This window comes from Daphnia carinata, chromosome 4, assembly GCF_022539665.2.
Source record: "Daphnia carinata strain CSIRO-1 chromosome 4, CSIRO_AGI_Dcar_HiC_V3, whole genome shotgun sequence".
NCBI lineage: Eukaryota > Metazoa > Arthropoda > Branchiopoda > Diplostraca > Daphniidae > Daphnia > Daphnia carinata.
The window spans coordinates 8,736,304-8,808,392 of NC_081334.1; the positions used below are offsets into that span (position 1 = coordinate 8,736,304).

At 39.3% G+C, this 72,089-nt stretch overlaps 1 long non-coding RNA gene and 1 pseudogene across 2 annotated transcripts; both read left to right on the forward strand.

Annotated features, from left to right (window-relative positions):
• Positions 1–29,606: 29,606 nt before the first annotated feature.
• Positions 29,607–34,010, forward strand: LOC130687587 (DNA-directed RNA polymerase III subunit RPC2-like; annotated as a pseudogene).
• A 13,500-nt stretch (positions 34,011–47,510) lies between these two features.
• On the forward strand, positions 47,511–49,741 carry LOC130687606 (uncharacterized). Of its 2 annotated transcripts, none has more exons than XR_009000186.1 (9): positions 47,511–47,699; positions 47,778–47,875; positions 47,940–48,098; positions 48,250–48,465; positions 48,532–48,658; positions 48,724–48,805; positions 48,898–49,196; positions 49,272–49,436; positions 49,510–49,741. It is a non-coding gene; the product is annotated as an uncharacterized LOC130687606 (long non-coding RNA). The 2 variants fall into 2 exon arrangements; XR_009420811.1 differs by having other exon boundaries at positions 48,254–48,465.
• The last annotated feature ends 22,348 nt before the right edge of the window (positions 49,742–72,089 follow it).

Sequence of the window (72,089 nt, forward strand, 5' to 3'; positions counted from 1 at the left end):
CCCAGCTGAAACGGTGTGGGAAAGACTTGCGATGGATATTGTGGGTCCAGTTCCAATAAGCGAAAAGGGACATAGGTACATTTTAGTCCTATTAGATTACGCCAGTCGTTGCGTTTTTTCAGTACCGATGAAAGATCATACTGCCCAAACAATTACTACAATCTTGGTTTATGATATTTACACAAAATATGGATCCTCCGAAGTAGTCCTAACAGATCAAGGGACTAACTTCCTGTCGTACTTAATCCAAGAAATTTGCAAAATGTTCAAGATCAAACAAATAAGAACAACGGCATATCACCCCTAAACGGACGGATTAGTAGAACGATTTAACAGAACCCTGTGTGACATGTTAGCTTGCTACGTGGGAAGTGAACCTGGAAATTGGGACAAATATCTCCCGTTCGTCACATTTGCTTACAACACAGCAAAGCAATCAACACTACAACAAACCCCCTTCGCCTTCTTCCTATTTTTTGGACACCCCGTGATCCCAAACGACATCAAAATAGACAGACGATACGAGACATACGAAGACACCAGTATAATGTACTCACATCAATGGAAGAAGGCTCAGCAACTAGCGAAGGAACACCTATTTCGGGCGCAGACAAGACAAAAAAGATATTACGACGAAGCAATTAAATACAACATTGGTGACTTTGTGTTACTAAAAGCCCCACCCACTGCCGGAAAACAGGTGGAATGGACCATTCAAATTACCAAAAATTATTCATCTCTCACTTACGAAATTCAAAACGCCGACAATGAAAAACTAAAATCAATAGTACAAGTCAACCGCCTAGAATTGCACGTCCCAGGAAATCAAGGAACAGACGGAACATCATGTGAGTTCAACAAACCGAGTAATGAGGCAGTACGAAGAGGTGCAGGAAGGCCAAGAAAACACATTAGTAACAACGAAAGAAAGCCTCCTCCTTAAATGCGTATATATCGAGCGACAGAAGAAGCGAAGAAACGGAGTTTCACAACATCACCACACCAAATATTTCCGGTCCTATACCAAATCATCCTGCGCCTACTAGAATGACGAATCCACGATAAAACTTACGGCAACGTAATGAAGTATCAAGATTCTAAAAAACCTTCAAATTTTGATTTCACAGATGGAACTGATAATAATATTCATCCACTTACTAACCATTATTCCATCAACGTATCTCATCTATTCAACCGTATGCGACTGTAACAATGTAAAGACCAGAGGAATTTTCGATATAGAAGCACCATATTACTGCAACAACAAGGAAACAGATACAGCACACTTACCCAGAATACCCACGCTGTACACGTTAAAAACAACGCAGAAACCAGCAGCTTCTTGGAAAGGCTGGACATGCAAACAATGGATAAAACGAAGAAAATAACAGTATGGTCGATTCAACAAGAAGTTATGTTCTTATTAAACACACCTCTCGAAGATTCAGATATTGGTAAACGTCTATACAGCATCTCGTACGCCTGGGGACCAATAAAAATGAGATTTCCACAACCAATCAAAAAAGACGAAAAAGGACAGTACATAATTTATAACGCCACGATACATATAATCTACAAACCCGGATAGAGCAACCCGATGAAAGCTCACTTTCGTTTTGAAAACGATGACCCACTTCCATTGGGGTCAGAATTTGAATACATGGTTGACCAAGCAATACGAATGCAAAACAGCGATATTTGTATCACCGAAGGAGAAACAAATCGACTGGTTGCAGCCACTTGTTCTGAATAGTCTACACGGTGGATATTAGACCAGCAAAATTACCGATTAATCGCACAGGAATCACATCTTTGCATAACGCTTGGATCATCCCAAAACATCATTCTAACAGAATGTAGGGATGATGAAAATGGTGCAACACAACAATGGATTTTTGAAACTGTGAATACTAATCCTAAAATCCAAGAAAACTTCCCGGATACAACGTTAGCGGAAATGCAGGAGATACAACAAGAACAGCGAAGAGCGATCACAACAACGATTAATTCGCCGATATTCGGAGGAATTTTAAAAACTAATCACGGCAGCGGAAATATAATCTGGGACATGATTGCCTGGGGATTGTTGAAAAATGGGAAAGCACCGAGTGAAAAGTGTCTGACTCATCACGGAATAAACAAACAGATAACACTAGAAGATTGCGACGCAGATTGGACCAAATGTCAAGAAGAACTAAGAACAGTGGTAACCAGTAATGACCCATTGGTGCGATCACAAACTACAGTTGCTAACTGCAGCAGAACAACAGAACGAGGACAAGCTTTCGAATATACCTCTGATTTCACCATCAGACCGTTCAACACGAACAACAGTGTTAAAGCCCACACAACAATGCTCGTCCTCCAGGAATGCGCCAACACAAGCTCAATCTGGGGCACATACGAACACACAGGACAACTCATGGCAACAGATAGAACTGGATTATACTCACCTTCATCAGATAGGAAGTGCTTAACACAAAGAGTAGGATGTGTGAGCCTGGGGCATTGTCACAGCTCCAGTAAAAAACCACACTTTAGCTTTGAATATCGCAACCCACATCAAATAAGGACACTTTCAGCGGCAGCCCTTATAGCGCTACATACTCAACGGCGTATAGTGGAATGGAACCCGATATGGAAAGTGACTACAGTGTTGACTTTACAATAGGATATGACAGTGACGAATAACTATCTTCAATATGAACCTCCACAAAAACGCAACAAGCCGGACGACCAACAAAAGGAAACGGAAGCATGCAAAAACTGTCGGATGAAAACGATAGCATCCATATCGGCATCCCGAGCAGAAAAAATCCAGCTGCGAAGGCAAGCTATGATAGACCTGGAAGATGGAAAACTTTCATTATCGATGATGGGAGCTCCTTTATGGATGATAAGAAAGTGCATCCAAAATAAAATGCAATCACAACAAGGTTGGCCAAGACAGAAGATGGCTACATTCCTTAACGAGAGATATGAAAAAGAACAAACGCTACTCCATACAAGCGTAAGAAGAAGTAGGTATGATATTACAGACCTTTTACTTTCCTTCGGAGCAAACCCGGAAATCCTTTACCATGGAAAAACAATCGGTCATACCGCAATAACCCTAAATGATCTACTCTTACTACGGATCCTGAAACATAACAATTGCGAATTTACAGCTCGCGATTACAACGGAGAAACCCCCTTAATGCTGGCAATTTCATACGAAAACCTAGAGTGTGCGAAGTTAATATGGTCACCAACTAATATTAACATTGATACACATCAGGGCAAAACCGTTTTGCATTACCTAGCCATGTATGGTTTAGAAGACCTTGAAACCATAATTTGCGCCAAAAGAATTATCTACATAAACCAACAAGACACCTCAGGTGAAACCGCTCTACACGTAGCAGTCGGATTCAATCGAATCGACATGATTGAAATATTACTGCTACACGGAACAGACGCATGGATAAAAGACTCCCATGGGCGCACGGCGAGATCAAAACCATGCAGTAAAAGAGCGCAAGCCATCCTCGAAAAATGGGAACAGAACGGTAACCCCTTGACTAAAACTAGAAGAAAAGAAAACCACCAATACAGCCGCAAGGGGAAGGAACAAATCAACATAGCCGAAATACCGGGCAGAAAGAAAAGCAAGAATCCATGAAGAAAAGAAAGGAGAAACTACGCCAGCAATCTTTTTAAAAAACACATATAACTCTTTTTCATAAATTTTTGTTGAAGGAATAAGTTTTATTATTCAACCATAGCAACAACTGTAGCCGGTGACGGAAAATGCAAATTGGAGGACTAATTCTTATTATCAAAGAAGGGAAGGAATGTAACAAGCCCAAAGGCTAACCAAAAAGAGCCACACCTATTACATCACTCAAGCGTTTCACAAGTGAAAGTGAACGTATCTCCTCTCTCTTCACCTTCAATATTTGTGTTCTGTAGTAGTAAAAATACTGCATATTTTGTAGCTTGTATTTTGGAGTTGTTTCGGCAACTCACTGCAAATACACGGGATTTGGAAACTTTACACTATAACACTAGATTCATATCGAATACACGTATATTTCATACCGTTTGAATGTAGATCATGAAACTGATTCTATAACACTATATTCACATTGAATACACGTATATTTGATGCTCTTTGAATGTAGATATTGAAACTCACTGTATCACACTATATTCACATTGAATACAGGTATATTTGATGCTGTTTCAATGTAGATATTGAAACTCACTGTATCACACTATATTCACATTGAATACACGTATAATTGATACTGTTTGAATGTAGATAATGAAACTGATTCTATAACACTATATTCACATTGAATACACGTATATTTGATGCTGTTTGAATGTAGATAATGAAACTCACTGTATCACACTATATTCACATTGAATAGACGTATATTTGATGCTGTTTGAATGTAGATATCGAAACTAAATGAATCATACTATATTCACATTGAATACACGTATATTGGATACTGTTTGAATATAGATCATGAAACTTATTCTATAACACTATATTCACATTGAATACACGTATATTTGATGCTGTTTGAATGTAGATATTGAAACTCACTGTATCACACTATATTCATATTGAATACACGTATATTTGATACTGTTTGGATGTAGATCATGAAACTGATTCTATAACACTATATTCACATTGAATGCATGTATATTTGATACTGTTTGAATGTAGATCATTTAACTGATTCTATAACACTATATTCACATTGAATAGACGTATATTTGATGCTGTTTGAATGTAGATATTGAAACTAAATGAATCACACTATATTCACATTGAATACACGTATATTTGATACTGTATGAATGTAGATCATGAAACTGATTCTATTACACTATATTCACATTGAATACACGTATATTTGATGCTGTTTAAATGCAGATATTGAAACTCACTGTATCACACTATCATTACATTTAATACACGTATATTTAATACTGTTTGAATGTAGATTATGAAACTGATTCTATAACACTATATTCACATTGAATAGACGTATATTTGATGCTGTTTGAATGTAGATATTGAAACTAAATGTATCACACAATATTGACATTGAATACACGTATAGTTGATGCTGTTTGAATGTAGATCATGAAACTGATTCTATAACACTATATTCACATTGAATAGACGTATATTTGATGCTGTTTAAATGTAGATATTGAAACTCACTGTATCACACTATATTCACATTGAATACACGTATATTTTATACTGTTTGAATGTAGATCATGAAACTGATTCTGTAACACTATATTCATATTGAATACACGTATATTTGGTACTGTTTGAATTTAGATCATGAAACTGATTCGATAACACTATATTCACATTGAATACACGTATATTTGATGCTGTTTGAATGTAGATATTGAAACTCACTGTATCACACTATATTCACATTGAATACATGTAGATTTTGTAAAGTTTCCAATACCTCGTGTATTTTCAGTGTGTTGCCGAAACAACTCCGAATTAGATGTTACAATCATGCTGTATTTATACTACTAAAGGATACAAATTATGTAGGTAAAGTGGGAGGAGATACGTTCACTTTCACTTGTGAATCGCTTGAGGAATGTATGAGGTGTGGCTTCCTTTGGATACCCTTTGGGCTCGTTACATTCCTTCCCCTCTTCAGTAAGAAGAATTGGTCCTCCAATTTGCATTTTCCGTCACCGACTACAATTGTTGCTATGGTTGAAAAATAAAACTTGTTCCTTCACCCAAAATTTAGAAAAAAGGGTTGTATGTGATTTTAATAAGGTTGTTGGTGTATTGTCTTCTTTCTATTCTTCTTTTATTCTTGCTTTTCTTTCTGCCTGGTATTTCGGCTATGTTGATTACGGCTTGATCATTTTCCTCGCGGCTGTATTGTTGGTTTTCTTTTCTTGTAGTTTTAGCCAGGGAATTACTGTTATGTTTTAGTTTCCATTTTTGGAATATGGTTTGCGCTCTTGTGCTGCATGTTTCTGATCCAGCCACGCGTCCATGGGAGTCTTTTATTCTTGCGTCTGCTCCGTGTAGCAGTAAAAGCTCGATCATGTCGATTTGGTTGAATCCGGCTGCTACGTGTAAGGCGGTTTTGGCTGAGTCGTCTTGTTGGTTGATATTGATGATTCTCTTTGCGCAAATTTGGGTGGCCAGGTCCTCTAGGCCATACATGGCTAAATAATGCAGAACGGTTCTGCTGCTTGGTGTTGTAATGTTAATGTTAGTTGGTGTCCATATTAACTTCGCTTGTTCTTGATTTTCGTGTGAGATTGCCAACATAAATGGAGTTTCTCCTTTGTAAATGCGAGTTGTAATTTTCGGCTGCTGCGATATGGCCAATTGTTTTTCCGTGTTAGAGTATCTCTGGATCCGCTCCGAAGGATAGTAAAAGGTCGGTAATGTCGTACCTTCATCTTCGTACGCTGGTCTGTTCCTCTTCGAATCTTTCAATGAGGAATGTGGCCATCTTCTGTCTCGGCCAACCTTGTTGCATTTTGAATTTATTTTGGATGCACCTTCTTATTACCTGCATTGGAGCTCCCATCATCGTTAATGAAAGTTTTCCGTTTTCTAAGTCTATCATGGCTTGTCTTCGTAGTTGGATTTTTTCTGCTCGGGCTGCTTATAGTGATGCTTTCGTTTTCATCCGACAATTTTTGCATGCCTCTGTTTCCCTTTGTTGGTCGTCCGGCTTATTCCGTTTTTGGGAAGGTTCACACTGAAGATAAGTGTCACTGTCATTTCCTAATATAAGATCAATACTGTAGACACTTTCGCAATCGGGTGCTATTCCACTATACGCCGTTAATCCCTCGTTATCACCTTCACTGGATTCACTGCTGTCATTCAGTTTTTCTTCATTTCTGAAAAAGTTGATCTTCTTTGTTTCTACCTCTCCGCTCCATCCTATGTATCGCACTATTTTCTTGTTCTTATCCGCATTTTTCGCACTTTCTTTTGCTCTGTAGTCCTGTTGCTCATCCTCACCTTCGGTATCGATAATAGTAATTAGCTCGTATATCCTCTTCGTCTCCTGATGGATGATGGTTACTTCCATTGTGTTATCCTGAGTGGTATTCTTATAGGCCAATTTGCGATGAATTGTTGGTTTTTAGTGCACACTTGGCTTTGCAAAACTTTGTTGGAGTTATGCCGTTGAGACACTGGGAAGAGTTTAGTTTATGCATTTTGCAAAATCTTGCTTATTCATAGATGTTCATGTTGTTTTTCATAAGTTCTTGTTTCTCTGTTTCTAATTCGATAACAGGTTTGTCTTTGCATTTAATGTTCCATTTTCTGTTTCATACCCTTTTTGGGTGAAATTGTTTCTACGCCTTGTGTTGCGCTGACATTTGGATTTATCGCAGGGCGAATCGACGAATATCCTGTTTGTTTTGAACTTTCTTTATTCCTTTTTATTGTCATTTTCTTATAGGGGCTCTTGCGTTTTTATTTTTCTTTGTGACTTAGTTTCGGTCGTTCTCTGGTACGTAACACTGTTTGATTTGTTGTTCTGCTCGTGGTTTGTGATGCCAAATTTCGATTTTAACTACTGTTGGCGGTATCGGCGACAAGTTGAAACCGCGTTGTCTAGCATTGATAAGGCGCTATATCCCACTCCTGAGAGTCATTTCCAGCGGTTTCATCCCAAGGATCAGCAAATGTTTTTTTGACTCATTTCAATTTTACTTTTCTGTTGCGAATTTTATACATTTTAAAAACGAACGCCCATGGATCAATGACTACTATTAATTGTATGTTTTTTTTAAGATAATAATAATAATCCGATTTCTTATTCAGGAACCATCCTGGGTATGCGCGATATCGCGTCTGTTACCCATTGAGATTCGCTCGCTTTCTCTGGTGGTTGGAATAGGGGATTGATATTTTCCATCCTACTCCGTTTTTCTCCTGGTTGGTGAAGGAGTTTCTCCAGCGCGAGCACGATGAAGAGATGTTGCCGCTCACAAGAATTTTTGAAAAACATTTTGATTTTGAGCATAATTATATGGATACTGATGCTCCTGATGATTTTGTTATTGATTTTTGATTTTGTTAGTTTTTTAGTTGTGTTAGTCGGGAATAAAAATGTTATGCTGATGTATGCAGGTGAGTATTCTGCATGCATGTATTTATAGTTGTTTTTAACATCTCGTATAGTTTCCTTGTCGTTTCCGTCGGGAAAATTAGGTATGTTAGCGGTATACCGACAACTTTGTAGCCTTGTGGTGTGATGTCCCGATCTGGTTTGTTGAGGAATGATATCTCGATTTGTCGATTCGTGTCATAGGGACGGCTGGTGTTTTCGTGTTCCGGCATTCTTGGGAGTTCCAGATATCCGCTTCCTTTAATCAATGCTTGTGAGTATGAGCTATATGTTGTCCTATCTCCCCACACTATTGTGTTTTGATTTTGAATGAAGTGTCCTTCCTGCTGGGTGGTGTTTAATGGTCCAAAAGGGCTTTCAATGGGATCATCTGGCTTTTCTTGTCGTAGCGTGATTTGTTCTGCTACACAGTTGAGGGTGTGGTATTGTTTTATGGCATACCATTGCCCTTCGCGTGTTGGAGTGGCTATAAAACTCAGTCCTGCTGGTCCGGTCTGCATGTTGTTATCGCCACACATCTTGTCGTTCACCATTTTCCAGCATTCCAGTGGGGTTATTAGTTTAGTTTCTTATGAATATATTGTGTAAAAAGATCCAATCCAAAATGATCCTGTTATTTTCTTCGTTTTTATCCATTGTTTGCATGTCCAGCCTTTCCAAGAAGCTGCTGGCTTCTGTGTTGTTTTAAAGTGTACAGCGTGGGTATTCTGGGTAAGTGTGCTGTATCTGTTTCCTTGTTGCTGCAGTAATATACACGTGTTCCTTCGCTAGTTGCTGACCTTTCTTCCATTGATGTGAGTACATTACACTGGTGTCCTCGTATGTCTCGTAACGTCTGTCTATTTCGATGTCGTTTGGGATCACGGGGTGTCTTCCAAAGAATAGAAAGAATGTGCTTTGTTGTAGTGTTGATTGCTTCGCTATGTTGTAAGCAAATGGGACGAACGGAAGATATTTGTCCCAGTTTCCAGGTTCATCCCCCTCGTAGCAAGCTAACATGTCACATAGGATTCTGTTAAATCGTTCTACTAATCCGTCCGTTTGGGGGTGGTATGCTGTTGTTCTTATTTGTTTGATCTTGAACATTTTGCAAATTTCTTGGATTAAGTACGACAGGAAGTTAGTCCCTTGATCTGTTAAGAGTACTTCGGGGGATCCATATTTGGTAAAAATATCATTAACCAAGATTGTAGCAATTGTTTGGGCAGTCTGATCTTTCATCGGCAATGAAAAAACGAAACGACTGACGTAATCTTATAGGACTAAGATGTACCTATGTCCCTTTGCGCTTATGGGAACTGGACTCACAATATCCATCACAAGTCTTTCCCACACCCTTTCGGCTGGGGGCATAGGTTGCAATGGTGCTTTACTTCCTCTCACAGCCTTGGGTTTTGCGCATTTTAGGCAATTTTTGATGTATTCTGTTACGTTTTGTCGCATATGTGGGAACAAGTATTGCTCTTGAAGTCTGGCTATTGTTTTTTCTATTCCTAAATGTCCGGCTAACATGTGATCATGGTTTGCTCGTAAAATCTCAGTGACTAACGTCATAGGGACTACTAGCTTTCCTTGCCTATCTGTTAATAAACCTTTTTCGTTGATGATAAAGTTGCTTCTAAATCTGTTACTTTTCTGGCTATCTTCTTGTATTTTTATCATTAATTTTTGGCAATATTTATCTTCTTGCTGTTGTTCTAGCCATCTGTCTTCTCTCCAAGACCTTTTACTTTCACTTCCAATTTCTCTTTCAAAACTTTTGCTTTCCTCTTTATGATTTTTCCTTTCGAAACTTTCGCTTCCTGTCTGACGACTTTCATTTTCTCTCTCAAGTTGGTCTTATATCCTTAATCTTTCAATTTGTAGTTTGTTTCTTAATCTTTCACTTTCTTTTCGATTTCTTTCAAGCTCTTTTATGACAATTTCTTTTTCCGTTGCCCTTGTTTATACTCTTGCTAGTGGCACTATGGGAATGCGACTTAGGGTATCAGCATTTCGGTGTGACTTCCCTGATCGGTACCCAATGGCGATGTCAAATTCTTGGAGTTTTAATGCCCATCTAGCTAATCTTCCTGCGGGTTCTGTCTAGTTCATTTGCCATTCCAAAGGTCCATGGTCTGTAAATACGATAAATCTGCGTCCGTATAAATATGTTCTAAATACTTCCTTCACATGGATGATTGCGTAAGCCTCTTCCTCTGTGGTTGACCACTTGGCCTCGCGGTCGTTCAGATGTTTAGAGCTATACGCTATGAGGACTTCCGCGCCGTCTAATTCACATGGGGTTCCTGTACGTCGGACTCCGCTGAATCCGCTGATTGAGGTAGAGTCTGTATCTGAGCCAAGACTGCTCCTATTCCGTATCCTGAAGCATCCGTGTAGATGATAAATTCGCTCGTGAAATCTGGATACCCTAGGATAGGTCTAGTTATGAGACAGTTCTTGATACAGTCAAAAGCGTTCTTTTGTTCCTCTCCCCATTTCTACTCGGCTGATTTTCTCGTTACCGCTGTCAGTGGGTGGGCTTTATCAGCAAAAGCCCGGATGAATTTTCTATAATAGCTAGCCAGACCTAAAAATGAGCTCAATTCCTTCACGTTTTTGGGAGCTGGGTATTTAATGATTGCTTCTAGCTTTTTAGTACTCGGTGTTATTCCTTTTTTCGAAACAGACAGCTCGCTCTCTCTCTCTTGCCATCGAGTTTATTCGAGACTGATGAATGATGAGTGATGAACGGTGAGAGTATATACAGAATATGACGATGTACATGAGACGCGTGTGGTACCTGAGAAGGATCAGCATGGTTAGGAACGATAGGGGAAAAGACAGTAAAGTATAAGTCTACCTGAGAAACCAGAAAGCTTATCGGGTAATTTGTTTAACACACACACACACATGCACAGAGCATACAATACAGATAGCTGAGACCTGCTAGGCTTCGAGAAAGATGGGAAAGAGTAAAGGGAGTCGCACTCACGACAGTGAAATTCTCCAGAAAGAGCAGAGTTACCTAAATGGCATCAAAGAACTAACGCAACATGGTCGAATAACAGACGACATTTATAAAGATGAAAGGAGGGGAATAACGACAGGAGGGGTAGGCGTAGGTGCCAGATTAAATTATTGCGATTTCGTGGAAACAAGTATGGATAACTTTTTTCTTTGTGCTGCTAAGTCGTATGCATTCTGGAACCTTTCAATGATGGTCACCTTGCTCTTCAACGCAGTTTCCATGCCATTCTAGGGCATCACCATTTAATCTGTTGGAGAAGAATCGTATTTTTTGGTCGTCGTCCCCGTTGTTGTTACGTGCTACATGTTCTGCGTCCTTCAGCCATCCTGTTATAAGCTTATCAGTACTTTTTCCTAAAAAACGGAATTGACTTTTTGTCTTCTCTCGAAAATAATTCTCCTAGCGCTTTTACAATGGGTTGAGTTGTGGATTCGTCAGCATCTGTTGTGTCTCGATCAATTCTCGAAGTTTCTTTGTGTGAAGGTCCCATTTCGATTTTTTGTTTGGTATTTTGTTCTAGTCGAAGGAGGTTATCGTTTTGGATCTCGATTTGGTTGTTTAGGTCGTTGTTGAGTTGCTGCAGCTCTGTTATTTGTTCTGATTCTAATTCGTAGTGAAGGGATTTGTCTCCTTCTGTTAATTAGGTTAGGTCGTGTATTTCGCTCACTAGTTTTGTTATCGCTCCTGGTTCGTTGGTGATGTCTAAGTCTTCGGTTTCGGCGAATGTTACCCGTTGCTTTCTATATTCTTTTATCCTGTTCTCCAGATACTCGATTTTTTCGTCTCGGTCCCCTGTCTGTACGTTGGTCGTTTGTAATTCTTTTTCAAGATTTTTGTTCTTTGTAGTAATATCTATCAGGCTTCTTTGTAAACCGGCTTTTTCGGTTAAGGTTTTCTCAAGGATTTCTTTCGTTTCTTTTGCTTCTGTCTGAAGTTGTTTGTTTGTTTCTAAGGCTGCTTTTATCTGTTGTTCGACGTCTTCTAACCTCGTAACCAGTTGTTTTCTTTCACTTTCAAGTTTGCTAATTATTTCTTGTCCTTCTTTTTCAACAGCTATGTTGTTTTCTTCTTTTTTTCGTAAAAGGTTTTGCAATTGGTTCTCTGTTGCTGTGGCGGTTTCAAGGCTAGTTTCTAATTCGCTGATTCGATTGGCAGATTTTTCAAGGGAGTTTTTGAGTGCTTCGTTACTTTCTTGGAGTTGCTCAAGAGAACTACTTAGGGTGTATTTGGAACTTTTTGCCTTTTTCTTGTTGCTATCTAGCTGTTTTCGCAAGCTTTGTAATTCGTAGTTTAGGTCAAACGAATATTTCTTCTCTGCAATCTGCGCAAGTACTAATTCTTTTTGCAAGACATTGATTGTACCAAACAGGAATTTTTTTTCTTTACCATGCACAATGCTAATCTGTTGTAATAAACTGTCAAGGTTTTTAGTATTCCCACCGAAGGACTCTACGTGATTTTTAAATGTCTTTGTGGTGTTTGTAATACTTTCTGCTGTTATACTACTTGTGAATATAGTATTATAGAATCTTGTGAATATAGTGTTATAGAATCAGTTTCACGATCTACATTCAAACAGCATCAAATATACGTGTATTCAATGTGCATATAGTGTGACACAGTGAGTTTCAATATCTACATTCAAACAGCATCAAATATACGTCTATTCAATGTGAATATAGTGTGATACAGTGAATTTCAATATCTACATTCAAACAGCATCAAATATACCTGTATTCAATGTGAATATAGTGTGATACACTGAGTTTCAATATCTACATTCAAACAGCATCAAATATACGTCTATTCAATGTGAATATAGTGTGATATAGTGAGTTTAAATAACTACATTCAAACAGCAACAAATATACGTGTATTCGATGTGAATATAGTGTTATAGAGTGAGTTTCAATATCTAAATTGAAACAGCATCAAATATACGTGTATTGAATATGAATATAATGTGATTCAGTGAGTTTCAATATCTATATTCAAACAGCATCAAATATACGTGTATTCAATGTGAATATAGTATGATACAGTGAGTTTCAATATCTAAATTGAAACATCATCAAATATACGTGTATTCAATGTGAATATAGTGTTATAGAATCAGTTTCATGATCTACATTCAAACAGCATCAAATATACGTGTTCAATGTGAATATAGAGTGATACAACGAGTTGAAATATATACATTGAAAGACTATCAAATATACGTGTATTCAATGTGAATATAGTGTGATACAGTGAGTTTCAATATCTACATTCAAACTGCCTCAAATATACCTGTATTCAATGTGAATATAGTGTTATAGAATCAGTTTCATGATCTAAATTGAAACAGCATAAAATATACGTGTATTCTATGGAATATATTGTGATACAGTGAGTTTAAATAACTACATTCAAACAGCATCAAATATACGTGTATTCAATATGAATATAGTGTGATACAGTGAGTTTCAATATATACATTAATACAGCATCAAATATCCGTGTATTCAATGTGAGTAGTTTTATAGAATCAGTTTCATGATCTACATTCAAACAGTATTAAATATACATGTATTCAATGTGAATATATTATGATACAGTGAGTTTCAATATCTACATTCAAACAGCATCAAATATACGTGTATTCAATGTGAATATAAACTTCAACCCATTACCCTTTCGAAAGAGATCTACCCGTTCTACACGCAACTACGTACCCCTGAGTCAAGTAGATAACCCCGAAACTATTATACGATCCAAGCGGATACGTGTCCAAGAAACCGACAGAACAAACCTATCCTTTGTAGATAAAATTGCTAATTTTTTTTCACCAAAGAAATCGACAAACCAGTCTAATTTAACAATAAACTGCGAAGCTCCAAACGGAGAGTATACTAAGATAGAGCCCATAACTACCGAACTAAGCCCTATTGTTCCGGCAACACAGACCGCCCTTATTCTTGAATCACTTAGCATAAGCGAACCCCCCAAAATCCGTCTAGGAATTGGCGAGGAAGACCAAACACAACTCAACACCCCGACAGATAATTCGGTTCTGGAAGAAACCAAACCGGTCAATAAGATCAGCATAGAACATAACGAAACCATCATACCCCACCACGATTTAGTCGACAATCACACCACACAAGAAACGGACGGAACTATCAGTGAAAACCTAACAAAAAACAAAATACCTGTCACTCCACACTCTTCCCCTACCACCCCCGACTCATTCTTCGAGTTGGTCGATCGCCTCTCAGGTCACCTCCACATTGCACCACCAAATACCAAGACACCACCGGCAAATATGCCATCACACACGCTCAACTCCACGTTAGAAGTCATTAACAATCCTATACCTTTTGTACCTTACGTCGTCACCATCAAATACTTACCGTAAAATCGAACGACGAAAAGGCAGGGAAGCTATCACCATGCTGAACCAACAACAAAATTTTTCGGCAAGCCCCGCCGTTCGCTTCGATCGTTGGATTAAACTCTTCGACAACGTCGTGGATATGTCCAAGTGGGACAATTCCGAAATTATCAACATGCTGTCAACTAAAATGTCGGGCGAAGCTTACGACTTATTGCAGAATATCTATGAATCCAGCGATACTTACGAGTACGAAGACATAAAAAAACTCTTCCAAGAAAATTACCACGGTTCCGAAGACATCGACTTTTATCAAAGCCAGTTTGACGAAATTCAACGGAAACCAAAAGAAAACATTTTAAATTACGCCTATAGATTAAAAACTCTCTATAAACGAGCTTATCCCTCTAACTATCAAGAAACGCCAGAAGAACAAACAACTCAATTAAGACTACTTCGGCAAAAATTTCTGCAAGGGCTCGAACCTGAACTACAAAACATTGTAAGGCACAAAATGGTGTCTAGCTTCGAAGAATTGGTGTCTATCACACAGAAATACGCCAAGCGCGTCCACTCGGAAACGATAGAAAAAGACAAACGAATATTTGTCAATGCAGTGACTAATACACAAAACGATACAGCGATATTACAAGCAATCGAAAAGGAAAGTGACCACATTAACTCAATCGCCTCCACCCTGAAGATAGCCACCACGAAGCCCACTCGACAAGAAACAAACACATCTCCTGATTTAAACAACAAAATCGACCGCCTAACGGATGTCATTACAAATCTCGGCAACCTCATGAGAACAAACTTCCGCCAAGAGAATGGAATCCGCCAACCAATAAGAAGCAACTCCAATTATTCCCCAAACCAATCAAAACAAGTCAGTTTCTCAAACCCCGCCCCACGCAACACTTTCACTCGCCAAGGCCAAACAGGCGGATTCTGCCAGCCATTCACAAACGCCTTCGGCCAAGGCGACGAAAATATCTCAGGTCAGCAACGTCCCCAACAAAACAGGTCAATGCAAAACGCCGTAGGGTGCTCCAACTGCGGTCTCACTAACCATAGCACCGATCTTGCTTTCGATATTTAAAACGGCAGACAACACCAGGTACGCCATCTACCTGTTACGTTTGCCAACAGCTGGGCCATATAGCAAAGTTCTTGTCCCAATAAAAGAAACTTAATAAGGCCCAACGAAACTAACGACTCTATGAATCAGGGAAACGAATAAGGGCCGGCCATAGAGAGGGGTCGTCGGAGAATAGGTCAGTAAGCTCTGAACTGTTACCATCAGTTGCAAAAATTACAGCATTCAGTAAATCAGCAGCCCCACGACTTTCGGTAGAAATTCACGATATTCCATTCAAAGCATTGTTCGATACTGGCGCGACCAGAAGCCTATTACATATAGATATTTTTAATCAAATAGCGTCGGAACATCAACTAAGTTGCTCGGAGTCCGACGTAGAATTATACGATGTGCACAATAGGAAATGGACACCAACTCTCTCTTTTTGTTTTCCCAGAGTATGGATTTACCTGAGGGAATATTTATAGGCAATTTTATGGATGCTAGAAAAGATAGCGGGAAATATCAGATCGTCGTGGAAAATAAATCTAATAGGGCACATACTCTGCCGAGAGATAGTTCCATAGGAGAGGTAGAATTCTCTTGTCAACTGATAAGCAAAGTTTCATCAGGTCAAGAGTCTGCTTCCTAGGCGAATCCTCCGGACAAGGAGTGCGTGCCAGAACCAGATGTAGATCCCAAATATAAAAAAACCTTTGGCGGCACTTCTCAACGAATTTACCGACTTATTCGCGACAAAAGACTCTGGGCTAGGAAGTACAGGTCTAATAACACATGTAATCGACACAGAGGGAAAAGGACCTATTCGACTTCGACCTTACCGTGCAGGCCAAGGCTAAAAAGAGGAATTAGAGAAACAGATAAAAGAAATGTTGCAAGCAAACGTAATACGGCATTCCACGTCCCCATGGGCAGAACCAGTAATTTTGGTAGTTAAGAAAACAGGAGAAATTCGTTTTTGCATCGACTATAGGAAACTAAATAATTTAACAAAAAAAGACTCTTATCCACTTCCGAGAATTGATAGCACTCTAGACCGACTATACGGAAAGAAATTCTTTACAACTTTAGATTTGGCTTCAGGATATTGGCAGATCGAGCTAGAAGAATCATCTAAAGAAAAAACTGCCTTTATCGTAGAAAATAATCTTTATGAATTCATTAGAAAGCCTTTTGGATTGTGTAATGCGCCGGCTACCTTCCAACGATTAATGAACCATATACTTAGAGATGTAGCAGGACAAAAAGCTCTAGTATATTTGGATGACGTAATTATTTTTTCCGACTCCTTCGAAAGTCATCTAAGCGACATTCGCGAAGTCTTTTCTTTAATTAAAAACGCGGGACTAAAATTAAAACTCAAGAAATGTCAATTTATGAAGAAATCAGTAAATTAGCTTGGGCATGCTATTTCTACCGACGGCATCGGTCCCGACCCAGATAAAATAGACAAAATCGCCAACTATAAAATTCCAACCTCAGCGGAAGAAGTGCGATCGTTTCTAGGCCTAGCAGGATATTACCGGCGTTTCATCGAAAATTTCGGGGCAATTGCCCAACCATTGACCGCAAAAACCCATAAAAATGCATTAAACAAGCCCTTCGTTTGGACTGATGACGACCAAACAGCTTTCGAAAAACTCCGCACATGTTTAATCACTCCCCCGCTATTAGCCTACCCTAACATTGATCTCGTATTTTTATTATTCACCGATGCCTGCGATTATGGCATTGGCTCGGTCCTTTCACAGATACAGAACGGTGTAGAGAAACCCATAGCATACGCAAGTCGGCAACTAAAACCGGCTGAACAAAAATACGCCACAGTAGAAAAAGATGCATTAGCCGTTGTATTCTCTATTAAACATTTCCGACACTATTTACTAGATAAACCATTTACGGTGATTAGCGATCACCGCCCCCTTCAGTGGTTAGAAGAACAGAAAGACAACAACGGCAGATTAGGTCGTTGGCCTATCTTATTAGCCGGTACCAATTACAAAATTAAGTACCGGCCAGGCCGTGTGCACCAAAACGCCGATTGTTTGTCACGCCTTCGCGTCGCCAATATTCGTGAGGATAACGTAGAAATAGATATCATAGCTGGCCAAACAGCAGACCCGTTATGCCAAGCAATAAGGAAATATCTGGACGACGGAGTTCTTTCAGAAGAGAACGAAAAAAATATGCCAATTTGGGCAAAAGAAATTAATTTTTATCAAGTTACAAGCGGTGTGCTTTATAGAATAGAAACACCGACGGCAAAAAGCAAGAGAAATATTTTAAATCCCCAAGTTATTCTGCCCCTTACCTTACGTCGAGTAGTACTAAAACAAATGCATGACGAACCTATGTCAGGTCACCTTGCCTTCTTTAGAACCTATCTAAACGTTAAAAATAATTACTATTGGCCCACGATGAGAAAAGATATAAAAGAATACTGCTCTGCTTGTGAAACTTGCATCGCAAATACTAACTCCAACCTCAGAGCCTTCCTCTTCCCACATGAACTAGCTAAATTCCCATTTCAGATTATAGGAATAGATTTTTTACGCCCCATCCAACCAATATCCCCTAACGGAAATAACTGTATTTGCGTCTTCACCGATTACTTCACGAAGTACGTAATTGCTGTCGCCCTACCCGACGAAACTGCCCGTACCACGGCCGAATGTGTATATAAAAATGTTGTCTTGACCCATGGGCCCCCACTAGCTATCGTCTCAGATAGAGGACCGAATTTTACCTCCGGTCTCTTTAAATACTTTTGCAAAAAACTTAACATCGAACAAAGATTCACTACGGTATATAACCCGGCAAGCAATGGGGAAACGGAAAGATTTAACCGGACCCTCACGACTGTGTTAAGAAAAGAACTCGTAGACGGGCAACATCATAATTGGGAAGACGTATTGGGAGAAATCTGTTTTGCGTACCGAGCATCCGTTCATTCCTCCACCAAAGAGTCACCCTACTACATGATGCACGGCCGGGAGCACCAGTACCAAATGACCGATTCCGGAAGCACATCGCTACTCAAACTCGTGTAGAGGAACAATCCGATAGTGAAAACGACCTCGACCAGAATATTGTGGAACGAAGCGATGTTACGGATGATATAGAGCTAGAAAATAGTACGCCTCAGAGTGCGGTCACATTGGAACCAACGAGTGCAACCGTGTCAACCCCAGACGACGTGGTTCCCGAACACGTGGGCTATAACCCTACCGAAACCCCGAATGAAAACCTCCCACGGTTGCGTGCCAGGTCAACGATCCGGCCAAGGACACGTCTTATAGCAGAAATTTAAACTAAAATACGAACAGCAGTGCGGATTTGTGGTGGCCTTATAAACATCTTGTTTTGACCTTAGGAAAAAAACAATAAACTAATAAAAAAGGTTAAGTGCTACAGCAAACACTCAAGTGGGACCGTCGCGACCGTTTACAACCAGGATGCAACGCCTTAACAAGTTCATGAACTTTACGCCACATTGCAAGTGGGACGAAAAGGAGTATTTAAGCAACCCAAAAACGACGAACAAGCATCCACTTCACCTCCAGATCCAACAGAACAATCATGTCCGTTCAATGGGAACCCCTTACCGATGAAGACTGGAGCTTCATCGAAAACATCTGGAAGCAGGGGACCCCTTTAAACGGCACCATCAAGCTGGACAACTCAAACGACAACGACGAGACAGCCAGCCTGCCAGACGACCGCTCCCCGTCCGAGAAAATAGGCGAAAGCCTAACAGACTCGGACTTAGATGCTTACTTTTCAAACCCCGGCAGCCTGAACCACTTGGTCGAGGACGCATTCGGAAACACCGATTGGGGGAAGTTCCTGGCATTGGATCGCTATGTGACCCGTTTGAAGAACGGCACTAGCAACATAAAATGGACGCCGTTCGGCCTTCCTACCATGGAATGGCCACCTACTGATTTCATCCACAAAGCAAGGAAGGCGCTGGAGGCTCAGCCGAGCAACCTACCAGCAACCAGCCAAGGATGGCTGCCCACGGCCAGGGAAACACTACTAATATTTGTGTTTTCCATTATCATTGTATTTGTTGTCCTAAACATGTAATGTGCTGAATGATAACAATAACAAACAAAAAAAAACAAAAAAAAAACCCTCTTAACTTCCTTGGTCAAAAAAAAATTATAATAATAATAATAATAAATAAATAAATACAGTAATGATACAACAAAAACAAAACCAAAACGAAAACAAACAAGAAATAAACAAACAACGAAACAAACAAAAAAAAAAAAAAAAAAAAAAAGCAAAAAAAAAAACAAAGTGACTGCAACTACATAGACGATACATATATGAAAGCACGTATCGACTCCTTTTTCTTTTCCCACACTACCATTTCTTTCCGAACTTCTTTCTTTCTACCCCAGGGATACGCCGCGGGCAACAATATGGTGCGCCCTCTATGTTTCCCTCGCCTTCTCCATATAGCCATACGAACTAAGCACCTTACTGCCGGCTCCCCACGTCCCACGGTAAACCCATGTCCCAACTTTTTACACGCGTGACACGACGATCACGCAGACCTTCCCTCCCTTCCGCCATCTTGTATGATGCTCCGGATACAAACGGATAAAAGTTCCCCACGCCTCTTACTTCAACGAACTCTCCACTAGCCATCTCTAATAAACACACCCCCACCCCACCATGCCCTTCTTCACGCTCCCGCAATAATTAAAGTCACCCTCCCTTGCGTGCAGGCTACCCTCCAACAAACCTTTTACCCCCCCAACCACCCTCCCTTCCGCCCACCATTCAGGATGTTTAGTATACAAACGGATACAAGTCGAACACCCCCATTACTCAAACAAACCCTCCACTAGCCCCCACCCCAGCAGGTCCATCTTCACGCTCCCGCAAGAGTTTAAATTACCCCCCCCCCCCCTGCGTGTAAACTCCCCTCCAACAAACCTTCTTTCCCCCAAACACCCTCCCTTCCGCCCACCGTTCAGGATGTTTAGAATAAAAACGGATACAAACGGCGTACGCGAACGTACGTCACCGTAGCTCTGTACCACCTCTCCCTCTCTATTGTCTCTACCTTCTCTTCATGAATTTTTCCTTCCCCATCCTCTCTCCACAGCAGCATTGCCATGTTCCTCCTGTAATTCTTTAGCGCGACCAGTACCCCCAACCGCTGCCCCCCCCCCATATAAGCTAAGATATTTTAGACCCGATCAGATACAGCCTCATAAGGCTAAATAGCCCAAGATATTTTGTGTCCCTCATTGTTCCATACGTATATGTTACCCCCCTTCAATAATTGTATTAAAAGTAAAAGAGTACTGCCAAGAAATATGGTAGTTAAACGAAGATGTTTTTTATGGTTACGTAGATCATGCTGACCCTTATCACGCTGACGCTACTGCTCTCATCGGCAGGAGCATTCCAAACCACGACATGCAACTGCAATAACCCGACGGGAGTTGGACTTCTCCAATTCTCCGACGGTCTGTGCGAGCCTGCCACGCGCGCTCCTCACACTAAGGTGGACTACCGAGTAATGACCGAAAAAAAGGCAGCCTTCAACTTCCCTGGATATATCTGCGGCAGATGGAAATCAATCAAACACATCACAATCAATTACGTGGGACAAGCCATAATCGTCCCGGAACGCATCGCCATGGAAACAACAGCCGTAGAGTGCGATATCATGAGGCAGTCAAAGCGATGCAACGAGAGCCCAATGACCATATCAGAAAACAAATGGGTATTCAATCAAGAGCCAGACGACGTAGGATATTGGCTAAGGACCACTACTGCGGTCACCATCAACTGCATGTTGGAAGAAGTCGTCCTCTCCCGATCCGATGGAGGCGATATAATTACCACACCAATGGGAAAAGCCAACGTGTCGCACGGTTCAATATCTCATAATCACCTCACCTTATTCTGGATCGACACATATGGGAAAACAACCGATATCTCCCTCAGGCAAATAGAAAAAGGTGTAGGATACTGGTACGAATCATCAACAAACGGAACCTGGATTCTCCAAGATGACTCCAAACAACTAGACTTTCATGTACGTCGGATGTCACGTTGCCAGACAGTGAAATGCGACAAAAAGATCGACAGTTGGACCGTTGTTGGAGACAACCATTTATTCATCATCACATACCCGTTGGGCCCAGCCGCAGCCACCGTGCCTTCAATAATCAAAAACAGCACATCTAACGCGAACGACTTCCTAGACATCAACATCCGGCAAAACGCTAGGATCCAATATCTAGAAGATGCCGCCATCCGCCACGAGAACGAACTCATCCGAATCGTCCAGAGCATACAATGCGACCAGCGCCGCGCCAAACACGCACAAGCTGTTTCAACTGCTCAATACAATGGATGGTTGGCAGCCACACAACTGGGTCTCCGTCAGTGCGTGAAACTGATCGCAACCGGAAACATCGTCTCAGCCGTTCAATGCACACCCACAACGGTCACTTTCACGATGGACATCACCATTTGTGGGCCACAGCCGTGGTTCGGAAATTCTACCATCGGCCGATCCGGTTGGAAACTAACGGAGTTCACACCATGCTACTGGGCTGGTGGAATCGTTAATTTCAACGATAAACCGTATGCCTACCGTAATAACACGTGGCAACTGGTCGTAGCATCCGTCGTCGTTACGCAGCGTGACCTAGCCGACGCTTTCCGTTACCAAGACGTCGATTTCTACGAGTACCAGCATCAAACTAATCCCGCATATACAGATACGCTGGTTAGCCCCATGGATGTAATGGCCGATATTACAGCAGCCATGAATGAATATGCCGCGACTGGGCCAAATCTAAACACAGGAGCATCGGCAAACGTCGTTTCGGCAGCTGAAAAAGCCGGTCTCGGCACTTTTACCAATTGGTTCAAGAATTTTAAAGTCTACTCGTTTATCATTCTACTTATCGCTGTCTTCCTTTTACTCGCTCGCGGCTGCTATGCCCTCGGACGTGAGGTACCGTGGTTTGATATGGTTTAATGTGGTTTAATATGGAAATGTTGTTGTAAACGCGCCCCCCTCCTACAGCAGTGTACCGACCGCAGAATAACCGCCCAAGAGAACCCTAAATTTCTTTTGGATTGCAGGACGCAATCTGGTATGACGGGGAGCGATGTAACGAATCGTCTAGCGAAGCCCCTTCTTACCCTCTCTTTTTCAAATAGACTAGAATTTTATAACTGTAGCCTTTTTTTTTACTTAAAGCCTTCATTTACTAACCTAGTTTTAAGACACCTTTAAAAATATAATAAATAACGAAGACATGTCCCGGTACGTCGGCTAAAAATAGATTTATTTTGGTTGGTCTGAGATTGCCCGAAATGGACTAAAGTTGCCCGACTGATTTTTAGCTATCGTTCAAATTCGTCCGATACCGTCCGAAATTGCCCGCCTATACCTCTCCAGGGCGCCCAAAATCGCCCGATACCGCCCGATATCGCCGTCTATCTTTTAACACTGTCCCATAGGATGATTAACGTATAAAAAGCCATCGACAACTCGCAGTAGTTAGTCGTCCCTTGAGAGAGCTATCTCGTGTGTACCTCAGCATCCTTCTTAGCCGCTACCTCTTCCGCACAAGTTGAGCGTAAGTCCCCTTCTGGGTAATATTCGCTACTTGTCTTAGTTGCTCCTTAGTAGTCTATGCCCAAGTAAGTGTTACGTAATTTTATGGATTGGCGGAGAAAAAGGCCCAGACGAAAAAGGCCCGGACGAAAAAGGCCCGCAAAAAAGGCCCATACGAAAAAGGCCCACACGAAAAAGGCCCACTTTTTTCCAAATTTAAAAGTGGGCCTTTTTCTCCGCTCAAATTCCATGTTCCTACAAATTTTATATTTGTTTCCAAAATGTATTTCAACTTCCTATTCCGTGGAAGTTGGAATGTACAAAGGTTGCTGAAACCGTTACGTTCTATAAGGTTTGCCGAGCTCAAACAATGTTAGCGTATGTACGCTAGTTAATCTTTGATTATTTTTTCGGTAGCAATCTAATTTCGGATTATGTTAGTATTTATATATTGCTAATATCCCGTTAAATAAAGTTCATTTTTCACAATTTTTGTTTATTGAACTACTATCGCTTCTTCAAATATAATATAAGAAATAAATGTTTTTCGCACTTAGCCTTGTTCTGTGCACCTTTTTTGATCATTTCGCAAAACCCCAGTTCATCTCCCTTATAACTTCCCTTTGTCGATACTTATGCCATAGGTAAAGACCACTGATTCGTTGTGAATACGGAAATTGAATGAGTTCCGCGGGGCTTTTGTGGTTGCTGGGAACAAAGATATATTTCGAAGTAGGAAAATCGGCAACTATGCGGGATGAGAAGATAGCGCAAATATCCTTGGAATAAAAATTTGCCGTTTTTAACTCAAAATTATATTGATTCTGCATATGGCATGATATGCAAAATCCCATATTAGATTATAGTTTAAATGATGCTTTTTTTTAGGCCCAAAAACGCCCTCGTAGCCCCATTTATAGTCGCGTACATGAGAGCCAAAGTAGCCCCATTTATTACTGGCCCTCTCGACTGTCCGGAAACTTTTGCCAGCTATTTTAAAGGGCCTTTCCCGTGAAAGAAAAATTCCCCCCAAGAAATCATGTATAAAACTAATCTTAAGGAAAAATTTCATTTTCAGAATCATCTATGTCCGATGATTAGTATATTTTTAAGAGTTTAAAGAAAAACCGGTTTTTCCATAAGCCGCTCTCGGCTGTCCGGAAACTTTCGGCAGGTACTGTATGTACCAGCCGTCCAATCGGTGGAGGAAAGACACAAGGAAATAAGTCCTTAACCACCCGTTCGGATGACACGGATACAATCAGCGGAAGAGAAAAGCGAGTTGGAGTCAAAGAGGAAGCGGACTCAGCAAAGACTATTGGCTGAGGCCAAGGCTGAGCAAAAACTAAGTATCCATACAAATTCGGCTAAGACTAAAGCTCCTATTCTTTCACAGGCACCTGTCAGTTGTACAGTGGTAGCGTCCGAACGAGTGGCTAAGACTAAAGCTCCCGGTCTTTCCCAAACAACTGCCAATCATACGGTGGTACTAGCCAAACCAGCGGCTAAGCGTAAGAGGACAGAGGAGGGCCCAGCAACTCTCCCTGTCGAGAAGCGTTTCAAGGATGGAAAGTCTACAAATTTAATGCGCCAGTTACCATCTCGAGAAAGGCCAAAGGACTTGAAGGGTAAGCGTAAGCGGGAAGAAAATACTCCAGGTCCCTCTTCCTGACGAGAAACGTTCCAGAACATGAAATTCCCCTTTACCCTAAATTAGTAGAAGCGTGTATTCCCAAAATTGTGTGCATGTCTGTGTGAATGTGTGCGTGCAAATGTGTATATCTTTGGTATCAGTAATCTAGTCAAAATTCTTGTTGCGAATGATGTGTGTGTGTGTGAATGTTGTTTGTACGTATTCACAGTTTGGTTTTAGAACATGCACTGCTTTAAAACTCATACCAAAATTGTCTTTTCTTTTCTTTGCTGAATGGGATAAAGAATAAAAACAAATGGATTTGGTAACGGCATTATAGCTGTATTTGAGATTCCATTTATAAACCACACTTGTATGGAACGACTAGTTTATGCGTAAATATATGGCAGGGAAATACAAATTTGGTAGACAATGGGTAGCTTCAAGAGAACAATTGGTATATACAGTAGTAGGAAAGCGATAGGAAGAAAGGTAGTTCCCATTTGTTTCCCTTTCTGCATCACAAACAAAATATCACACATATAGACACTCATTCACTAACAGAGTAGCACAACAGTCGAGACGTGCAGAATGAGCGATGAGTTGTGGGCTATAAAAAAAGGGAGGAGTGGAGGATGGCGGAAGCCATAGTAGACGAGAGGCAAAGTGAAGCCGAGGAGGGAAAACCCGACTGATAGTGTTAAAAAGAGGAAGATAAAAACTCGGAAGAAGGCCTCGAGTGTATCCTCGCCATGTGGCGAATCACGTTGTTCTTGCGCGTAAAAGACAGTGGGCAGATGGGGCAGCGGAAACGCCCTGGCCTTCCGCACTCGAGTCGGGTGTGGCGGTCGCGGTTGTCGCGCCGGTTATAGCCGCGGGCGCAACAGACACAACGGTTCTTAGTAGCTTCTCCCTCGGATTCCACATCCACTTCCGATTTCTCGTTCTTTGAATCTTCCACCTGAACTTTAAGGTGAAAACGCAGAGAGAAAGAGAAAACAACAACGTGTCAGCCTCTTTCTCCTCGTGCTCTATGCTTCATTCTCATCCTACCAGTTGGCGCCCTCCCAAGCCATGTAAACTCCTAGCTCATTTGCACTGACCCTCGTACAATACGCTTGCCTTGTGACTGGTTGAAAGAAAGAAATAGGGCAAAAGAGTGCCCTAATGTTGCAATGGAACGAGCTATTTTTCTATCGATTCAATAAGCTTACTATCATAACGGATGGAGAAAACGGGTAAAGGCAAATGTGAAGAAAAGGAGCCAATATCCAAAGAGCATGTCGGAGGCAAGGTTGTTGGGGAAATTATAGAAGAAATGAAAAGCGAGGAAAGCAATGGTTGGGTCACCATCAGCTAACCCTTTGATCTTTAAGGCCTCTGCTGTATTTAAAAATGCCGTTAGTTGATCCTGTGATACACTCACTTCTCCTCTGTACATGCAGTCAACAAGTGCTTGCAGGTGATTGAACTTGACATCTTTTAGAAATACCTCAGCTTGTTTGTCCCAATGTAATGAAAGTAATTCCTGTTAACGAAAACATTTATTAGTATGGTCAAATGAAATATCACAAATGATTAGCAGGCTATTAATAAAACTATTAAGTACCTGAAAGTAATTAGAACAGGGACATAAAACCAAACAATGCACTTGAATACACTTCCCTTCGGCAGCCAAGGTAACATCAACCAGGCTACCCTTTTGAAGAAGCGCATCCATCACAGACACTAGCATGCTGTGATGGTTGTTCCATCTTAAGCAGTATTCCTGCACCCCACTACTCTGTCCCATTTTGAAAAAAATATCCTGTAACTGCAATACAAACAAAAGAATTAAGCAACTATTGTGTTTAAGGAATATGGACACATATTCCATTTCAGTTCAACATGATGAACTTTTTCAGTAGAACAGAGAAAACTTTACAAAACATAAAATGTCTACACGGTGACATGTCGAAAACAATCAAAACGATGGTTATTTAAACACTTGTACAACAACAGTATCAATGCACGAAAGTAAACAACAGCAGACGTAACTATAGCTGTAGCTAACACGAGAAACTGTCGATATACGTGCAACCAGAGTCATAGAAACCTGGTTGCTCTACGCTGTGTGTAGATGCTACAAGGGTTTGTGGTGACTTGTGGTCCCGATTTCACCGATTTTGTGGGCGGAGCTGGCAGCGACAAAGAGCCATCTGTTGACTAGAATTAGAGATATCCTAACATCTTAAAGGAAAACCCTAAAAAAACTACAAACTAAACATCAGTTAAAATGCCTAGTGGATAGCACCTCCGATTACAGTGCGGGAGACTCTAGTTCGAATCTAGTCGCTGTAATTTCTTTTCTCAGTTTCCTAACGTATGCTGGCCACGCGTTGCGCCAAGTTCCACTTTCTACTGTTTTTCCACTCATTGCACTTCTGTACTAAAATTTTATATTACGTAATTTTATATTAGTATTATATCTATTAAGCCGCTGGCAATTAACTTATTTGCGCAAGAAGTATTGTGCGCTGATAGGCCGTTATTATAGTAGGCCATGCTTGAAAGACACGCTTGACTTGGCCATCCATTTACTCTAAGTCCAAACCGATGGAGTAAAGTACTAAAGTACTTCCCCTCGTTTGGCGGGTCTGCTATGATTGGCTGTCGAAATTTTGGCAGGACATAGCTCATTGGTTGGGGGCCATGTAGTACTCCACCAAAACCGCTAGGTTCGCTATTTAACTGCCAGAATGGGACCACAAGTCACCACAAACCCTTGTAGCATTTACATATAGCGTAGAGCAACCAGGTTTCTATGACTCTGGTGCAACATTGAAGCTCCTTTTTTTTATTTTGGTGTAGATGTAATGTAGGTTATCATGGTGTACTAGCATGGTGTAACAACTCTCCATTTTAAGGCCTATCTCCAATGAAGCCTGTTTTCTGACAAGGTGGGTGTGGCCTAACTGAGGTTAGATACAGACTTGCCGCGCCGATCAATTTTCCGATCGCGATCTCCGATCCGATCTTTTGAGTTTGATCGGATCGGGCGATCCGATCAAACTGCGAAAGATCGGATCGGCGATCAAATTTTGCCGATCATTTTTAGCGATCATTTTTGTGCAGCATCTAACGGTAAAAATTTACACTGTTTCGCGAAAATAGCATTGGCTGTCACAGCGACAGTCACTGGCGGCCATTGAGGGTGAACACTAAACAGTTTCCTTCAATTGGCATTCGCATAAATAGCAGTGAAATAGAACCCTGCGGCTGAAAATCTACAGCTAGATGGCAAAAAGTTTGATCGCTAAAAACGATCGGATCGCGATCAATTTTTTGGGATCGCCGATCCGATCTCCGATCTTTTTCAAAAGATCGGATCGGCGATCAATTTTTTGATCGGAGATCGGATCGGCGATCAATTTTTGATCGCGATCGCGGCAAGTCTGGTTAGATATAGCCGACGCCACCATCGGAACCATTTAGAAGTACTGAGGAGATGTACTAGTATCGCGGTAGGACAGTAATTACAAATACAGTGGTCTAATGGATAGAATTGCAGTACGGGAGTCTCGAGTTCGAACCCAGTATAAATCTTCCTTTTTTCTCCTTTCCTAACATAAACTGGCCACGCGCGGCGCGTACAAACAACAAGTAAAAACAAGATTTTTTTCCACGTCTCCCACATTTTATACGAACTAAACATAAAAATACGATAATATAACTACACAAAGGTTAGAAGTTAATTTTGATATGCAACAGGTAATGGGATAATGGGACACGTCCCCTTGTTTGGACTTAGAAAGTTTTTCAAGTAGGTGCAGCCTTTACCTTTTACTTCAATATCGGCCACTAGGCGTCTCTGACAATATATAACCTAGACCCCAAACAGGCTTCAGCCGAGATAGGCCGTTATAACAAAGAGTTGTTACACCGTGCTAGTACACCATGGTGATATTATTTCAATAATATTTCGAAAAAAAGGGGTGGAGACAAATCTTATAAATGGCAGCTACGCGAATTTCGCAAACTGGCAACGTTTAAGCAAAGCGTCACTCTTTGTCCTCACTCTTAACCCTATCGGCATTTTCACTTTGATTAGTGTTCTTGATACACTCGTGTTTGAGATTGGGATTGGGGACCAATTTCTTCCACGTGCTAGAAGCGTGGGCTTAAAGGTTCCGCTGAACATTTTGAGAAAGAACAAGATCGTGAGACGATGTAAGTTGTGAAACAATTGAATTAGATGACACCGGACATTTTACAATTAGATTTATTGGCCGAACTGTGAGACATAATAAAGCAGATAATTGTGACAAAAACTGTGAAACTAAGAAGATGGGAGAATCACGCAGGGATGTTTATGGAGATCTTGAAAAATTATTAGAACCAATTAAAACTGTTGATGTAATTCTAATATTCTCTTAGTGACTGAGGAAGCTAATCTTTTGTCAAATTAACAGGAAAAATGGAAGTTGGTTCCGGCTTTTCTCAAGAACAAAGGGTTGGTTGAACAGCATATTGATTCGTACAATTACTTCATCAATGTGGACATCAAGAAAATTATTAAACCAATGAAAAGGTAGTGAGCCATGCTGATCAAACATTCTACCTTAAGTACTTGGACATTCATGTTGGAAAACCAGATTCCATAGAAGACGTGAACCATGTAATAATTTTTAAAAAATCCTTTAAAATATCAGCCTTTATTCCATATGCCGTTTGAATTAAATAGTCTCGGCTGACCACTCCTCATGAGTGTAGGTTAAGAGACATGACTTATTCAGCTCCAGTTACTGTTGATATCGAGAACACCAGGGGACAGCAAAGAGTTATATGCAATGGTATTTCTATTGGAAGAATGCTCATCATGTTAAGGAGCTCAAACTGCACATTGACTGGTATTTCACCTGCAGAAATGGCAAAAAAGAATGAATGTCCATATGATTGTGGTGGTTATTTCATTGTTCGGGGAAATGAAAAGGTAAAAACAATTTTGGTAAAATGCTGTTTAGTCAAGCTTTTCACATCAGTCAATTTTAGGTGATCTTAATTCAAGAACAAATGTCGAAAAATCGGATGATTGTTGAGCAAGATAGAAAAGGAAACATGTCATGTCAAGTAACCAGCAGCACGCACGGAACGAAAACGCGCACCAATGTGATCATGAATAAAGGAAAATACTATTTGAAGCAAAATAGTTTTCAGGATGTAATGTTGTGATGCGCTATTCTGTAAGCATAGGCTGACTTGTTTTCTTTCAAACACTTCAAGGATGTCCCTGTCGTCATAGTTTTTAAAGCTATGGGGATTTTGGCTGATCAAGAAATAGTCCAAATGATTGGCACTGATGATCGTGTAATGACGGCATTTGCGCCTTCTTTAGAAGAATGTGTGCGCGCATCGATCTTTACTCAACAGCAAGCACTGAAGTATCCAATACATCTTCAAAATTCTGTATATTTATGCACATAATAATCTTTTTGGAATGCCTACTGTAGGTATTTGGGCAACAAACTGCGCCAAAAGCGTTTTTTGGGGGGGTCCAAAGAAAACGCCTGTGGAAGAGGCTAGAGAGATGCTTGCCACCGCCGTGTTAGCCCACGTTCCGGTAAGGTTTTACGTTTTCATGGATGTGCAATGTCATAATTATCATATTTGCATAGGTGGAAAATTTCAACTTTAAAGCTAAAGCGATGTATTTAGCTTTGATGATTCGCCAGGTCATTCAAGCCGAAAATGATCCAACGTCAGTTGACGACCGTGATTATTATGGCAACAAGCGCATGGAGTTAGCGGGTTCACTACTTTCCCTGTTGTTCGAAGATTTGTTCAAGCGGATGAATTTCGAATTAAAGGCAATCGCGGACAAAAACATTCCCAAGGTTAAGGTGGCCCAGTTTGATGCAGTTAAACATATAAGGACCGATCATATAACTTTGGGGTTAGAAAATGCCATTGCTACTGTAATACTCAATTTTCCCTTGGTTCGATCTTCAAAATCCGTAACTTTATTTTCCTTAGGGAAATTGGACGATTAAACGCTTCCGAATGGATAGGCAAGGCGTCACACAAATGCTTTGCCGCTTGTCTTACATTTCTGGACTTGGGATGATGACTCGGGTTAATTCTCAATTCGAAAAGACACGCAAAGTATCTGGTCCCCGATCTCTCCAACCTTCTCAGTGGGGTGACAATACTTTCTCTTTGTTACCAAATGTCGTAGTTTTATATAATTTCAATTTTTAAAAATTCTTTTGATAGGTATGTTGTGTCCGTCAGATACACCTGAAGGAGAGGTAAAACTAATTAGCTTTAAAACAAATGTGATTTGTGTTCCCCCGAAACGTAAAACAATTTAATATGGCCTTTATGGTGATATCATTTAGGGATGCGAGCTAGTAAAAAATCTGGCAGTGATGACTCATATTACGACGGAGGCAGAGGAAGAACCCATCATCCGGATTGCACAGAATATGGGAGTTGAAGATATTAATCTATTCAGTGGGGAAGAGATCAGCGACCCGATTATATACACTGTTTTCCTCAACGGTTCTTTTAATTTTTATAGATGTCTCATTAATTACGATTGTTTTCACTGCATTATCTATTCGTATTTTAGGAAATATTCTAGGACTCGTCAAAGATTAGGAACGCTTGATCCGATATTTCAAACTGGCTCGCCGCCACGGCTACATCAACACCTTTGTTTCCATTTATCCCCATTTTTAACAAGAGCCGTTTACATCAGCTGCGATGGTGGTCGTCTATGCCGGTACAACATCTAGGTTATGAAGTTACCAATTTTGTATTGTTTGATTTCTCTAACCGTAGGCCATATATAATCGTCCGAAAACGAAAACCAGCTGTAATAGAAAGACATATGCAAGAACTGGCAGATGGCTTTCGGACATTTGAAGACTTCACTCATGACGGGCTGATAGAATTCTTGGATGTGAATGAAGAGAATGATAGGAACGTAGCTTTGTACGAGTCGGATATCACCGTAGAGACGACTCATCTTGAAATTGAGCCATTTACTTTGCTTGGCGTCTGTGCAGGATTAATTGCGTATCCTCATCACAACCAAAGTCCGCGAAATACTTACCAGTGCACCATGGGCAAACAGGCGATGGGTACCATCGCGTGCAACCAACGAAACCGAATTGATTCTCTCCTCTAGAACTTGGTTTACCCACACAAACCAATGGTTAAGACACGCACGATTGAGCTCGTCAATTTCGAAAATATTCCAGCTGGCCAAAATGCTATGGTCGCCGTGATGAGCTATTCTGGATTCGATCTGCATTCCATCTCGCATGACAGTCGGTAAACTGATTGAACTTTTGGCTGGAAAAGCGGGGCCCATGGAAGTAAAGTTTCACTACGGTACCGCTTTTGGCGGATCTAAGGTGCGAATTTTAACAATCGTTTGGAATTTTTTCATGTCATTGTTTTACAATAGGTCCAAGACGTTAGTGAAGAACTGATCAAACATGGATACAATTACCAGGTAAAGAGTGTGTGACTTCTGGAACAACAGGGGAGCAGCTTACAGCTTATATTTATTTTGGAACTGTACATCAGCAAACCGCGATCGTATTATAATTGTGTACGGATTTAATTTACTTAATAATTGTTAGGTATACTATCAAAAGTTGAAGCTCATGGTGATGGATAAGATGCATGCGCGTTCGCGTGGACCACGAGCTGTCCTGACACGGCAGCCTACCGAAGGTCGTGCCCGCGATGGGGGCCTTCGCCTTGGTGAAATGGAACGTGATTGCCTCATCGCGTACGGATCTAGGTTTGCATAAATCGTCACTGACCATGGATATTATTAAAATTTTACTGATCGTATTTTTCTTCCAGCATGCTAATCTTGGAGCGATTGATGATCTCGAGTGATGCATTTGATGTTGATGTTTGCAGATCGAATTCAGAATAGCTCATCACGGCGACCATAGCATTTTGGCCAGCTGGAATATTTTCGAAATTGACGTGCTCAATCGTGCGTGTCTTAACCATTGGTTTGTGTGGGTAAACCAAGTTGTAGAGGAGAGAATCAATTCGATTTCGTTGGTTGCACGCGATGGTACCCATCGCCTGTGTGCCCATGGCGCACTGGTAAGTATTTCGCGGACTTTGGTTGTGATGAGGATACGGGATTAATCCTGCACAGACGCCAAGCAAAGTAAATGGCTCAATTTCAAGATGAGTCGTCTCTACGGTGATATCCGACTCGTACACAGCAATGTTGCTATCATTCTCTTCATTCACATCCAAGAATTCTATCAGCCCGTCATGAGTGAAGTCTTCAAATGACCGAAAGCCATTGCCAGTTCTTGCATGTCTTTCTATTACAGCTGGTTTTCCTTTTCGGACGATTATATATGGCCTACGGTTAGAGAAATCAAACAATACAAAATTGGTAACTTCATAACCTAGACTGTTGTACCGGCATAGACGACCACCGTCGCAGCTGGATTTTTTCATGTCATTGTTTTACAATAGGTCCAAGACGTTAGTGAAGAACTGATCAAGCATGGATACAATTACCAGGGTAAAGAGTGTTTGACTTCTGGAACAACAGAGGAGCAGCTTACAGCTTATATTTATTTTGGACCTGTACATAAGCAAACCGCGATCGTATTATAATTGTGTACGGATTTAATTTACTTAATAATTGTTAGGTATACCATGAAAAGTTGAAGCACATGGTGATGGATAAGATGCATGCGCGTTCGCGTGGACCACGAGCTGTCCTGACACGGCAGTCTACCGAAGGTCGTGCCCGCGATGGGGGCCTTCGCCTTGGTGAAATGGAACGTGTTTGCCTCATCGCGTACGGATCTAGGTTTGCATAAATCGTCACTGACCATGGATATTATTAAAATTTTACTGATCGTATTTTTCTTGTAGCATGCTAATCTTGGAGCGATTGATGATCTCGAGTGATGCGTTTGATGTTGATGTTTGCAATCAGTGTGGTCTCATGGGATATTTTGGTTGGTGTCACTATTGCAAATCAAGTGCTTCTGTTTCTACCATCCGTATTCCCTACGCTTGCAAGCTTCTCTTTCAAGAACTTCAAGCGATGAACATTGCTCCACGCCTCAAATTGGACAAGTATTTTGACTAACTTGATAGGTTCCAACATTAGAACTTGGTAAACATTACAAAATTCAAGTGGTTTAAATAATATCCAATAGTTCCACAAATTCTTTTCAAAATGGAGTTAAGAGTTTCAAAGTTGGTGTAAGCTAACTTTGTATATCGGTACAAATGTCAACTTTTTCGATCAAGTGGCAGTGATAACACTGTATTTACATTACTTGTCTCAAAGAATGGAACAATATGCGCATAGCTCTGCATAATATTCTCAATTTGATGCAGTTGAATGAAATACTAGTTTAAATTCAGTTCATAAGCGTCGTTTACCTAACTAGTTATATTCTATTGTACACTTATTCGGTCACCACGTTCAGACGCTAAGGCTGTTGGTTAAGTTAATGCCTAATAATTAGTTACGTTATGCTTTAATTTGATGCAGTAGCTTCGGGTGTATCTTAACTGTGTAAAAGTTAGTTCGTAATCTATGTTAGCAAAACTTAGATTTAATTGTTATAAATCTGTTGAAAGTGTGGGTGAAGGCGCAATTTTTGTAGCGTCATGCAAAGCTATTAGCAACTTCTCAGTCTTCCTTGTCGTTTAGTTGAGTAGAGAACGCCATTTTTGTGATCCTGTTTTCGGGATATTTTTTTAGTAATATCTCTGTTGAAAATTTGAATAGGAAGCCATCGAATGAAGAGCTGATGCTGCCATGTCGGTTAAAGACAAATTAATGATGAACGTATTTGCTGGATGAGGTCTTAATAGCCTTTTGAATCTGCAATTAAAAATCAAAAAGTTAGAATCCATTGATTATTCATTGTTTACCTAACACTTAAGTGTTTTGAGACACAACTGGAAATTGAAAAAGCACCTCGAAAAGATAAAAAGGACTGTCTGTTGGCCACTACCCCTACGATTGCTATAGTTGAGACAATTAAGCCCATAATGACGAAGGCTTTTCGAGGAACCTGATTCAAAAACACCAACTGCTCCTTGATCTAGAACGCATTCTCATTAGTGTTGGATAACAACAGTGAATCGTTGAAATGGATATTCGTCGAGTTTCTCATACCGTCGATGCTATTGGCGGCATTCCTGCTGAAATTCATTTGATCGGCAGCTGAAATTTGTCTCGAATTGTAAGCCGCGGAAAATCTGCTCCTTCTGTGAAAAAGGTATCATAATCAATTTGTGTAATTCATAGGGTCCTTTTCTAAGATAATCTTTATTTGCTGAACGAATACCACTTCGTGATTAAGATGTAAAGTATCAGATTGGCATGAATGCATTCATGCCAATCTGTACTGTATTTATCGTGCTATTAATATTGACTAAACCCCTCGTTGATGTAGTTTTGTCATATGTTTCTCTACCTTGCTGCTGATGATCATAAACCGGCTTTTTCGGTTAAGGTTTTCTAAGGATTTCTTTCGTTTCTTTTGCTTCTGTCTGAAGTTGTTTGTTTGTTTCTAAGGCTGCTTTTATCTGTTGTTCGGCGTGTAATGTTTCGAACCTCGTGTATTACAGTAGATTGTCGTAACAATTCCAAATTACAAGGTACAAACATGCGGTATTTATACTACTAAAGAACACACATATTGAAGGTAAAATGGGAGGGGATACATTCACTTTCACTTGTGAAACGCTTGAGGGATGTAAGAGGTGTGGCTGTCTTTGGATAGCCTTTGGGCTCGTTACATTCCTCCCCTTCTTCGATAAGAAGAATTGGTCCTCCAATTGTATAATGATGAATAATAAAGCTGGTTCCTTCACCCAAGACTTTTATTAAATTTTGTTGTCCTTTTTCTTTTTCCGTCACCGGCTACAGTTGCTACTATGAATACAAATGATGGCTATGGTTGAATAAACTGATTCCTTCACCTAAAAATTAAGAAAACGAATTGTATGTGGTTTTACTAAGGTTGTTGGTATAACTTCTTCTTTCTTTCTTCCTTTTGTTCTTGCTTTTCTTTATGCCCGGTATTTCGGCGATGTTGATTATGTTTTTTTCATTTCCCTCGCGGCTGTATTGTTGGTGTTCTTTTCTTCTAGTTTTAGGCAGGGATTTACCGTTATGATTTTGTTCCCATTTTTCAAAAATGGCGTGTGCTCTTTTACTGCATGGTTTTGCTCGTGCTGTGTGTCCGTGGGAGTCTTTTATCCGTGCGTCTGCTCCATGTAGCAGTAATATTTCAATCATGTCAATTTGATTGAATTCTACTGCTAAATGTAAAGCGGTGTCACCTGAATCATCTTGTTGGTTGATGTTGATGATTCTTTTTGCACAAATTTGGGTAGCTAGGTTTTCAAGACCATACTCGGCTAGATAATGCAAAACGGTTTTGCCCTGATGTGTGTCAATGTTGATATTAGTTGGCGACCATATTAACTTTGCGCACTCTTGGTTTTCGTATACAATTGCCAACATTAATGGGGTTTCTCCATTACCGTTTCGGGCTGTAAATTCGCAGTTGTGGTGTTTTAGAATTCGTAGTAATAGTAGATCGCTTATAGTTACTGCGGTATGAGCGATTGTCTTTCCGCGGTAAAGTATTTCCGGGTTCGCTCCGAAGGATAGAAGAAGGTCTGTAACGTCGTACCTACTTCTTCTTACGCTTGTATGGAGCAGCGTTTGTTCTGCCTCATATCTCTCGTTGAGAAACGTGGCCATCTTTTGTCTTGGCCAACCTTGTTGTACTTGTATCTTATTTTGGATGCACTTTCTAATTACCCATAGTGGAGCTTCCATCATCGATAATGAAAGTTTTCCGTCTTCTAGGTCTATTATGGCTTGTCTTCGTAGCTGAATTTTTTCTGCTCGGGCCGCCGAAATCGATGCTATCGTTTTTAACCGACAGTTTTTACACGCTTCCGTTTCTTTCTGTTGGTCGTCTGGCTTGTTACGTTTTTCCGCTGGTTCACATTGAAGATAGTTGTCGCTGTCGTATCCTTTTGTGAACTCAACACTGTAGTCACTTTCAAAATCGGGTTCCATTCCACTATACGCCGTTAACCCTTCGTTCTCATTTTCACTTGATTCACTGTTGTTATTCACTTTTTTTTCATTTATGAAGCAGTTGTTCTTTTCTGTTTCTATGCCGTTCCATCCTATGAATTGCACTAATTGTTCGTTATCACCCGCATTTTTCGCACTTTCTTTTTCTCTGTACTCATGTTGACTATCCTCACTCTCGGTGTTGTTGACAGTTATTGTTTTGTATAATTTTTCTATCCTTCTGGGGATGATGGTACCTTCATAGTCGTAGACTTTGATGTAATTGTTTGCCATTTTGAGATGATTTAATAGTTTTTGATGATACACTTTGCTTTTGCGAAACTTTGTAGGAGTAATGCTGTTGCGATACTGGGGAGAGTTTAGATTTTTCATTTTGCGAAATGCAAAATCTTTCGAAGTTCTTCATGTTGCTTTTCTTTTTCCGTATGTTCTTGTTTTTTGTTTTCTGTATTTGATTAATTTGATAACTGGTTTTCATGCATTTTAATATATTCCATTTTCTGTCTTGGAGTTGGGTTGAATTCTTTTTCGTTGCGTCTTGTCGCTGTGACATGTGTGTTTGCCGCAGGGCGAATTTGTTCGTTTTAAACTTTTTTTTTTTATTCCCTATTTTAGTCATTGTCAGTTTTTATGGTTTTTTTTTTTTTTTTTTTTTTTTTTTTTTTTTTTTGGAGGAGTCATCTAGGGTACGCGCGTTATCGCGACGTTTACCCGCTCAAGTTTGCCCGTTTACTTTGGTGGCTGGAGTCGGGTGATGATATTTATCATCCTACCCCAACGTCTTCTCGTTTTCAAGAGGAGCGTCTCCAGGAAGGGAGGGCCGAACGCTGGGACATCACGAATGTCTGGCAGATTTATGAATATCTTCTTCATGGCGCGCCTCCCGAACGTGATCCCACTGACTGAATACTTTGGGTGTTTTGTTTTGTAGTTAATGTTTTAGTTGGAAATACAAAATTATTATTCCAGTTTGTTTGTTCGTCTGTTTGTTTTACTATAAAATTTTCAAGTATTGGTAAGTGAGTTAATTGGTAGAGTGTGGGAAAAATTTATTTTATTTTATTTTTTTTCGATTTCCTGAGGGAAAAAATGATAATCAACTTAATTGTTGGATTTTTAAATGCTGATAAATGCGTTATTTGCTGGGAGGGTGCTACTTTGTTATGAATTGTCTAAGTTGTTAGTGGATTTTTATTATTGGATTTTTTCTTTCAATTTCCTTGGGACTTTTACTTTTTGGCTGGACCACTGTTGTCTGTCTCTGGTATGCAACGACATAGGTCTTCCCAGACCATGCCATATCTGACGACGTAAGTCCATGCGGTATTTTTTCCGGTACATCGTTTAGGTGTGTCAGCTTCATCGATAGATGGATAGATTGATGAATTTGGTGCGCTTGGCCGTGGTGGTCGCGGTTGACCTTGCCTTTCAGTTGACAGCTGTGCGGGTGCGGATGTTCTTGTGAATGGTTGTTCGATGGCGATTCTGAACGGTAATTTGTTTCTCGTGCTGGTATCATTGATGCAAGTTCGTGTTCTTAGCCCAGTTCTATCTGTTGCCATGAGCTGCCCTGTGTGCTCGAATGTACCCCAGATTGAGCTGGTGTTAGCGCATTCTTGAAGTACTAGCATTGTCGTATTGGCTTTGATACAGGTGTTTGTGTTGAACGGTCTGATGGTGAAATCAGATGTATATTCGAAAGCTTGTCCTCGTTCTGTTGCTTTGCTACAGTTGGCTACCATTGTTTGTGATTGCACTAAGTGATCGTTGCTGCTTACTAGTTTTCTTAGTTCTTCTTGACATCGCGGCCACTCTTTGTCACATTCTTCTAATGTCATTTGCTTGTTTACTCCATGGTGTGTTAGACATTTTTCGTTTGGTGTTTTTCCGTTTTTCAATAGGCCCCAGGTAATCATGTCCCAGATTATATTTCCGCTACCGTGATTAGTTTTTAAAATTCCTCCAAATAGCGGTGAATTAATCGTGGTTATGATTGCCTTCCGTTGTTCTTGCTGAATTTCCTGCATTTCTGCTAAAGTTGTGTCTGGGAAATTTTCTATGATGTCTGGATTGGTGTTTACAGTTTCAAAGATCCATTTTTGTGTTACGCTTTTCTTATCATCTCTGCATTCTGTCAATATGATAGCTTGGTATGTTCCTAGTGTAATACAGAGATACGATTCTTGTGAAATTAATTGGTAGTTTTGTTGATCTAGAATCCACCGTGTTGAAAATTCTGAGCATTTGGCAACAATTAGTCGACCTGCTTCTCCTTCCGTGATACAGATATCACGGTTCTGGACTCTTATTGTTTGGTCAACGATATATTCGAATTCTGATCCTTGAGGAAGTGGATCATCTTTTTTGAGACGAAAGTGAGCGGTTAACTGAGTGCTTTCGTCTGGTTTGTATATTATGTATATCGTGGCGTTGTAATTTACACTTCGGACTTTTTCGTTGATTCTGATTGACTGTTGATATCCCATTCTTATTGGTCCCCAGGCGTACGAAATGCTGTACAGACGTTTTCCTGAGTCTTCCAAAGGATTGTTGGGCAGGAATGTAACTTCCTGCTGAATGGATCGTTTCCGCTTGGTTAACTGGAGTTCCCTGTAGTCCTTGCACACCAATGTATCTAGGTGAGTATTTTGTATGCATGTATGTATAGTTGTTTTGAACATCTCGTAGAGTTTTCTCGTAGTTTCGGTAGGAAAGATTAGGTATGTGAGCGGTATGCCCACAACTTTGTAACCTTGTGGTGTTATGTCCCGATCTGGTTTGTTGAAGAACGAAATCTCGATCTGTCGATTGGTGTCGTAAAGACGGCTGGTGTTTTCGCGTTCCGGCATTCTCGGAAGTTCCAGATAACCGCTTCCTTTGATCAAGGTTTGAGAATATGAATTATTTGTTGTCCTATCTCCCCATACTATTGTGTTTTGATTTTGAATGAAATGTCCTTCCTGCTGGGTAGTATTTAATGATCCAAATGGGCTTTCAATTGGATCGTCCTGTTTTTCCTGCCGTACGGTGATTTGTTCTGCTACACAGTTGAGGGTGTCATATGTTTTTATGGCGTACAATTGCCCGTCGCCTGTCGGAGTGGCTGTGAAACTCAGACCTGCTGGTCCGGTCTGCATGTTATTATCGCCACACTTCTTGTCGTTCACCATTCTCCAGCATTCCAGTGCGGAAATTAGTTTAGTTTCTTGTGAATAAATGGTGTCGAAAGATCCGATCCAGAATGACCCAGTTATTTTCTTCGTTTTTATCCATTGCTTGCAGGTCCAGCTTTTCCAACAGGCTGCTGGTTTCTGTGTCGTTTTTAAAGTGTACAACGTGGGTATTCTGGGTAAGTGAGCTGTATCTGATTCTTTGTTATTGCAGTAATAGGGTTCCTCTATATCTAAAATTCCTCTGGTCTTTACGTTCTTGCAGTCGCATACGGTTGAATAGATGGGATATGTGGATGGAATGATGGTGAGTAATTGGATGAGTGATAGTATCAGTTCCATCTGCGAAAAGAAAATTTGGACGTTTTAGAATCTCGATACTTCGTGGCGTTGCCGTAAGTTGTATCGTGGATTCGTCATTCTAGTATGTGCAGGATTAATTGGTATAGGACCGGGGAGATTCGGTGCGATGATTATACAATTTTCCGTTTCTGCTGCTTGATGCGGATGACAACACGCTCTACGAACAGGTATTCTTTTGTTGTTGATGAAGTTTTTTCTTGGTCTGCCTGGTCCTCGTCGCACTGTTTCATTTCTTGGTTGTTGTGGTGCACTAGATGATCTTTGTGTTCCTTGGTTTGCCGGGACGTAGAGTTTTAGGCGGTTGACGTGTACCACTGATTTTAGTTTTTCATTGTTCACGTGTTGAATCTCGTAAGTGAGGTTTTAGAAATTTCTGATGATTTTGAATGGTCCATTCCACCTGTTGATGAATTTTCCGGCAGTTGGTGGAGCTTTCAGTAGCACAAAGTCACCAATGTTATATTTGATTGCTTGTGTTCCTTTGTCGTAATATCTTTTTTGTTTTGTCTGTGCCCGAAATAGGTGTTCCTTCGCTAGTTGCTGAGCCTTCTTCCATTGATGTGAGTACATTACACTGGTATCTTCGTATGTTTCGTATCGTCTGTCTATTTTGATGTCGTTTGGGAGCAATGGTTGTCTCCCGAAGAATAGAAAGAATGGGTTTTGTTGCAGTGTTGATTGCTTCGCTGTGTTGTAAGCAAATGTGACAAATGGTAGATATTTGTCCCAATTTTCTGGTTCATCCGTCACGTAGCAAGCCAACATGTCACTTAGGGTTCTGTTAAATCGTTCTACTAATCCGTCTGTCTGGGGATGGTATGCTGTTGTTCTGATTTGTTTGATTTTAAATAATTTCCAAATGTCTTGGACTAAACTCGACAGGAAATTAGTTCCTTGATCTGTTAAGACAACTTCAGGGGATCCATATTTGGTGTAAATATCATTAACCAATATTGTAGCAATTGTTTGGGCAGTCTGATTTCTCATAGAAACCGTGAAGACGAAACGACTGGCATAATCTGATAGGACTAAAATATACTTATGTCCCTTTGCGCTTTCTTGAACGGGGCCTACAATATCCATCGCAAGTCTTTCCCACACCCTTTCGACTGGGGGCATAGGTTGCAATGGTGCTTTACTTCCTCCTACAGCTTTGCGTTTTGCACATTTTAGACAATTTTTGAGATATTCTGTTACGTTCTGTCGCATGTGTCGAAGGAAGTATTGCTCTCTAAGTCTGGCTATTGTTTTTTCTATTCCTAAATGTCCTGCTAACATGTGGTCATGATTCGCACGTAAAATATTGGTAACTAACGGTAGTGGGACTACTAATTTTCCTTGCCTATCTGTTAATAGACCTTTTTCGTTGATTACAAAGTTGTTTGAGAATCTTTTGTTTCTAGTGTTCTGGCTATCTTTTTGTATTTTCATCATTAATTGTTGACAATATTTATCTGCTTGCTGTAATTCTATCCATTTTTTTCCCTCTGAAGACTTTCCCTCTTAAAACTTTCGCTTTTTTTGAATACTTTCTTTTTCTTTCTCAAGGTGTTCTTGTTTCTTTAATCTTTCAATTCGTAGTTTTTCTTTTAGTCTTTCACTTTCTTTTCGCATATTTTCAAGCTCTCTTATGACAGTTTCTTTTTCCATTGCCCTTGTTTCTACTCCTGCTATTGGCACTATGGGAATACGGCTTAGGGTGTCTGCATTTTGGTGTGACTTCCCAGGCCGGTACCCAATGACGATGTCGAATTCTTGTATTTTTAGTGCCCATCTAGCTAATCTTCCTGCGGGTTCTGTCTTACTCATTAACCATTCTAAAGGTCTATGGTCTGTAAATACGGTGAATCTGCGTCCGTATAGATATGTTCTAAACACGTCAATTGCGTGGATGATTGCGTAAGCCTCTTTCTCTGTGGTTGACCACTTGGCTTCGCGGTCGTTCAGATGTTTAGAGCTATACGCTATGACGACTTCCGCGCCGTCCGATTCACGGGGTTCCTGTACGTTGCACTCCGCTGAATCCGCTGATTGAGGTAGAGTCTGCATCTGAGCCAAGACTGCTCCTATACCGTATCCTGAAGCATCTGTGTAGATGATAAATTCGCTCGTGAAATCTGGATACCCTAGGATGGGTCTAGTTATGAGACAGTTCTTGATACAATCAAAGGCATCCCTTTGTTCCTCTCCCCATTTCCACTCGACTGATTTTCTCGTTAGCGCTGTCAGTGGGTGGGCCTTATCAGCAAAAGCCCTGATGAATTTTCTGTAATAGCTAGCCAACCCTAGAAATGAGCTCAATTCTTTCAGGTTTTTGGGAGCTGGGTATTTGATGATTGCTTCTAACTTTTTTGTACTCGGTGTTATTCCTTTTTTCGAAACAATATATCCTAAATAGTCTAATTCTTTTTTGAAAAATTCGCATTTCTTTCTTTTTAATTTTAGTCCTGCGTCTTTAAGAAGCTTAAACACTGCTTCTAGATGTATCACATGTTCAGCAATATCATTACTGAACACTATGATGTCTCCAGATAAACCAATGCAAACCTGAACAATACTGATTTCAATATGTTATTCATTGCTCGTTGAAAAGTGCTTGGTGCATTTGTTAGTCCAAATGGCATTCTATTAAATTCGTATTGTCCAAGTTCACAGATGAAGGCGGTTTTGTGTTTGTCGCTTTCTTCTATCTCGATCTGCCAGTAGCCACTTAGTAAGTCCAATGTCGAGAAATAAACTGATCCGCTCAATGCATCAATGGTGTCGTCAATTCTTGGTAATGGGTATTTGTCCTTTACGGTTATTTTGTTAAGTGCCCTATAGTCAATACACATACGCATCTCTCCATCTTTTTTGGGAACCATTACAATTGCTGCTGCAAATGGGCTGTGACTTTCTCTAATAATATTGTTACTTATCATTACATCTATTTTTGTTTTGACGATTAGTTTTAATGCTTCTGGTGTTCTGCGCAATCGTTGTGTAATTGGGGCATTGTATCCTATGTTAATGGAGTGCTTTACATCAGTTGCTAGACCCAAATCTGATTCTCTTTCTGCAAATAGGGTTTCGTGTTTTTTCAATAGATTTACAATTTTAATTTGTATCTCGTCGGAGATGTTACTCGCTTCACTTTCTTGGGTTTGTCCAATTCGTGTTGATTTTTTGGTAATTACTGATTGGGAGAAAGATTCTAGTCTGCGATAATCTGCTTCTGTCAGATCGTTGTTGTAGTTCTATCTGACGAACGGTCTGGGAGGAGTGGAATATTAATACCTGTCTTGCCAAAAGTTATGCTATATACTGGGAGTGTGTTTTTACCAAAGCTATGTTCTTTTCCGGAATGATCGTAATTGATCTGCCTGTTTTTAGTATTAATTTTTACATTGTTGCTCGATAAGAAGTCTAATCCTAATATGCAAGTTTCGTTCAAGTTTTCCATAATAAAGAAATCATACTTAATGACGTGATTGGTGTTAATGGTGATTGAAAATCCATATTTCCCTTTTGATTTTAGTATTTCTCCTGACACCGTTCTAAATATTGGCGAAGGGGAGTCTTTAACATGTTTAAGTTCTTCATACTCCTTTAGATTAAAAAATAGGCTGTCAGAAACTAAACTGGCTGCTGCTCCTGTGTCTACTAAAGCCTTAATTTCTTTTCCAAAAATTCTAATGGGTATACGTATTAGTTTGGGTATCGCTATTTCTAAATTTTGTGTTGGAGGGCTGTATGGTAGGGATATTGTGATTACTGCATTGGACGGTGGTTCGGGTTGTTGATACCTGCCATATCCGTCCAACATTCTCGCGCAATGTGTCCTCTTTTATTGCACTTGTGGCAGATAATAATTCGATTTCCTAGGTCTTCAGTGGTGTTTGGTTGATTTTGTCGTGGCTGTGGGTATTGATGAGTATAGGCTGGGTTTTGATGATACACTTGATGATTGTTATGTGGTTGAAAGTTCGGTCGATTGTAGTGTATCGGTCTTTTGTTGTACGGGGGTCTCTGGGGTGTTTGCTGGTAAGTTGGGTAATTTGATTGCTTATATCCCGTGGAGGTACCTTCTCTTCTTGGTGAAGTATAGTTGGTGCGATATGGGCTGTTATCTCTGCTTCGATTGAAGTTTCGGTCACTACTGGAGCCTCTGCTATTCGGTCTCTCGTGAAATCGGACTCGCGGATTTTGTGGTCTGGAGTAATGATCACTTGATCGCGAAGATCTTTGCTCGTATTGATCTGTGGCTGCTATGGTTATATCAGTATCCTGTGACAATTCACGGTTTTTATTAGTATTTTCCAGTTCACGTATTTTTTGTTTTAGGAATTCGATTTCTGTCTTTTGTTGTGAAAGTTCGTTATCTTGTTGTTTCTCGTGATGCGTTATCCCTGCGATTACCGCATTTATTTCTTTCTCTTCTGCAGTCTCCTTGCTATATAGGATGCCTTCGGATATGATAAGTTGTTTACATAACTGATCAAAATCTTCGGGGTCTTCGGGCATTCTAAAATAGAGTTCAGCTCTGAATTTTGGTAAAATGCCTTGCATCAGAATTTTGATTTTGGTATAATCTCTCATTCTTTTGACTGTGTTTATGAGTCGGCCTTCGACGATGGTTTGGTTTTGGTCAGATTTTTCTTCTTTGCCTTCAATGAACTCGTAGAGACTGTTGATTCTTGAGATAAAGGCTTTGCATTTTTCTTCAGGTTTTTGTTTTAGTGTGGATAACTTTTTTCTTTGTGCTGCTAGGTCGTATGCATCCTTGAATCTTGCAATAATTACAGTTTTCCATTCGTCATAACTTAACTCGTCACCTTGCTCTTCTACATAGTTTCCATGCCATTCTAGGGCGTCGCCTTTTAGTCTGTCAGAGAAGAATCGTATTTTTTGGTTGTCGTCCCAGTCGTTGTTACGTGCCACATGTTCGGCGTCCTTCAGCCATTCTGTTATTAATTTATCAGTGCTTTTCCCTTTGAAGATTGGAATTGACTTTTTGTCTTCTCTTGAAAATAATTCACCTAATGCTTTTACAATTGGTTGGGTTGTGGATGTATCGAGGCTATCGGTATCTGTTGTGTCGCGGTCAATTCTTGAAGTTTCTTTCTGTGAAAGTCCCATTTTGATTTTGTTTTTGAGAGTTTGGTACTTTCGTTCTAGTTGAAGAAGGTTGTCGTTTTGGATCTCGATTTGATTTTGTAGCTCGTTGTTGAGTTGCTGTAGTTTTTCGAATTGTTCAGTTTCTAACTCGAAGTGAAGGGATTTGTCACCTTCTGTTATTGAGGTTAGGTCGTTTATCTCACTCACTAATTTTGTTATATCTCCTGGTTCGTTGGAGTTGTCTAAGTCTTCGGTTTCAGCGAATGTTACCTGTTGCTTTCTAAATTCTTTTATTCTGTTTTCCAGATACTTAATCTTTTCTTCCTGGTCTCCTACCTGTATGTTGGTTTTTTGTAATTCTGTTTCAAGATTTTTATTCTTTGTAGTAATATCTATCAGACTTCTTCGTAAGCCAGTTTTTTCTGCTAAGGTTTTTTCAAGGATCTCTTTTGTTTCTTTTGTTTCTGTCTGAAGGTGGTTGTTTGTCTCTAAAGCTGCTTTTATCTGTTGCTCGGTGATTTCTAACTTCGTAACCAGTTGTTTTCTTTCACTTTAAAGTTTGCTAATTATTTCTTGTTCTTCTCTCTCAACAGCTATGATATTGTCTTCTTTTTTTCGTAAAAGGTTTTGTAATTGGTTTTCTGTTGCTGTGGCACTTTCAAGGCTTGTTTCTAATTCAGTGATTCGATTGGCAGATTTCTCAAGCGAGTTTTTTAGTGTTTGGTTACTTTCTTGGAGTTGTTCAAGGGAGCTACTTAATGTGTATTTGGAACTCTTTGCCTTTTTCTTGTTGCTATCTAGCTGTGTTCGTAAGCTCTGTAGCTCAAAATTGAGGTCAGACGAATATTTTTTCTCTGTTATCTGCGCAAGTACTACTTCTCTTTGTAAAATACGGCTGATACCTAATAGGAATTCTTTTTCTTTACCATGTACAATGCTAATTTGCTGCAATAAACTGTCAAGGTTTTCGGTGTTGCCACCAAGGGATTCTACGTAATTTTTTAGTGTCTTTGTGGTGTTTGTAATAGTTTCTGCTGTTATACCATTTGGTACTTGCAACGATTATTCTAACAACGTATATGAATACAATTGTAATGCGTTGTGGGTCTCTTTAATAATTTCTTGTTTCTTGGATTCTATTTGTTGGATTTTTGCTTTTGTCGTGGTAGTCTGATAGGTTTTGTTCGGTAGCCGGAGAAATAGGACCTGGAGAAATAGGACCCGGAGATTTAGGACCTACAAATAGGACCTGGAGAAATAAGACCTGGAAAAATAGGACCCAATCTTCAAACATTTTTTGAAGGGTCCTATTTCTCCCTATTGAGGGTCCTATTTCTCCAGCCTTGAGGTCCTATTTCTCCATCTTAAAAAAATTAAATGTGTAATGGGCTTAATTTTCCGGTATGTTGAAAAAAAAACCGAACGGCTTATATTGGTTTCTGCACTTCAAACACCGTTATGAATATGACGCCTTTTCACTGCATTATAACTTTTAAAAAAAAATTTACATTCATAATATTTTTGCAGGATTATATGCTTTTTCTATTGCTTTTTAGAGCTCATTTAATAGAAAAGTAATTTTGTTTATACAGTATTTGGATTTTCGCATTTCACATTTTCTTACTGGTGTTTTCAGGCCTACCATCACCCGCCCTTTACTAGTGTCGCTATTCACTTTTTTTTTCTTCGTGCCTCAATGAGGATTCTTGGGAGGGCACATAAGTACCTCTTAATACACAGATAACTAAGAAAATTATTATATAAAAATAATTTAAGAAACGTTAATTTCATAATAAAACACTGTTTGCCCTTGCGCAAAATATTGTTTTTTACGATATATATGGCAACGGTTACTACAAGCAGACGACTGTTTCAAGCTCGAAGTGTCAACATCCTACAATTCTATGAATCGTTGAAGTTGCTTATTGTAAGCGGTGTTTGTTTGACAGGTAAGTGGCTAGTTTCAGTAAAATTAAAAATTTTCTATTACCTAGGTTTGGCAGTTTTGGTACATTTCAAATTCATGTTGGCATTAGCACCACAGAAGAAAAAAATTTACTTGGAAGGAAAGGTATTTAAAGTGTAGACATAATTTTATTAGTTGCAGTTGGAAATTTGACACACATTACTAATCCGAAATGTTTCTTAGGTGGTTACTTTCAAGGAGAATCATGCAACTAGAGCATGATTTACCATGAACCATTTGGGAACCAACTTGTTAGCTGCCTTATAGCTATCATCCTTCTGGTAATCTAGATTTTCACAGATTTTTGTTTGTGAAATTTATGTAATCATTTTTCTTATCGTTCAGATGAAATAACAGCATTACAGCTGTTAGTTACGTCAAGACATTAATCTCAAGATGCAAGTACTGAGCTTTAACAGATTTCAATTAACAGAAGCAAGACATCCAATTCTGTTGTTGAGGAGAAAACCAACTACACACCCAGCTATGAATGGACACATATGTGTAATTGAATCTAAATTAATTTTATTTTTATGGTTTAAAGGCTTTTCGTTCTAATCTTCCTGCTAGATAGTATCTGAGAGCCATTCTTTAATTATCATTTCACTTAGATGCATTTTCAACTAGTAACTACATTAATTTATTATCGTCTTAGGTAGCAAACCGAAATCGGTACCATCGCTGAGCAGTGCCCAAGAAAATGTCCAGGAGCACGTAACACTATTCCTTATTATTGATTTCCATGATATCAATATTGGATATGGATCACGGGATCTCATGTTGAAGGCGAGGGGGAGGAGAACACCCAATCCGTTAGAAAGCTGAAAAAAGAAATGACCGTCGAAGAAAGGCACTTAATCCGTGCCCAAAAGTATAGGATACATAAACATTTTTACGTTTTGCGTTTAATTATTTAGAGTTACTTGTGTGTGAAAAGGCTACAACTCATCGAATCGGACTTTTATAAGCATGCCAGCATTAATGAAACGGCGCGGACGCTAGATCTTGATCTCGATGTCGTTGTCGTTGATCAAATTTTCAACTTTTGGGTTCTTAAACGAAAGGTGTGTGCTCCCAAATTCATGTGTCTCTACTACAAGCAATCAATTTTCTTTTTTAAAATTTCCAGTCCAACCGAGACAGACCATTGCTACCGCCCAAAACCACTGAAACGGAAAGATTAAGTCAGCAACAACAGCAAGATATGGAACGTATGAAATTGTTTGTACAGCTACGACAAGACCTAGAGAGGGTATGAACATACTTCTCATTAACTTTATTATTTTTATCTCGTTAAATGCAGAGTTGTCAGTAAAAACTGTTATTCGCTGTAAGTTCGAAATTTGTGTTACATGGTCAGCCGAAGAGAGAAATTATCACGATCGTATTTTCGATTGCGAGAACAAACCTTCCACAAGCAACAGCGATTTTGTCTCCGTCTGATCTCCAAAAAACTATCACCCCAGCAGAACTGACGCCAATCATGGCTCCTATGTCTATGACCTTGTATATTTACGTGGGGAAACGATCAAAAAAGAAGGCTTTGAACAAGTCATTCAACTCATAGCAGGCGTACAGTCGAACATCCCCGCAATGAAAAAGGTTTGGCTTTTCCGTAATTATCGATGACAAGAAAACAGTTCTCAATCTGTGTGCGTTGAATTTATTTGGTTGCAGGATAAAAATGGAATCGTTGGTCGTCCCAATCATTTAAAGGAAGACAACCCATACAAACGCACGTACATGAATGGGGGCGAAAGTCGTTGATTCCGTTCGCTATCTTCCATCAGTGCCGAATCGGCTGCCTCTGATACTGAAACAAACAGTAGATGGAAGAGACCGGTATTTCAAATCATCTTCCTGTTCGAGTTTCTACGCCGATCACAATTTCCCATTTTTTATTCTTTCCGTCCAGGTGAGAACACCTTCGCAAACATCAATTACCTCGGTCGACAGCGATTTCGATGTAGCCATTACACAGCTTGGTTCCAAAAAAGCCGGTTCGAAAACTAGTGATAGAGCTGGCAAGTTCATTTACACCGACAGTGAAGAAGAAGCGGGACCTTTTAGGCTTTTGATGTTACCTGCTAAATTTTTGTTTAATTGTTTGTATTTTGTAAAAATAAATGTAAATCAATTACCAAAAATTTATGGTTTTATTTTAATTTAAACAAATTTTCTTGCGTCCTTTGGCTGCCGCGATCCGGACATTCCGCGGATGTTCCAATACGTACGTTCACTGAACGTATGGATTTGCCATCCTGCAGACGGCCAACTAAGGACGTCCGTAGTACTCCCAAATAAGGACGTTACCAGGACTTCCAATTAATTACGTCCGTAGGACGTCCTCCAGTGGACGTCCCTAAAACCGGACATTAGGACATTCTGGTGACGTACATCTGCCGTCAGAATGGGACGTCCCGATCGGCCAGCCAGGACGTAGATGGAATGTCCCTGGGGCGGACAAAGGCTAGTAGGGTATGTATGTGCTATAATCTTTTTGTTTAAGGAAGGCAAGCCAGCATATGTCATCCAATTTCAGGGGAAAAGCAGGACTCTGATAAAATGAAAACTCAACTTAAACGGAAGTTAGATAAGTTGGAGAAGAAGAAACTAAACAAACAAAGGAAAAATAACAGATGCCAAGGTAAACTTTGATTTCGACAAAAAAAATAGACCTTCAACTAATTTTACTTTTCTGTATTTTAACAGATAAAAGAATACTAAGCGCAATAGGTTAAAAAAAATGTGGAATTGATTGCGAGCTTGATAAGCCAATTAGGAAAGAGAATAAAATCAACATCACAAACGAGAAAGAAGTTGGTAGAACGCATCGAAGAACAAGAAAAGAGAAAGGAACAACAACAGAAAAGGGATAAATCAACATTAAGAAAACGAAAAATGAAAGGAAAGCATAAACTGAATAAACTAGCGAAAAAAACAAACTTATCGTATGAATTGCCGATATTGACATGGATGAGCTGCCTCGTGTTCCATTATTTACAAGCCGTGCCATGATAGTTTTGTATAACAATACACTGGCATGCCTTCCATGATCCGAGCGGAACTCATTATTTTCGTTCTTGCCACGTAGGTCTCTATTTATGGTTTTGCGGCATATATTTTTTTTATTAAAAAATGTGCTTGTCTTAAATTATATATATATAATTTTTTTATTATTTATCAGTGTATTAAGGAGTACTTAGGGAAAGCATGCCCCTCGTCTCCGGGAATTCGCATGGAATAAGGATATCAGCCAGGGGGGAGGGCGATACTAGGACTGGAAACGCCACTAACGAAAGGTCAAGGGCAAAAAATCAAACACTGTGTAAAAATAAATATAACTTTTATACATGAGCTGTGTAAAGCAATAGATAATGCGTGTAATCGTGCAAAAAAAATACAAATATGAATTCAAACAAAAAAGTTATGATGGACTGATTACACGAGCAATTGATAACGTGGTTTGGAGTGCGGAAAACTACATAAGCCGTCCGGTTCTTCCTGAATAACAGTGGGCTTTAGGGCTATTTACCAAGGAGAAATAGGACTATTACTATGGAGAAATAGGACCCTTATGAGGGAGAAATAGGACCCTTCTAAATATGATTGATGATTGGGTCCTAATTCTCCGGGTCCTATTTCTCCATGTCCTATTTTGGGGTCCTAAATCTCCGGGTCCTATTTCTCCAGGTCCTATTTCTCCGGCAATCGTTTTGTTCTAACTCTTGTTCAAATTCTAAGTCCACAAGAGTTTTCCAGTGGTCTAAAAATTTTTCTCGTTGACAGTTGGGATTTTGGTTGGTTGTGTCTGATTCGGGAAGTACAGGGTACAACGGTGGAGATAATTTGTCGACAATGTTTGGAAACAAGGTATTCTCTTTACGAGTAGTCTCTGGTACAATATGATCAAGCGGCATTCGCTTACCTTTGATGGTCTTCATTGGTCTGGTAGAGTTGTTGGAGACTCGTCGGGGAAGTGTAGAGCACAATCACTGAAATAAGGTACGGGTAAGAAACTTTGTACTGGACAACAAGTGTGAGTCTCGTTGGGACCTCCAATTGTAATGTTTCGAACCTCGTGTATTACAGTAGATTGTCGTAACAATTCCAAATTACAAGGTACAAACATGCGGTATTTATACTACTAAAGAACACACATATTGAAGGTAAAATGGGAGGGGTTACATTCCATTTCACTTGTGAAACGCTTGAGGGATGTAAGAGGTGTGGCTGTCTTTGGATAGCCTTTGGGCTCGTTACAGGCGTCTTCTTACCTCGTAACCAGTTGTTTTCTTTCACTTTCAAGTTTGCTAATTATTTCTTGTCCTTCTTTTTCAACAGCTATGTTGTTTTCTTCTTTTTTTCGTAAAAGGTTTTGCAATTGGTTTTAGGTCAAACGAATATTTCTTCTCTGCAATCTGCGCAAGTACTCATTCTTTTTGCAAGACATTGATTGTACGAAACAGGAATTTTTTTTCTTTACCATGCACAATGCTAATCTGTTGTAATAAACTGTCAAGGTTTTCAGTGTTCCCACCGAAGGACTCTACGTGATTTTTAAATGTCTTTGTGGTGTTTGTAATACTTTCTGCTGTTATACTACTTGGTACTTGCAACGTTTGTTCTAACAATGCATATGAATACAATTGCAATGCGTTGTGTGTTTCTTTGCTAACTTCTTGTTTCTTGGATTCTATTTGTTGGATATAATTTCTTTTGTCGTGGTAGTTTGATAAGTTTTGTTTCGTTCTGATTCTTGCTCAAATTCTAAGTACACCAGAGTTTTTCAGTGGTCTAAAAATTTTTCTTGAAGACGATTGGGATTTTGACTGGTTGTGTCTGATGCAAGGAGTACAGGGTACGACGGTGGGGATAATTCGTCGACCACGTTTGGGTACAAAGTATTCTCTTTACGAGTAGTCTCTGGTACGGTGTAATCAAACGGCATTCGCTTACCTTTTGATGGTGTTCCTTGGTCTAGTAGGGCTGTTGGAGACTCGTCGGGGAAATGTAGACAACAATCACTGAAATAAGGTACGGGTAAGAAACTTTGTACTGGACAGCAAGTGTTTGTCTCGTTGGGACCTCCAATTGTAAAAAGTTTCCAATACTTCGTGTATTTGCAGTGAGTTGCCGAAACAATTCCGAATTACGTCTTACAATCATGCAGTATTTATACTCCTAAAGGAAACAAATGATGAAGGTGTGGGGGGTAAGGCCCACTTTTCAATTTGGAAAAAGGGGGGCCTTTTTCATGTGGGCCTTTTTCGTATGGGCCTTTTTGTTGGGCCTTTTTCGACTGGGCCTTTTTCGTATGGGCCTTTTTGTTGGGCCTTTTTCGTCTGGGCCTTTTTCGTCTGGGCCTTTTTCTCCGCCAATCTTTGATGCTGTTTGAATGTAGATATTGAAACTGATTCTATCACACTATATTCACAATGAATACACGTACATTTGATGCTGTTTGAATGTAGATATTGAAACTAAATGTAACACACTAGATTCACATTGAATACACGTATATTTGATACTGTTTGAATGTAGATCATGAAACTGATTCTATAACACTATATTCACATTGAATACACGTATATTTGATGGTTTTTGACTGTAGATATTGAAACTCACTGTATCAATACTATATTCACGTTGAATACACGTATATTTGATGCTGTTTGAATGTAGATATTGAAACTAAATCTACCACACTATGTTCACATTGAATACACGTATATTTGATACTGTTTGAATGTAGATCATGAAACTGATTCTATAACACTATATTCACATTGAATACACGTATATTTGATGGTGTTTGAATGTAGATATTTAAACTCACTGTATCATACTATATTCACATTGAATACACGTATATTTGATACTGTTTAAATGTAGATCATGAAACTGATTCTATAACACTATATTCACATTGAATACACGTATATTTGATATTGTTTGAATGTAGATCATGAAACTGATTCTATAATACTATTTTCACATTGAATACACGTATATTTGATGCTGTTTGAATGTAGATCATGTAACTGATTATATAACAATATATTCACATTGAATACACGTATATTTGATGCTGTTTGAATGTAGATATTGAAACTAAATATATCACACTATTTTCACATTTGTAATGTTTAACTTGTAAATGACTTTCAACTCGGCTTACTAATTACTAAGTGTATTTTCACAAGACTAACAAGACTAATCACAGGTTTAATGTAAGATTCTCTAAAACTCTACTACACTTCAACGCTCTGGACACAGACACACAATGTACTATAACGCACTAAACTCAGACCCCGAGCCCCCTTCTTGTCACAGCTTTTATCCGTTAATATGAGGTCACTCTTGACGTCAATGATCACGTGAAGACGAACTGATCGTAGAGGTGAAGAGCTGACTGATACTGGTTTGGCATGGGAAGGCTCCGTGAGGATGAAGAACTGTTTGATACTAGTTCGCCGTGGAATCATCCAAGGCTGGAATCTATTAATTAGCTAAGCTAACTAATTGGTGGCGTTCTTCGGTATATGTCCTCATCACATTCCTCCCCTTTTTACAGAAGTTGCCTTTGGGGTTACAGGGTTGGAGAATATATTTATGTATACGGAAGTTATAATGAAACAGATAGGTCTACAAAATTTCTAATTCTAATTTATGCATTTGCTTCTTTTCTTTCTTTCTTCCGTAGGGATTACAATTGCTAAACATTTCTTGTTAGTAAGAGAGTGGAATAGTGGAGGGGATAGGTAAGGGTTATTTTTTTTTTTTTTTTTTTTTCATGCGAACCTTATAATTGTTGCTTTTTGTTCCGGTGTGTTTCATTCGTTTCTTGCCCTTCGTCGAGCTCCCTTGTGCATGATGGAGTTTGATTTTACATGCGTTGTGTCTCATCGTGCTGCCGTTGATACTGCTTTGTGGATTTTCGAAGTTATAGCGTATCACAAGCCTCATTTGCTCTTCCGAAGATTTCTTCCCACTGATCGAGAACTGTTCTTCAATTCCTATCGGCCATCGATGAGTGTTGAAAATTGTCCTCCTCTTGACTTTGGGTTCCGACGAGTCAGTTCCACCGACCGCTATTATGTGTAAGTCGCAAATTGGTTCTTTTCTTAGCATTCCATTTGACTTGTTTTTTCTTTTTCCAGTCAGTTTCCAGGTTATGCTCGCTACCGCGACATTTACCCGGTCCGGTTTGCACGATTCCTCTGGTGGCTCGAGTCTGGTGAGGATATCTATCACCGCAACTGTCGTTCATCGCTCTTCTTCAATGAACAATTGCAAGAACAATCCCATCACTCAGTGGCAATGCAGAACGTACACCGTCTTCTCCGTCGGCTTTTGATTGGCACCGATTTTATGCTGGTTAGTTCCTTGTATTTCCAGTAGAATACACAACTTTAAAGGTTGGTTGTCTATGGACGTTTTTCCTTTTTTTTTTTTTTTTTTTTTTAAAAGGTTTGGCTAGGTACAAATGATAGGTAGGTTTATTAGTTATTAGGTTTATTAGTTACATAGACGCTACAAATTTTACGTTTAACATCGCATATAAATTTGTTTCTACTTGTGGTTACAAATTTCATTTTTGGGGTGCAATGAGGCATCCGTCATTCCAACAGAGTCCCTTACCCGGAATGATTTGTGTATCATTATGGATATGTGACAGCATGGGAATTTCTTGCTCGTGATTGTTAGTGTTATTTTTCTTTGTACACAAATTGAAGATTGTAGCAAATGGTATAAATGCAATGCAGACATATCCAATCAAGATTGTTACAGCTATTACACTCACTGCTAGTATTCCATACTTAAATATGGAAACCCAATTGGATATATCCCAGAAATCAACCTGGGCCTTGTTATCTAAGACTAATCCAGAAAGTGAATTAGTATTAGATAGTTGTACTCTACCAATTAATTCCGTTAAAACATTTAACTGTTCTACGTTATTTGGCTCATACATCGAATGATGCTGAGGCAAATAATCGTACGTTTTTAGAGGTAATTCCTCAAATGCTGTAATCAATTTTAGTTTTACCACATGAATTGATGGTTCTTGGAGTTTCCATTCTCCATTTATCCATGTATAGGTTTTATCGTTGAAATTTACATATTGACCGTTCCAGAAACAATCCTGGAAAGGATGAAGTGACCAACCATCCTTTCCAACAGTGAAATTGGTTTTCGGGTCTGCCTGAAAAAATGGCTGATAGCCGCACTGTGTTTGTACAGCGGCCATTTTTACAGGTACAATTTCACATTTCTGTAAAATTAAACTTTTGCCGTTTCCGGTTATTCTACTACATGTATCTAGATTTAGTGCACGGGCTGCAAGCAGTCCATTTGTTTGTGCTAAAACCATAGCTTGATTACGCTGTAGTGAAGTAATGTTGCAATATAATTGACGGACTTCGTTGGCCAATTGTGATTCGTGTTTGATCGCCTGCCCTTGGCCAAAAGTATTTATTACTAATGTTTGCGGTCGTTTTTGTTATTCCTAGGTGACCAGCCAATTTGTGGTCGTGATATTGCTCCATAACCTCTTTTCGTAGCGTCGCCGGTACTACGATTTTTCCCCTAGCTGTGGTTAAAAGTCCGCTAGGTAAATATCGAAATTCGTCTTCTGCATCCTTGTTTGCCTTCTCTAAGTTTTTTACTACTTCTTTGCAAAAGGTATCTTCTTGCTGAGCAATTAGCCAGTCGTCAGCTACGACTTGCTGTGATACTACAATATTAACCGGTATTCTGCTCAATGCGTCAGCATTTTGGTGCAGTTTACCAGGCCTATACTGAATTTCCATCTCAAATTGTTGCAAGAATAAGAACCATCTGGCCAATCTTCCTGTTGGCTCCCTGACCTTTTGGATGTATTGCAGAGGCCTATGGTCGGTCACTATTACAAGGTTAGTGCCGTATAGGTAATGGAAAAATGCTTTTACTGAGTGAATAATCGCATACGCTTCCTTCTCTGTGGTACACCATTTTAGTTGAACATCAGTTAGATGCTTAGAGGTGTATGCAATAGGGTGTTCTAGAGACTTATTCCATTCGTCTGTCGACTCTTCGACTACTCTTGAATCATTTATTGATTCCTCACTGGGCCCTGGGTTGGCATTTGGATGGGGCATCTGAGAGAGGATTCCGCCTACTCCATACCCGCACGCATCCGTGTGTAAGATGAAAGGGCGCGCGAAATCAGGATATGCGAGGGTAGCGGCGGAACATAAACATTCCTTGATGCCTTCAAAAGCGCTTGTTTCCTCCTGCCCCCATTGCCATGGTACTGTGCTCCTCGTGAGCCGTGTTAGTACATGGACTTTGTTGGCGAACTGATCTATGAACCGTCTATAGTAATTTGCGAGTCCTAGGAATGCTCTGACTTGGTCCGGGTTTTTTGGTGCCGGATACTTTTTTACCACTTTTATCTTGTTTGGGTCTACCATGACTCCTTTTTGTGACACTATGTGCCCAAGATATTCTACCGCGTTAGCTGCAAATTTGCACTTTTGAATTTTGACTTTAAGTCCGTTTGCTTTTAAAAGGCGAAACGTCGAGGTCAGATGCTGTACGTGTTTGGCCATGCTGGTGCTGTATACAATGATGTCATCAATATATACCATTACGCACTTGCCAATTAACGTTCGAAGAACAATTTCCATTGTCCTCTGGAACGTGCTCGGCGCGTTGCATAGACCAAACGGCATCCTTATATACTCGAAGTGTCCCATTTCTGCTGTAAATGCGGTTTTATGAATATCTTCCTCAGCTATCTCAATTTGCCAGTACCCACTGAACAAATCGAGTGTTGAGAAAAATTTCGCTCCGTGTAGCAAGTTCAATGTATCGTCTATTCGTGGTAGAGGATACCGATCCTTGACTGTCACTGCGTTTAAGTCCCTATAGTCTACGCAAAATCGTAGTTCTCCTGATTTCTTCTTTACCATCACTATTGATGCCCTAAAAGCGCTATGGCTTTCTCGGATGATGTTGTATTTCAACATTTCTTCGATTTGCTGCTTAGCTATCGGTTTAATAGCTGCTGGCATTCTATAGGTTCCTCTCATTTTTGGGTTTCCCGTAGTTACTATCTTATGCTTGAGTACATTTGTTCGTCCTAGTTCTATCAACTGGGATGCGAAAACTGATTTGTGGTTATGTAATACTTGCTCCATTTCTAGTCTGTCTTTCCCTTTCAGGTGTGACAGTTCAAAGGTTACTGTTTGGCTTTCCTTAATGCTATATATAGGTATGTTGATTTTCTTAAGGCTAATTACAGATTCTACTCCGTTTACTGATAATGTTAGTGTTTTATTAGCTATATCTAATTTTGTTTTGTACTTTTTGAAGAAATCTAGTCCTAAAATACATCCTTCTTGTGTTTCAGGCAACACGAAGAAGTCATGCTCTAGTCTGCAATTTGGTGTTAATTTAAGACTTAATTTGAAACATCCCAATGGGTGCATGATGTTTCCTGACGCAGATTCAAACGACTGACTAGGTTTAGTTTCTAATTCAGTTATGATCGCTTTATGAGGTAATAAGGCAAATCTCTCAGATGAAATAATACTAGCTGCTGCACCTGTGTCGATTAAAGCTTGTGCTTTCTGATTACTAAATTCCACGGGTATCCTAATTAATCTACATGTTTGTTTAATCTTTCCTATTCCATTTTTGATTGGAACCTTTTCGGATTTTTGGTCCGACAATCTTTCGCTATATGTCCTATGTTGAGACATCTATGACAAGTAATAGTGTTTTCTCTGTTATTACCACTTAATCTTTGTTTTCTCGCTAGCTCTGCCGATGGGTGAGGGCTCTTGGATCTTGGACGCTCGTCGTAACGCTTTGTCCGAGAATCGAGTCTCTCCCTATTCTGATACCTCTTGTCCTGGTATCGTTCTCTACCGTATGACCGTTCACGCGACTCGGACCGGTTCCTGTCGTACGATCTGTTACGGTTGTAAGAGTGATCTCTACGGTCTCTACTATACGAATTATCCCTAGATCGCTGTCGATCTTCCCATTTAACGTTATTATATCTTGACGAATCCCTACCTTGCTTATAGGTGTCAATATTGTTTACGGACCAATCTTGTCCCGATTTCGACGCTGTACCTGACAGATTTAATTTCGTTAGGTTGTTTTTCAACTCTTCTAATTCCAGTTTTGTTTGAGTTAATTCAGCTTCTATATCTCTAGTCGGTTTCGGTGCTTCAAATTTGAATATTGGTTTTAGTTCTAGTGCCTGTGTGTTGTAGGCGATTTCTTCTGACTCTAACGCTGCTTGTTTGAAATTTTGCCAGTTTGGGGTGCTAGGGTATTTATTATGGAATAGAATTGTCTTGATGGTTGGCAGCAATCCATCTAGTAACATTTTGATTAGTGTATCATCTTTAAGAGCTGTTAGTTCAGCGCTTTCTGCTTGTTCCTCATCGCCTTCCTTGTAGATCGCACTATATGCCTGTGTTATTTTATCAATAAAATGTCTAACGGGTTGGTTAGGTGATTGTTTTACTGACAGTAGTTTCGATTTCTGTTTGGCTTTATCCGCGGGATGTTTGAAATGTTCCTTTAATGCATTCCGCCAATCGCTATAAGATTCTCTCGGTGCTACCCGTAGTCTATCGATATGCCATTGCAATGCTGTCCCCTTTAACCTTGTGGCTAAAATCTTTTTGGTGGATTCCCTCGGCCATTCGTGAATCGTTGCTATTGCCTCCGCATCTCTTAACCATACTCCTATCGGTTGGTCGTTCACATTGCCACTATAAATAGGAATGTTCTGTGTTTCGTCTCTACGTGTAATGGCTACTGCTAATGCTCGTATATCATCGTTTGCTGTCATTCTTGGTGTTTCGTTAGTTGTATCGGTTTCGATAGCCGGTTGTGCTAGTTGTTCTAAGAGTGTCTGGTTGTTTTTATTTAGTTGTTCTATGCTTCCTTTAAGATAATTGTTTTCGGTATCTAGTTTAGCTGCTCGCTCCGCTGCCTGTTTCGCTAACTGGAGCGCTTGTCCTAGTTCCGTTAATTCGTTTTCCAATGACACGATTTTCCTATTCTGTATGGCCAGGGTGTGTTGTGCTATCTCCAACTCGTTTGTGCTTGCGGCACTCGCGATTGTTTGTTGTAGCGTTCTAAACTTTTCTTCTAACGACTGATTAGCCGTTTGTAACGTTGATATTTCTATTGTTTGCGTAGTTTGCTTATCGTGTAAGGTTGTTTCGTTAATCTGGCTAATGTTCAAATTGTGCTTAAGTTGATTGTTTTCTGTTTGTAGGTTAACAAATTTGCTTGTCTGGTCAATTTGTTCCTGTCTTAGAAATTCCAACTCTGCCTGTTTGGTTTTTATTGTATCGTTTAGATGCGAAATTTCCTGATTCTTATCTGTTATATTTACTATTAATTTCTTATGTTCTACCTGTAAGGCGTGAATTTCTTTTTCCTGATCAATGCTTTTTGTTTCAAGAGCTTTGTAACTTAATTGTAGTTTCTCGAATTCTATTTGGATGTTACTGTATTTATTCAATAAGGTTGTTCCTTCTCCAAGTAGTTGGCTTTCCCTTTCTTTCAATTTCTCTAATTCCTGCTGAAGCTTTTTCTTGTCCTTAATTAACTTGGTTTTAACTGATGTGTGTTCGGTTTCTACTTTTCTTATGGTTGATTCTAAGATTTGAACGTCCTGGGTCTTTTTTACTAGGGTGGTTATTAGGTTAGTTTTTTCTCCTTGCGTTTGCTCTAACTGTTGGGTTAAGCTGGTTGCTTGATATTCGATGGTTTGTTGCTGGATAGTAGCTGTCTGTAGTAAGGCTAAACCTTGATTTTCAAGATCTTGTATTTTTGTTTCAGCCGCGATTAGTTTTTCCGAAATTAATTTATACTCTAAGTCTTTATCTTTTAGGCGTGTTTTTAGCTGTTTGGTTGTTGCTTTATCTTTAGCTGCTTCTAATTCTAATTTATACTGATTAATTGTTTGATGAATCTCTATTAGTGCAGTTTTTAGAATATCCCTCTCCTCTACTAGCTTATTTCTCTTTTTACTGGGTAGATTCTCTGTAGAATGATATTTCGTTAATTGTTTCTCCTCGTCGCTGTCCCTTGGGCTACTTTCAGCGCTTCTAGTTCTTTTTTGAAAAGGTACAATACGAACTTCTGCTATTTCACTCTTCTGCTCGTTTTCTAAACTGGGATATACTTTTTGGGTTGTACGCTTAGTATCTACTACGCTTCGTCTTGTGGGACGATCTTTTACTTCTACAGTTTCTTCTACTGGGGCTGACGGCTTGTATATATCTATTGCTAAGTTGTCAGATGACATTTAGGTGACTTACCCTTGTAGCGGGGAGTTCTAGACGATTTCCGGTCGTCTGCGATGTTTAAGTGGGTAGACCTGCTGGTCCGCTGCTGGGCAGGAGTCCGGGGTCGTCGGATTTGAACAAAGTTCAAAACTGGACACGTTCACCAAATGTAATGTTTAACTTGTAAATGACTTTCAACTCGGCTTACTAATTACTAAGTGTATTTTCACAAGACTAACAAGACTAATCACAGGTGTAATGTAAGATTCTCTAAAACTCTACTACACTTCAACGCTCTGGACACAGACACACAATGTACTATAACGCACTAAACTCAGACCCCGAGCCCCCTTCTTGTCACAGCTTTTATCCGTTAATATGAGGTCACTCTTGACGTCAATGATCACGTGAAGACGAACTGATCGTAGAGGTGAAGAGCTGACTGATACTGGTTTGGCATGGGAAGGCTCCGTGAGGATGAAGAACTGTTTGATACTAGTTCGCCGTGGAATCATCCAAGGCTGGAATCTATTAATTAGCTAAGCTAACTAATTGGTGGCGTTCTTCGGTATATGTCCTCATCACACATTGAATACACGTATATTTGATACTGTTTGAATGTAGATCATGAAACTGATTCTATAACACTATATTCACATTGAATACACGTATATTTGATGCTGTTTAATTGGAGATATTGAAACTAAATGTATCACACTATTTTCACATTGTATACACGTCTATTTGATACTGTTTGAATGTAGATCATGAAACTGATTCTATAACACTATATTCACATTGAATACACGTATATTTGATTCTGTTTGAATGTAGATATTGAAACTCACTGTATAACACTATATTCACATTGAATACATGTATATTTGATACTGTTTGAATGTAGATCATGAAACTGACTCTATTACACTATATTCACATTGAATACATGTATATTTGATACTGTTTGAATGTAGATCATGAAACTGCTTCTATAACACTATATTCACATTGAATACACGTATATTTGATGCTGTTTGAATGTAGATATTGAAACTCACTGTATCACACTATATTTACATTCAATACACGTATATTTAATGCTGTTTGAATATAGATATGGAAACTCACTGTATCACACTATATTCACATTGAATACACGTATATTTGATACTGTTTGAATGTAGATCATGAAACTGATTCTATAACATTATATTCACATTGAATACACGTATATTTGATGCTGTTTGAATGTAGATCATTAAACTGATTCTATAACACTATATTCACATTGAATAGACGTATATTTGATGCTGTTTGAATGTAGATATTGAAACTCACTGTATCACACTATATTCACATTAAATACACGTCCATTTGATACTGTTTGAATGTAGATCATGAAAATGATTCTATAACACTATATTCACATTGAAACACGTATATTTGATATTGTTTGAATGTAGATATTGAAACTCACTGTATCACACTATATTCACATTGAATACACGTATACTTGATACTGTTTGAATGTAGATAATGAAACTGATTGTACAACACTATATTCACATTCAATACACGTATATTTGATACTGTTTGAATGTAGATCATGAAACTGATTCTATAACACTATATTCACATTGAATACACGTATATTTGATGCTGTTTGAATGTAGATATGGAAACTCACTGTATCACACTATTTTCACATTGAATACACATATATTTGATGCTGTCTGAATGTAGATTCTGAAACTCACTGTATCACACCATATTCACATTGAATACACGTATATATGATTCCGTTTGAATGTAGATATTGAAACTCACTGTATCACACTATATTCACATTGAATACACGTATATTTGATACTGTTTGAATTTAGATCATGAAACTGGTTCTACCTCACTATATTCACATTGAATACACGTATATTTGATACTGTTTGAATGTAGATATTGAAACTCACTGTATCACACTATATTCACATTATATACACGTATATTTAATACTGTTTGAATGTAGATCATGAAACTGATTCTACCACATTACATTCACATTGAATACATATATATTTGTTACTGTTTGAATATTGATCATGAAAGTGATTCTATAACACTAAATTCACAGTGAATACACGTATATTTGATACCGTTTGATTGTAGATCATGAAACTGATTCTATAACACTATATTCACATTGAATACACGTATATTTGATACTGTTTGAATGTAGATATTGAAACTCACTGTATCACACTAAATTCACATTGAATATACGTATATTTGATGCTGTTTGAATGTAGATGTTGAAACTCACTGTATCACACCATATTCACATTGAAGACACGTATTTTGATACTGTTTGAATATAGATCATGAAAGTGATTCTTTAACACTATATTTACATTGAATACACGTTTATTTGATGCTGTTTGAATGTAGATCACGAAACTGATTCTATAACACTATATTCACATTGAATACACATATATTTGATGCTGTTTCAATGTAGATATTGAAACTCACTGTATCACACTATATTCACATTGAATACACGCATATTTGATACTGTTTGAATGTAGATATTGAAACAAAATCTATAACACTATTTAAATTGAATACACGTATATTTGATGCTGTTTGAATGTAGATATTGAAACTCACTGTATCACTCTATATTCACATTGAATACACGTATATTTGATACTTTTTGAATGTAGATATTGAAACTGACTGTATCACACTATATTCACATTGAATACACGTATATTTGATGCTGTTTGAATTTAGATATTGAAACTGATTCTATAACAGTATATTCACATTGAATACACGTATATTTGATACTGTTTGAATGTTGATCATGAAAGTGATTCTATAACACTATATTCACATTGAATACACGTATATTTGATACTGTTTGAATGTAGATAATGAAACTGATTCTTTAATACTATATTCACATTGAATACACGTATATTTGATGCTGTTTGAGTTTAGATATTGAAACTAAATCTATCACATTATATTCACATTGAATACACGTATATTTGATGCTGTTTGAATTTAGATATTGAAAGTGATTCTATAACACTATATTCACATTGAATCCACGTATATTTGATACTGTTTGAATGTAGATCATGAAACTGATTCTATAACACTATATTCACATTGAATACACGTATATTTGATACTGTTTGAATGTTGATCATGAAAGTGATTCTATAACACTATATTCACTTTGAATACACGTATATTTGATGCTGTTTGAATGTAGATATTGAAACTGATTCTATAATACTATATTCACATTGAATACACGTATATTTGATGCTGTTTGAGTGTAGATATTGAAACTAAATCTATCACATTATATTCACATTGAATACACGTATATTTGATACTGTTTGAATGTTGATCATGAAAGTGATTCTATAACACTATATTCACATTGAATACACGTATATTTGATACTGTTTGAATGTAGATCATGAAACTGATTCTTCAACACTATATTCACATTGAATACACGTATATTTGATGCTGTTTGAGTGTAGATATTGAAACTGATTCTATAACGCTTTATTCACACTGAATACACGTATATTTGATGCTGTTTGCATGTAGATATTGAAACTCGCTGTATAACACTATATTCACATTGAATACACGTATATTTGATGCTGTTTGAATGTAGGTAATGAAACTCATTGTATCACACTATATTCACATTGAATACACGTATATTTATACTGTTTGAATGTAGATCATGAAACTGATTCTATAACACTATATGCACATTGAATACACATATATTTGATGCTGTTTTTAATGTAGATATTGAAACTCACTGTATAACACTATATTCACATTGAATACACGTATATTTGATACTATAAAGTTTCCAGATCCCGTGTATTTGCATTGAGTTGCTGAACCAACTCCAAAATACAAGCTACAAAATATGCAGTATTTATACTACTACAGAACACACATATTGAAGGTGAAGAGGGTGGAGATACGTTCACTTTCACATTTTCATAGGTGTGGCTCTTTTGGTTAGCCTTTGGGCTTGTTACATTCCTTCCCTTCTTCGATAATAAGAATTGGTCCTCCAATTTGCATTTTCTGTCACCGGCTACAGTTGTTGGTATGGTTAAATAATAAAACTTATTCCTTCACCACAAATTTATAAGAAGAGTTATATGTGTTTTTTAAAAAGATTGCTGGCGTAGTGTCTCCTTTCTTTTCTTCTTTGATTCTTGCATTTCTTTCTGCCCGGTATTTCTGCTATGTTGATTATGGCTTGTTCATTTTCCTCGCGGCGGTATTGTTGGTGGTTCTTTTCTTTTATTTCTTGTCAGGGAATTACTGTTATGTTTTAGTTCCCATTTTCCGAGGATGGCTTGCGCTCTTTTCCTGCATGGTTTTGAACTCGCCTTGCGCCCATGTTAATCATGTCGAATATCATGTCGTAATATTTCAATCATGTCAATTCCATTGAATCCGACTGCTACGTGTAGAGCGGTTTCGCCTGGGGTGTCTTGTTGGTTTATGTTGATTATTCTTTTGGCGCAAATTATAGTTGCAAGGTCTTCTAGCCCATACATGGCTAGGTAATGCAGAACGGTTTTGCCCTGATGTGTACTAATATTGATATTAGTTGGCGACCATATCAACTTCGCACATTCTAAGTTCTCGTATGAGATTGCCAGCATTAAGGGAGTTTCTCCGTTGTAATTGTGTGCTGTAAATTCGCAATTGATATGTTTTAAGATCCGTAGTAATAGTAGATCATTTAGGGTTACTGCGGTATGAGCAATTGTTTTTCCATGGTAAAGGATTTCCGGGTTTGCTCCGAAGGAAAGTAAAAGGTCTGTAATATCATACCTACTTCTTCTTACGCTTGTATGGAGTAGCGTTTGTTCTTTTTCATATCTCTCGTTGAGGATTGTAGCCATCTTCTGTCTTGGCCAACCTTGTTGTGATTCCATTTTATTTTTGATGCACTTTCTTATCATCCATAAGGGAGCTCCCATCATCGATAATGAAAGTTTTCCATCTTCCAGGTCTATCATAGCTTGCCTTCGCAGCTGGATTTTTTCTGCTCGGGATGCCGATATGGATGCTATCGTTTTCATCCGACAGTTTTTGCATGCTTCCGTTTCCTTTTGTTGGTCGTCCGGCTTGTTGCGTTTTTGTGGAGGTTCACATTGAAGATAGTCGTCACTGTCGTATCCTATTGTAAAGTCAACACTGTTGTCACTTTCCATATCGGGTTCCGTTCCACTATACGCCATTAACCCCTCGTTTTCATCATCACTTGATTCACTGTTGCTATTTACTTCCTCTTTATTCCCGTAAAAGTCGTTCTTTTCCGTTTCTATTCCATTCCATCCCATGTATTGCACTAATTGCTTGTTTTCGTCCGTACCTTTTTGCACTCTCCTGCTGACTATTCTCACTTTCGGTATCGCTGATGGTAATTAGTTCATTTCTCTTTTCCATCCTCTGGGAATGATTATACCCTTATATTCGTAAACTCTGGTGATGAAATTATTTGCCATTTTGAGATGATTTGTTGGTTTGCAATGTGCACTTTGCTTTACGAAGCTTTATTGGAATTATGTCGTTGAGATACTGGGAAGAGTTTTGTGTGTTTGCAAATTTTTCAAACGGTTTTCGCGTTGCTTTTTCTTTTCTCTTATGTTCTTGTTTCTGTGTTCTTAATTTGATAACAGGTTTTCATGCATTTTAATATATTCCATTTTCTGTCTTGGAGTTGGGTTGGATTCTTTTTCGTCGCGTCTTGTCGCGCTGACAGGTGGGTGTGCCGCTGGGCGAATCGACAAATATTTTGTTCGTTTCCAACTTTCTTTATTCCTTTTTTAGTTATTGTCTTTTTCGCATAGGAGTTCCACTCAGAAGATCGGAGTCTCTTCTTTGATTTGTTTCGTATGTCCTTCAAAGTGTCGGATTTGTCGCGGCGGGATTTTGGTTACAAGCGGCCGGGACTCAACGACTATTATTATTTGTATGTGTTGTTTTACTGTATTTATTTATTTATAATTTTTTTTTTTTTAAGGAATCATCTAGGACATGCGCGCTATCGCGACGTCTATCCTCTTTGCTTCGCTCGGTTTCTTTGGTGGGTGGAATCAGGCGATGATATTTATCATCCTACGCCAACCTCTTCACTTTTACAGCGGGAGCGTCTTCAAGAAGAAAATGATGACCACCTGGCCATCACACATGTCTCGCAGATCTACAATTATCTGCTTTATGGCGATCCTCTTCCCGAACGTGATTCCACGGACTGAAGATATTGTTTGTTTTTATTTGTAGTTAATGTTTTAGTTGGAAATACAGAATTGTTATTTGAGTTTGTTTGTTCGTCTGTTTGTTTTTACTAAAAATTTTTCAAGTATAGTGACGGGGAAAAATTTTTTTTTTTTCGATTTGGTGGATTTAAAATGATAATCTACTTAATTATTTTTAAATGTTGGTAAGTGCATTATTTGTTGGGAGGTGCTACTGTATTATGGAATTGACTAACTTGTTAGTGGATGATTCTTGATGGACTTTCACTTTTAATGACCTTGGGGATTTTTATTTTTTTGCTGAAGTGCTACTGTCTGCTTCTGGCATGCAGCGACATAGGTCTTCCTAGACCATGCCATACCCGACGACGTAAGTACACATGGTATGTTTTCCTGTACATCGTTTGGGTGTGTCAACTTCTTCGATAGATGGGTAGATTGGTGAATTTGGTGCTCTTGGCCGTGGTGGGCGCGTTTGACCTTGTCTTTCGGTTGACAGCTGTGTGGGTGCGGACGTTCTTATGAATGGTTGTTCGATGACAATGTCTGAATGATAATTTGTTTCTCGTGCCGGTATCATTGATGCGAGTTCGTGTTCTTCCTCTATGCCATCATCGTATCTGCTTGTAAAGTTCCGGTTTCCGCGGATATGTTCTTTAATCTTCGAGATGGGGTTGCAAATGATGAAGATCCGTAAGCATACGAGGAAAAGCACAAATCCTATCGCTGATAGACCTATTATCTTTAATTTGTCGAACCATGAGAACATATGATCTATCTGATTATCTTGTTGTTCTGACATCACAATATCTCCAACAGAATTCGAATTTCCTTCTTGCATTCTGCCTACTAGGTCATTCAGGATATTTAATTGTTCCATCTCCATTGTTTCGTGTGCTGGATGACTTTTCAGAGAGTAGTCGAAGTCATTGAGATGGAGTTCTTCAAATTCTGTAATTAGGTCTAGATTAGGCATGTGAATGCTAGGTTTCTGGCGTATCCAATCTCCTGTTGTAGAGTTGTGTTCCCAGGTGTGTGGATTTCCATTCAAATTCACTAACGGTGTTTTCCAAAAACAATCGGAGAATGGATGAATTGACCATCCATCTATTCCGATCGTACAGTTTTTTCCTTCGTAAGTAAAGAACGGTTGAAATCCACATTGTGTTTCATTTGCTGATATAAAAATTCTTTTGGCTTCGCATTGTTGAAGTGTCATTGCTTGACCTAAGCCTTGTAGTCTCGTGCAGATAGGTAAACCTACTGCTGCTGCGGCCAAAATTTCATTGGTCTGAGCTAAGATAACAGCCTGTGTTCTTTTGATGGCCGATAGTTGGCAATAAACATCTCGAATTTCTTTTGCGAGTTTGTTCTCGTGTTCTGTTTCAATGCTGATTTTATATTGGTCGTGCATCTTGCTTATTTCGTATTTAATCTTGTCGTTGAATTCTTCGATGTTTTTAGGTAGACCGCTTTCCAGATTTTCAGTGTTTATTGACTCTTCCGTTTTCTGATCCATTAACAGGGACTCGGCTGGCGGTAAATTTTGAATATTGTCTTCTTCTATGGCCTGGATTTGATTTTCTTCTGTTGTAGACGTCGTTCCCGTTGTAGCTAATGGGGTCATTCTGGCTGTCTGTGTTGATGATTGTGAGGTCGTTGGACTCTCTTTCACTGTTGTCGTACTGTGTGTAGTTGTGCTCGGTTGGTGTGTTGTTGTTGAAACTGTTGTTGTGGATATTGTCGTAGTGGGCGTTGTTGTCGTTGACGTAGGTCTAGTAGTTGTAGTGGTTGTTGACGTTGAATTTATTTTAACAGTTGTCGTAGGCCTAGTAGTAGTGGTAGGTTAAGTGCTTGTTGACGTGATCATTGGCTTTGTAGTCGCTGGGGGTTTGGTTGAAGTTGACGTCATACTGGGCTTAGTTGTAATCTTATGCGTTGCTGTGGGTTTGTTTGCTGTTGTGCTTGTAACTGGCCTAATTGTAGTCGTAGTTTTTACCGTTGTTTTTGCCGTTATTGCCAATGTGGTTTTTATTGTGGGTTTCGTAGTTGTTGTAGCGCTTGTCGTTGTTGTGGATTTTTCTGTTGTGGGCGTGGCAGGGGGAGTGGCTAAAGCTTTGTTCTTTTCTGATTGGTTGTTGATCTCCCTTTGCATTAGTGGCGGTATAGATGGGAGTGCTTTCCCGTCCAATGGCTGTTGAGTGTGTAGCGCTATAATGGCTGCCGCTGAAAGTGTCCTTATTTGATGTGGGTTGCGATATTCAAAGCTAAAGTGTTGGTTTTTTCTGGAGCTGTGACAATGCCCCAGGCTCACACGTCCTACTCTTTGTGTTAGACATTTCCTATCTGATGAAGGTGAGTATAATCCAGTTCTATCTGTTGCCATGAGTTGTCCTGTGTGTTCATATGTGCCCCAGATTGAGCTTGTGTTGGCGCATTCCTGGAGGACGAGCACTGTTGTCTTGGCTTTTACACAGTTGTTCGTGTTGAACGGTCTGATGGTGAAATCAGAGGTATATTCGAAAGCTTGTCCTCGTTCTGTTGTTCTGCTGCAGTTAGCAACCGTAGTTTGTGATCGCATCAATGGGTCATTACTGGTTACCAGTGTTCTTAGGTCTTCTTGACATTTCGTCCAATCCGCGTTGCATTCTTCTAGTGTCATCTGTTTGTTTATTCCGTGATGAGTCAAACACTTTTCACTCGGTGCTTTCCCATTTTTCAACAATCCCCAGGCAATCATGTCCCAGATTATATTTCCGCTGCCGTGATTAGTTTTTAAAATTCCTCCGAATATTGGCGAATTAATCGTTGTTGTGATCGCTCTTCGCTGTTCTTGTTCTATCTCCTGCATCTCCGCTAACGTTGTATCCGGGAAGTTTTGTTGGATTTCAGGATTAGTATTCACAGTTTCAAAAATCCATTGTTGTGTTGCACCATTTTCATCATCCCTACATTCTGTTAGAGGGATGTTTTGGGATGATCCAAGCGTTATGCAAAGATGTGATTCCTGTGCGATTAATCGGTAATTTTGCTGGTCTAATATCCACCGTGTAGAATATTCAGAACAAGTGGCTGCAACCAGTCAATTTGTTTCTCCTTCGGTGACGCAAATATCGCTGTTTTGCATTCGTATTATTTGGTCAACGATGTATTCAAATTCTGACCCCAATGGAAGTGGGTCATCGTTTTTAAAACGAAAGTGAGCTTTCATCGGGTTGCTCTCTCCGAGTTAGTAGATTATATGTATTGTGGCATTATCAATTATGTACTGTCCTTTTTCGTCTTTTTTGATTGGTTGTTGACGTCTCATTTTTATTGGTCCCCAGGCGTACGAGATGCTGTATAGACGTTTACCGATATCTTAATCTTTGAGAGGTGTGTTCAACAAGAACGTAACTTCTTGTTGAATCGAACGTTTCCGCTTTGAATGTGGAAGTTGTCTATAATCCTTGCACACTGGTGTATCTAGGTGAGCTTTCAGTGCTTATTTGTCAACAAGTAGCTCATTGAAATATGCAAATCATACCATTCACCAAGTACTACTTTCAACCAACAACATTCAGTTTTTTTAACGTCTGCCGGATGAAAGGGCTCTGCGTTGATCATTTCAGTTCTAATTTAACATGCGTTACTATATCTCTTTCAGTCCTTGGCTGTTGTTAAAATTAAAAGAAGACGATGGCTTAATCTGAACGCTGAATGGTGAAACACTGAATGGTGAACTGGTGTAGCATATATTTGAGTTGCATTGTGCAAATTTCAGAAGCATAGTTTCATTCGCAACTTTGAAAGTGAAAAGCTGCGCGAGGATCGACTGCTGATCAACCAAAAGAAATGTCACAGGTTCGAAGCACACAACAAATCACACTTGACTTAAAGCTTGCAATATTTATTATTGAACAGGTTCCTTATTGAATGATAATTCTTAAAAAAAAATTCTAAAATTTTTTTTTAACTTAACGAGCTGCATCTCCAGTTCCGCTCCATTTTAACAATGATGTTATAGTTCAATAACAGGTCAATGCCTGTATTTGGGAATTAATGGCCAATTTCTGAAATATGCAAATTCAGTTACAACTTCATATCAACAAGTCTCACATTATGTTCATGTGCTCGCTGAAAATTTTACAATCACACTTTGTTTTCGATTACACGACAGAAACATTAAATCTTCTGGAACTATTATGCATTCTAGAGAAACGATATCTTAAGTCTGATGTGCATATGAGCTGTCAACGAGTTTAACATGCAGCTGCAAGCTCTTGAATGTCGTATCTTTCAACAAGGTTCACAATCGAGCAGGTAACACCATCCAGTATTCTCATTTAATTTTTGATTATTGCAGTAATGTTTCAGATAACGTTTACGCTCCTGACTAAAATTGTCAATTGACAGTGGATTCCGGAAATTGGTCATATATGAGAAGGAGAATTCATTCAATGAGTACGATTTAAACCCGAAACGTTTGCGATTTCATTAGCGTAATGCTAAATCAACGCTGTTATACAACTGACGAATGAACGTTTGTTTGCCGATTCATTCGTGACCCATCACCAGATAGCAATGGAAAGGTTGTGTAAGGATTGATAACACAAAAATAGCAAAAACTACAACTGGCACTAGCGATAGGCTTAACATTTTGCCTACCCCTTTTTCGTCCCTCCTACCATTGATCGGATAGGAATAGCGTGACATTGAAATACCTGGAGTAGGGTTCGACAACCTGAAACACATTTCCAACTGCCACCGGCAAGTGCTTAAACATTTTTTCTTTCGAAGTTAAACGAACTGGAGTAAAAATGCATGCAGGATGAAAACGCAGATAGACGGAAAATCGCGAATCGAGGCCGGAAATTGGGGGG